We start from the raw sequence: 72,089 nt of genomic DNA on the forward strand, positions 1-72,089 counted from the left end.
CTAGTCTTTTAAACAAACATTTCTGTTGTTAGCGTTAAATTTAGTAACGTACGCGGGAGATAACTTTGTGAAGTGATCTTCGGCGAGACAGAGCTGTGAGTGACTTTAAAAAGGTTGTGTTAAAATTTCAATCGAATCGTTTACATGATAGTCAATGAATACAGCAATACGAATTATTGAATTATTCTACACTATGTTCGGTTACGTTGAATTCCAATCTATTTGTGTGAAAGAGAATCATGCATAAGCATTTGTTATTTGAATCTATTTCCTTTAATATTCTCGAAATTAATTGGTTTTAAATAAGTATTATTAACATTGTTTAAAATTAAGGTATTGTAGGAGGAAATCTGAAAATTATCTTGGCCATAAAACATGTAACACATTTTTTAACATTTTATTTACGTTGATCCTTCTCAATTATTTATTATAGAGTATGTCACCAGATTGTCTTTACAAGAGGAAAAACTTTTTTATTATTAACATTTTGAGAAAAATGAATTCTTCATTAAAATTTTTGCTTGTCCTAAAATGGTTAATCCCGTTTATACTTTTCCAAATTTCCATACCGTATTAGAGAAAGTTAAAAACACATGAATTTTTGAAGTCCTAAAAATCAAAACCCGTTTCTATAGCAAATTTGCATTTTTATTTCACAGTTTGCGTGGATTTAGCCTAAAGCGCCAAGTTGGAATCACCCTGTACATTTAGTACTGCGATAAAAATGTTAGTAATTTAAATAGTTTAAATTTAATATTATTGGTATAAACCTAAATATTTAAAATTGAAGGAAATAGGTTCCATAAGTACAAGAGATATATTTAATTGAAAGAAAATATGAGTTACTATAATATCTAAATTACTACAAAATGACTGGTCAACCTTATTTTAATCTGTGATTATATTAATTTTAAGGAGGATAAAATTCGAATCAAATGAACTTTTTTACTTAATATAGTCTCTGTTCTTTATTTAGCGTATCTACTTTAAATATTAATATATTTCTATGATTTAGTATGCTTTAATTCAATATGATATTTAAAACTGTTCAAAATAAAATTATTTCAATAGAGCCCTTTTCAATAGAGCCATAGATTTTACTTAATTTGAAAATGTATATTAAAACTGGCAAATAGTACACATTGCAATGTTAATCGCAAGGTATAATGTAATATCTTAATTAAAAATTAATAAACAATATTATTATTCAAAATATATATAATATGCATTTTATTCAGAACCTCGAAATTAGTGGTCTGTATTACTAGTTTCAATTCAGAACGTCAACATTAATGGTAGTAATTTTCAATTAGTAAAAAAAGTTATAAAACCTTTACTTTTTGTCATTAATTATTCTTCACAATTAGCGAGTAATGCCATTTTTCCTTTCGATTTTAAGCCGCCAAGAGAAATTGTTTTTAGAAATGAAAAGTTTATTGTTTTATAAGTTAATTATTATTTTTTTGGTGGATATAACTGAATACCGCAAGCTGTTGCTAGAATATTCTACTAATTTAAATTGTAGTTTTTAAGACATTGTGAATAAGCGTAAATTCCTAAGTATAAAGTATAATTGAAACCATTAATTTAGTTCGTAATTTTGTGGTTCTCAAAAGTCTTTATTCAGAACCTCAAATTTAGTGGAATAAATTAGTGGCTTTAATTAATTATAAGTTATACTTAAGAGTTTACAATCATTCCCAATTTCTAAAAAATACAATTAACATTAATAGAATATCCTAGCAACAGCTTGCGGTGTAGTCAGTTGTATTGATATTAACTTTTAAGTTTTTTATTTCTAACCACAATTTTTCTTGGCGAATGATAATCAAAGGCTAAAATGACATTGCTCGCAAGTTTTGAAATATGATTAGTGGAAAATGTTAAAATTTAACTTTTCCTATTAATTGGAAACTACTATCACTAATTTTGACGTTCTGAATGCTAACATTGAAATTAGAGGAAGAACTTTCCAAGCTAATTGAAACCACTAATTTATTCCACTAATCTCGAGGTTTTTGAAGTTTGAAAATTACTACCACTAATTTTGACGTTCTCATTGCTTACATTGAAATTAAAGGAAGAAATTTCTGAGCTAAAATTGAAACCACTAATTATTCTACTAATTTCGAAGTTCTGAATGAAGCTTGGTAAAATTTGAATCCTTCAGTCTTATCAACTTATCAGATTTACAATTGGAATCATGTTTAGGAAATGTTATATGAACAGTATGGAAAAAGAATGTCCAGCGAAAAAAATACGATGATTGTACAAGCCGATTTTAATTAATTTAAGAAAAACTGCATCTATTTTTAAACTAAAACTGAACACTGAACAGATAACAATGCCAAACCAGTCAAATGTGGTCAACCTGCGATATTATTATTGATAAATATAATTTGTTGGGCTGTCTATACTACTACGTTATACTATACTACTACGTTATAGCTTATAGTACATACGTTTAATATCTCCGAAATGTATTTTTGTAATTTAAAATTGGCTCGAATGAGACAAAAGCCTAACGCATGCCTAACGTTTAGAAAATACCATTTGACACTGGAAAAATTACAGGATGACAACTTAATGCACGTTGGCATTTGCCTGATTTTGCATTGTTATACCTGTACAGGGTGTCCCATTTTAGTTGAAAACATACGGTATCTTCGTTATTAGTAAAGATAGGAGGATGCGGTTTGCTCCCACTTTTTTTTTCAAACGGAAGATGCGTTTCTGAGCTACAGGGTCTCGAAAATTTTGCAATTTGGGACAGCCCCCGTATTTTCGTTATTATGGATGATTTCGAGAAGGTGAAAACTGATTCTTGTAGATATCACTCTATATTTATTTTCACCATTTACTGCAATATTTACAGTATATCATTTTCTTATTAGTAGGCCATGATAACAAAAAATCAAAATGGTATTTACTAAAATACGCATACAAATATCAAAATTTTATTTGGAATTGATATATTTTACTTTTGAACTGTTACCCCTGAATCTCCGAATATATTTTTCTTTTTTTATAATGGAATTTATTATAACGGGATGGGTTTGCAAATATTTAAAAGCTTGCATTATTAAAGCATTTTCCAGGTTAGACATTGTATTAGTTGCCACGATATAGTTCATCTTTCAAAACCCCAAAATCAGAAATCGAGAACGGGCAAATCCGGGGATAAGATAGATAGATAATTTAACAAAATTCTAATATTTTCGTTGTAAGTTAAGTTGTGAAGGGAGCCTCATCTTGCTGAAAGTATATGTCCCGATACAATAGCTTCTAAGATTTACGAACAGCAGCGGTAGAGAGTTAAGTTTCCCTAATATATAAAGAATTTATTAGTGACTCTCAAAATAAAACAAGAGACAGAGAGCAGTATACTTTTAATAATTCTTCAGTTTCATTTACTATCAATCATGGCCTACTAATAAATTTGATCTTTTAATATGTTAAATTTTACTTTAAATATTGCACTAAATAGGGAAAATAAATATAGAGTGACATATATTTTTGAGAAGCTTATGGCAAGCCAGATCATATACCTAATTTATAAATATAGAGGGTGTTCCATTTAAGAAAACATAATTTTAGCATTTATATCTTTAAAAATATTATTTTCGTAGAATAACAATCTACGCCACTGTATTCTACGGAAAAGTTCTACAATAAACAGTTTTCACCTTCTCGATACCTTTAACAATAACAGGGATACAGGGGGTGTCCCAATTTGCAAAATTTTCTAAAAGACCCTGTAGCTCAGAAACGAAGAAGGCTATGAAAATTTTGTTAACGCATCTTTCGTTTGACAAAAAAGTGGCACAGGTTTGTGCAAACCGCACCCCTTCTATCTTCACGAATAACGAAGATACCGTATGATTTCAACTAAAATGGTTTGACACCCTGTACAGTTTTAATTTAAAAATAGATGATTTTTTTTAAATTACTTAAGATCGGCTTGTCTAAAATTGTTCAAATTTGGTATTTCAGAATAGGCAGATCTTTAAAGAGCCTATTTGCGATTTAGTTGTAAATTTAATAGGGGAACCAATATTTGGACAGTTCAAAATTTGCATGGGATTTCATATGTTTCCAACAACGATGGTGGTGCATACGGTATAAATATTTGAACAGTGTTAAAATAAAATTAATTTCAAGCAGGATACAATTTATATTTAATTTTTTTATTATTTAAAATTCACACTAATTATTTCTGAGAAAAAAATATTTTAATTCTTAAAATCTTAAATCACGAAAATCAATCAAGATATTTTTAAATTATACAAACTTGTTAAAATATAACGTTATATAAATTTTTGCAAATACATAAACATGTCTAGATAAAGTCGGTGTGATAGAAATTACAGGATGGTCAAAGAATTTTGTGAATTTTACTGTGTATATCGACGTTGAAATTTGTAAATAATTATTATTTTACGAACTAATCATTCTGCGAACATTATTTTATTCTTGGCCTATTGAATTATTTCAAAATTATTAAAAATTATAAGCAAAACTACACAAAATGTTTTGATTAATCCTGTATTATTATTATATATATGATTAAAACTTTGCTTGCATACTAAATCAATCTGTCCTTTTTTTACTATATATAAGCTTTTGTTTGAGTAGACTTTTTAGATCTCAAAATATACAAAATATTGTTGCATATTTTGTATAAATTTTAGTATATAATAAAGACGTCAATTATGTAAATAAATTAAACATATGTTTTTAAACATATATTCCACCTGTAAATCCAATTTTTATAAATTACTTTTTGCGATACATACTTAAAATATACTGAAGACCTTATACAGGGTTGTTCACCACATACGACACGGAGTATTGTAGCTAAACGATTAGATTTTTACAAATTGTAAGTTTTGGGTTCGTTGAAGGACTATTAGAGCTACAATTTAAAAATATTTTTATAAGATACAGAGTGTCCCAAATAAATAAAAAATATCAAAGTTGTATTTTTTTAAATGGACACCCTGTATATTATTACAGTTTTACGATTAAAATAAAGTAAATTTGATTAAAGTTTATTACCTTACCGTTTTTGAAATATTTTCAATTTTGTGAAATAGCAGTAAAAATTTTAAGGCTTTATTTCTCCAAGGGTATCAAAGTTTTTAATACTAAATATTTACTGAAGTCTACTTATTGATCAGTTATTGTGTTGCAATAATAAAAATAATACTACCTCATACAGAGTGTCTAAAAATTTATTTTAAATTATTTCTACCTTTAAACGGCAATAACTTGTTTAATTTAAATGGAATGCCCTGTATATTTTATCAGAATCAGATGCACAATTTAACTGTCTATCAAATTGTATTATACCACTTTTTACCTATCGCTTCAAGTTTTCGTAGAAAATGCATTTTCTTATAATTTAGACCTCATTTATCAATATACCCATGGAATATTGACATTTTCGATTGTTTTTAAAGCAACAAATGTACACAATGTACAGGCTAGTAATATTATCGTTTTTAGCAAAATGATAATATTACTAGCCCATTTGTATGCAAAAAGAAAACTATTTAAATCTTTATAAAAGAGTATACCATTAATTAAATATACCACCATTATTTCCGCCCAAATACTAATTAATTACACATTTAATTATGTTCGTTAATAAATTATTCTAAATAAATGTGGATTTGAATCAGAAATCAATATAATAATAAGTTATAAAAATGAATGTCTCTGTTGTTATAAATAAGCATTTGTTAAAAAATGAAATAAGATGTTACTTTTTACCACACTGTCTAATACACATACAAAATTCAGTTTTTTAGTATTTGGAGCAATTATTATTAATCAACGCTAACAGTCAATTAATGTAGTTAGAATACTGGAATCATATTAATTGGTACTCTTTAACAAATATTTAATAGCTATTTATGTAACTAGTACTAAAATGATGTTTTTAGGACGAATCATTACTGTTTGCGGACGAGGCGTTAGCCGAGTCAATAGATGAGTCTAAAAACATAATTAGACACGTGTTACATACACTATTTTGTCATACGCTTTTACAGTTTTTAGAACGCATATTTGCAAATTTTCCATATTTGAAATTATAATGTTTGAAAAAAGTTGGCTTATAAATTCATATCTTAGTAACGAGGGTTTGTTTATTTCATCGCATTTTGACATGTCATTCGAAATTTGTCACAAAATCACACAAATTCATCAACAATTTTAAAATGTTCCAAAATCCCGAACATATTGCTAATAAGGCCAAAAGAAATCGTGTTGGATTTACTTCCTGTGAAGTCTCGTGCCATTTACCAGAAAGAATATGATGTTTTTAATGAATGGAAAGACAAAAATGGCGTATTCGTTGTAAATGAAAGATGTATTGCTAAATTATTTCCACGAAAAAAGTAAGTACCTAGGTACTTACTTTAAACAAATAACTTAGCTTTTGATATTGTTAGTATTTAATAATTTAATTATAAATATATGTATAATTTTATGTGATTTTGTGACAAATTTCGAGATGACAAAATAAAACAACCAAATAACGAATTTAGACATTTTAGTCCATAAAGGTTGCCATGACGACCTTTACGGCCCTAGGCCGAAAAAGAAACATTTACGGACTGAAATGAGTCCGTAAAATAGCTGTTTTGGGAGCGTATGACAAAAACAGTTTTTTTTTTTTAATTTCTTAATGGAATAAACAAACTATATCGACAATATTAGTATCTGTACTCTTTAAAAATTTGGTACATCTTTAAAAAATAATCTAAAATGTCAGTATTCCATGGGTATATTGATAAGTGAGTTTTTAAATTATAAGAAAATGCATTTTCTACGGAAACTTGAAAGAGATAGGTAAAAAATGGTATAATACATGTATAATACAATTTGATGAACAATTAAATTGTACATCTGATTCTCATAAAATATACAGGATGTTCCATTTAAATTAATCAAGTTATTGCCATTTAAAGCTAGTAAATATTTAGAATAAAATTTTAGACACCAATAACTGATCAATAAATAAACTTCAGTAAATATTTAGTATTAAAAACTTTGATACTCTTGGAGAAATGAAGCTTTAAAATTTTGACAGCAATTTCACAAAATTGAAAATATTTCAAAAAACGGTAAGATTAAAGTGCGGTAAACCTTAATCAAATTTACCTTTATTTTAATCGTAGAAACTAAAAATGTAATAATATACAGGGTGTTCTATTTAAAAAAATACAACTTTGATTTTTTTATTTATTTGGGACACTGTATTTTGTAAAAATATTTTTAAATTGTAGCTCTAATAGTCCTTCAACGAACCCAAAACTTACATTTGGTAAAAATCTAACCGTTTAGCTACAATACTCCGTGTCGTATGTTGTGAACAACCCTGTACATATAGATAAATTTTTATTCTCAACGAAATAAAGACTTTGCTATGTTACAATCTAAAAACACATCATTATGCATATATAGCTAGGTTATTTCATCAAATTAACATATATTACTCGTCGAACATCTTCCTGAAAAAATTGTACAGTTATGCTTAAATTTAAAAACATTATATTTTTACCGTAAATTATATTTTTTATAGCCTCCAATTTAGTTTTTTATCTATATTTGACGTATTGTAATATACCTTGTAATAACTACTTATTTATCTAATAAAGGTTATATTAATAAAAAAATAAGTCTTGATATGTGCTATTCGCTCACTAGGAATGTACAGGGTGAATCAACGATAGAGTAATGTCCATTATCTCAAATGTTTCGAGGATCACAAAAAAATGTTAAATAAAAAAGTTATAGGGAAGGTTAAGATACACATTTTAAAATTATTATATAGTATACAGGGTCTTTCAAACAGGTGTGGCGAATAATATATGTATATATTTTCTTATAAATACAACACTATTCTTTATTGTATTTCTAGATCTGCGTCAAATTATATAACTTTTTTTTATATAAATATAATCTTCTTCTTCTCGTCCGTTAACTCTCGAAAGAGTATGGTGACATCATATCTCAATTGCTCAGATCATTGTTCTCCATCCCTCTCTATCTTGAGCGGCTATAGAAGCCTCTTATAGGCCGTGACCAATAATTACTTTAGTTTGGTCCACCCAGCGCATATAATGTTATAATATACCTAAAATTAATCGTTTTTGTAATACTTAAATTTGGAAGGAGAGTTTTATAAAGATGAAGAAAAATATATCTGCAAAGATATTTTAGTTAGATGCTGCAATGCAGGGCGTTCAAAACATATTTATGAATTTCAACTATTTAAAATTAAAAAATCTGAAATTTATAGATAGATTTTTCAAAACTCTTCAACTTTTATTAAGTATGACATATATCTATTTTTAATAGTTTGCGATTTTTATTCCAATCTTTAGCCATATTTTTAATACAATTGGGCAATAACATCATAGTTGCCATGCAAAAAGTAATAAAAAAAGTAATGTTTGTTAAGCAAGTCAAGAATAAAACTGGATTTATAGTTTAATTTGTTGTAATAAGTATACAGGGTGGTCCGAACTGTATTCCGCAAACTTCGGCAGATTCTGCAGATAAAAATAAGTGAAAAAGTTCATATAAATTTATGTTCTAAAATGCTTACTTTCGGAGATACAGGGTGTAGAAGTTTCATTTTTATTTCGATTTTTTCCAAATAATTTATGAAGTAACGTCAATATTTGGATGAAAATTGGTGTCTAGTAGTTTTTTGACATAAAATATTTCATTTTGATGACAAAACGACTCCTACTTGTAGCGGGCGCCACCTACATATTTTTAACTGGTTTGAAGAGTAATAACTTTTTGTCCGTACCTGTATAAAACTATTGAGTAAAAAAATATACATTTTCGACGTTTTTTACGTTAAAAAGGTCTCTGAATAAAAATCGCAACGGGTAATGATTTTCGAGATATTTTTACTCGAAATTATCAATACCTGCCATCATTGACATAAATTAAACATGTTGACTAAATAGTTATTAGACTGAAATCATAAATTTGAAATGTTTTTGTGCCAAAAGTTTTTTCATCATCATTATATTATGATTAATTTAAAAAAATAATTTTTTTTCCAAAATTTATTATTTCAGTCAAATGACTATCTACTCAACGTGTTTATCTTTTGTCAATAATACCATGTATTGACTATTTCCATTCTAAATATCTTGAAAACGTTTGATCGTAGCAATTTTTACCCAGAGACATTTTTTACATAAAAACTCGTGAAAATGTATATTTTTTCACTCAGTAGTTTTATACAGGTACGGACGAAAAGTTATTACACTTCAAAACAGTTAAAACACATGTAGGTGGCGCCCTCTGCAAATGGGAGTCATATTGACATCGAAATCAAATTTCTTATGTCAAAAAACTCCCAAACACCAATTTTCATCCAAGTATTGACGTTACTTCAGAAACTATTCGGAAAAAAACGAAATAAAAATGAAATTTCTACACCCTGTATCTCCAAAACTAAGCATTTTAGGACATACATTCATACGAACTTTTTTACTTATTTTTGTCTGCAGAATATGCTGCCGAAGTTTCCGGAAAACAGTTCGGACCACCCTGTAGATAGTAGAGATAATAGTTACAGATTTTCCTGAAAATTAATTAGTCAATGATTGATATACACGAACAGGCAAAAAAAATTGAATTATAAAAATAAAAATTGAAAAATTTAGAAAAAGTCGCAAATTATTAAAAATAGGTATAAGATATACTTATAAAAGTTGAAGAATTTTGTAAAATCTATCAGAAAAAATGATAATATATTGGGTGTGCTATTTAGAAAATTCGAGATTTTTTAAATTTTATTAGTTGATGAATTCATAAATATATTTTGAACATCCTGAAGCATCTAACTAAAATATCTTTACATATTACATCTTTTTCTTCATCTCTATAAAATTCTCCTACCTGACAATTTTTTACCACACTGAGAGAGAGAGAGAGAGAGAGAGAGAGAGAGAGAGAAATCTAACATTTAAACAAATTGAAATATTACCAAAACTATTAAATTTAGGTTATAACATTATATATAAAAGTTATAGAATTTTACGTAGAACCTAATAATAAACCTAATAAAAAATAACAATGGTATGGTGTTGCATTAAAAAAAAAATATATGTTATATCCGCCACACTTTCTTAAAGCACACGGTATACTCTATAACTCTATAATAATTATAAAATGCGTACCTGAACCTTCCCTATAACTTCTATATATTTTTTTTGTAAATATCCAAACAAATGAGATAATGGACTTTATACTATATGGTTGACTCACCCTGTACACAGTATCGTTTGTCATTGGTTTTAGTAAATTACACATTCGTTTTACACATCCTAAAAAAAATACTTGCACATGATGTACATTTTACTAATATAATTATGAGAAGTAAATATAGGTGCAACAATGTTTTGTATTCCTAATATGTACTATAATTCTAAATTGCAAAAGATCTTTAGTTAAGTAGTTGCATTCGTTACATCTTAGAACAAATAAATAAATGTGAAAAAGTAGCAAATAATAATGGAACTGATAAAATACCAAAAAAAAAACAAATGCAACGACTACTTTTAACTTCCTGTTAATTATTTTTTTGTTTAAATTTATAATTCCTGTAATTAATTATTACTTCTCTCTCGAGAAAATGGCACTGATGTCACTTTTGAATATACACTATGTTTTTATTTTTTTAATATTCTTTAATTTTTTTTGCTTAAACTGTGTGGGTCGGACTACAAAAAAATAATGATAATTACTAAAATAAATAAATTCAATTATAAGGGTTAATTTTATATATTTTAAATTATTGATAGATGTAAATATCAAAAATAATTTCTATATAAATTATCTACATATATTCCTTTTGGCCACAATTCACAGTTTCAGGTTTTATGTTAAGTGGAAATGTTGATAGACTTCTTACCATAGTTTTACAAATTTTTAGTCAGCACTAAACTAACATACATCCAAACTAAGTATATTTACATCTATTAATTATGACCCACACTTGGCAAAGCAATATATTTAATTTCTAAACGATATATATTTAAAAATAATTAAGTAATCTATAATGTTGTAGATATTTTAATAAAGGTGCACAAATTTGTTAAAAGGATATTTCCATTCCCAGCTAATATTTTTGTTGAAAGAGTTATAAAGTGTTAAAGTTATTTTGCTGTGTTTTATTTATATAGGTACCCCTATTCTATGAAATGATAATTTTTAATTATTCCTCACCTGCTTGACAATATTTTAATGTTGTGTCCTCTTCTGATCTCCAGGTTACCATTCTTCCGTCCTATCCTTTTCAAAAATTATAATAACTGGTAGGTTGAACCCTCTTAGTCTAAGGTTGAACCTTCCATAATAACCTCTTTGTTAATGGCTGATCCAATGACTAAAGAATACAAGGACAAATAACACACGAGACCAAATTGTGATCTTTCTTCCAAACAGTGCCGTGGCAGATATTTTTCTTAACATAACCGCTTGAAGCGATATTTTATGTTTTTGATAAATGTTTTTACTACGCCTATGGTGTATCCGGTGGTATCATACTAATTAATTACGAAAAAAAACATATTAAAATGAACAAAAGGGACAAATCTAATATCGACGTATAGCACATATCAAGTACATATAAATATCAGAAAAATAATTTTCAAATTCAGTAAAAAAACGCTAAAAAGGTGGAGTGGATTGTTTATTTCCCTATAAAAACGTAACTCCTGGCTTTTTCTTATCATTGTACCTTTTACACTTGAAAGCTGAACAAATTACCATTGTAATAGAGTTTATACAAAGTTCACTAACACAACCAACTATTAAAAATCGCTAAAATTGTCGCTGATGACTCATTCGTTATGTCCAAAGAAATGGCGTCTAAGGTCACAAATTGTGCTGCAGCCCGTATATGGGCGTTACATGTCCTTGTATTCTTTAGTCATTGGACTGATCATTGCCTGATACAATGAACCGCACATTTTCCACTCTGTGGCACTGACATAATTGTGATCTGTAGTTTCTTCTTTAGGTTGGGTTGACAAAATTTGCACATGAAGCCTATCAGTCCCATCAGATTTAGATACCTATTAAGCTTACAATGCCCTTTGTAGATCCATTACAGGTTTCGCAGTCTTTTCTCTAGTGAATTTCTCCACCCTTCTAGAGATTTGTTGGCCACCCACTGTATTGTGGCCACTCTACGCCGTAGAAGGCTTCTCGGTGAAAATTTTAAATTTATAAATCAGATAGTAACGAATTTTCATACAGCAAAACCTCTTTTACCCTCTAAGAGGATGAGATGAATTTCCAAAATCGCATTTTTGCATTAAATAATCTCATTTAAAATTTGTTGTGGTAATTAAATGTTTTATGAACAGCTTCTAATATTATAATTATGTACGTACTGCGCATGTATTTTATATCTATCTAGGACGGTTCAGAATCGGTAATAACAAAAACCTCAAGAAATATATAAGTAGAATACTATAAAATCAGAGCATTTAAAAACCAAATATCTAAAAATGATTATAACACCTACTCATAGAAAAAAAAAATGGCTTTATTAGACAGCACGTTTTAAATACAACACAATGAAGACCAAAAAAAAATTTTTTTGGTCACATCTAACAAGGACAAGGACAGCACGGAGGCGGCGGGCACGGACAACACTGAGGCTGACCGATGGGAGGACAACACATGACAGGTGGCGGGCATGGTATGGGACAAGGCATGGCGGGACAAACTGGTACGACTCTGCCAACGGGCACGCATGGTGGTGGTCCTGGAGTGATTGGCGGTGGGCATGGCGCTTGAGCGATGAGTGGTACGCATGGTGGTGGACAACATGGTGGGCAGCAAGGATCGCAGGGACCGCAAGGACCGCAAGGACCGCAAGGACCGCAAGGAGGACAGCAACCTGTAACAAAATTTGGTCGTGAAAATTAAATCAATTATAAAAAGAAGTTCATTGGACAACATTTACGTCTATACAAAGTACATCTAAGAGATAAACAAAGCACTTTTGCATAGAGCGGTATATGGCCAATTAACTAATTTTGATTCAAAAAACACCTAGTTGTTTTATAAAAATAAAAATACCGAACTCCCTGGAAATCGTGTTTCTCCAATTTTTTTTTCTCAAAAACTATGCGAAGTGGTTGTTTTTGACAAAAAATGTAGTAAATACTTGGAGGACAATTTTATGAAGAAAAACAATAGTGTTCAGTAGAGTTAAAAAAATATTTGTACTAAAATTCATGTAGAGGTGGGGTAGTTCTCACCCCTTCGTACTTTTTCTTGATTATTGTTAAAGTCAAATGTTAGCACTTAGCAAACATAGGCAACCCCAAATTTAATTCAAATCGGAATAACGGTTCTTAAAATATCTTAAAATACTTAGGCGTTTATTTTTTTTAAAGTTTAATACCCTCTACCGGACAAACGAAGCACTTTTTTATTGAGGTAAATTGTGCCCAATGAATTTATTTTGATTCCAAAAATACTTAGTTTCTCTAGATTACAAAGAGTGAGAAACGAGGAAATTAGAAACATAACATCGGCACAAGAAACAGTAATTCAATCATTAAAACGAATAGAGAAAAGAGGTTTGAGATGGTTTGGTCATGTAATGAGGATGGAGAACACAAGATGGTCAAAACGTGTATTCAAATGGTCACCCCCTGGAAGGAACAAAAGGGGACGCCCGCATCGGTCCTGGAACGATGGTATACGACAGGCGATGAGAAATCGGAATATTGAAGAAGATCTCGTGTACGACAGAGATGGCTGGCGATTGAGACTGGGAATGCAACATTTAGTTGTATAATCTGTATAGTAATTATAAGATTAATGCCAAATATGTATATAAAAATACTTAGTTCTATGTCCAAAGAATAATAGACAAGAAATCTACATTAGTGAGTAGAGAAAAAAAAAACACTTTACTAACTGGACTAGAATCGTGTTGCTACTCATATGGAAACCAAATTCAAACAGAACTTAAAAATTATTACTCCTAAAAAAATACTGGCTTTTCTCAAAGTCCTCAGATTGTATGAGGAGTTATAACTCAAGAAAGAGAGTCAAAATAGATCTTTAAGGTCGTCTCCCTCCCCTTCTTATTCTATATCCTACATTATACTCCCAATCCAAACCTAATCTACTAAGATGAGTCATTACATAATGTATTTTATAGGTGCTGTATAATCTCAATTTTGGCGTAGTAGATGTCTGACACTTATTATGTATATCAACCGGTCTGCATCAAAAATGAAATTAAACTTTTAGCATTTTATTACCTCCATTTCCACCTTTGCCACCATTGCCGCCACCATTTCCTCCACACGGAGCGCATGTCGGTAAACGGACGTACGCTGGGTAACACTGGTACTGTTCCAAGTCCTTTTTCTTGGGATCGTACCCCTTTTTGCCCAAATGCTTGCAATCTGCAAATTCGGACGGTCCACAGGTTGGAGGATCTGTCAGGCACCCTGGGGAACCTTGACATTCGAATCGTGGGCAGTCGTCTTGCAAACCTTGTTGTAAGACATTTTTTGTTTAGTTTAAGAAAATATTAACAAAGTTCCATTGACCCAGAGTGAGTTCATATTAATAAATATCTTCCAATGAAGGAATAAAAGGCATAGTATTGTCACAATCTTAACTTTTTTTGCAAAAAGGGGGGGTGACATGTTTCGAGGCGGTTAAGTCTCATCCTTAGACCAAGCTGAATAAAAAACTATCAAAAAAAGTAAAAAATACAAGTCAAGTAATAGAAAGTCAATTACCATTTACATATAGCTAAAATATTACAAAAAATACATTTTAAATATAAATTGTTAGAGGAATTATATAAATTACTTAAACAATAGTTAGCTTATAATTTCAAAGGAAAAAAAGAGGAGATGGTGGAAAATTACTTATTCAAAATGAATAATGTGCGTCATTTTAAGTTCTCTAAAAAGGTTCAAGTTTTTCTCTAAAATAAAATGGGGAAAACTTATTGATTGTGTTTCTATGTTCAAGTCTACGATACAACACACGGTATACAAGGATATACAAGGATCCAAGATAAGTATTCTTATAGTCTAGTCAAATTGTACTCAAAAAAGCTCCTTAGGGGAAAGTTTTGGAGTAGTTCTATATTTGATCAGAGTTGTTAAACTACACGTAGTAATTAATAAACTACATTTACTACATGTCACAAGTAGTTTTTTAAATGTCGAGTTGTAAATGTGTAGTTTATGTAACTAATGTAGTTTTTATAAATAACAGTGAAAACATAACCTAAAAACTTTGTTTGTTGATCAATTTAAAGAAATAAAAAATCTATATTTTGTGAATTTGTTCCTTATTATGTGATATTTTTGATACTTGATTTTTCTTTTTGATACGTAGTTAAAAATGCTTGGAAGACGTCGATGTCTCCATACCTTGCTCCATACCTTCTGGGAAGAGGGGAATTATGAAGTTGTGCCTTTAGATGTAAAAAATCATATATTCTCTCCTGGAGAATGTCTATGGAGAATTTCTCCATAAGAATTTGTAGTTTATTTTGTGTTCAATGTTACTTTGTATTTCGTAGAAAATACACTTTTGTTGAAAAAAAAATTGTCATTTTTTCTGATGTTGTTTAACTTATATTATATTTGTATAACTTCATACTTCCATGATAAGAATTTGGCTTGATTTTTGTTTAAAGTCTAAATTGTTTATGTTTTACTATATTTTTGTAGGTAGTTTTTAACGTAGTTTTTGTGTAGTTTTTGAAGGTAGTTATTAAAATTTTAAAATGTAGTTAATACAAAAAACTACGCGTAGTTTTTGGCGTAGTTTTTTGCTTGGTAAACTACTTAACAACCCTGTATTTGATACAAATTAAACTTTTAGTTACGTAATCGAGGGCGCGATTTTTAAATTCATTGTTGCCAACCAAGGACATATTCAGCTCCGGGCTGACTAACTGAAATTCAAATTTCCCGCTGGTGATTCAGGTCGTAGCTCTGCTGTAATAAATGTCAAGGTGCCACATTTATTTATTTATTTATTGACATTGATATTCGTTTTTTACTTTAGTTTTTTTTGTGTTACGAGTTTTTGGTTTAATTAGCGTTGTGATAATTTAAGCTTAAAAATGTTTACTAGAATACATTGCAGTCGAACATTGTTCTTTTTAGAACCTCTTTTAGTGCGAAGTGTACAAGATAGCTTAATAGCCGTAAAAAAACTCATTGTAACTTTATTAGAATATTTTGAACGGGAAAGTTAACGTGCTGTTAAGAAGATGATGAGTTTGATATAAATAATAACTGTTTATATATTTATAATTAAGTTATTTCTGTTTTCTAAAATATTTCGATTAAAAATTACTAAAATATGTAAAAGTGGGCAACGCTGTGCCGATCTAGCTTAATCACGCGACTAAAAGTTTATTTGGTATGAACTGTAGTAGGATTGTACAGGGTGTCCCACTAAGAATAGCTCTCGGTTGTATCTCGGAAAGTATTAGCCGTAGGGGCTGCGGAAAAAAATATTTATGACTAAAGAGGCTATTAGAAAGTGCTGGAAATTATTTTCAAGTTTGTAGAACGACCGCTAGGGGGCGCAACTGCAACAAAAAATAAGAAAATGGAATTTTTACATTATTTTGCCTAGATAAGGTGTACTATAAGTAATAGCTTCATAATCTTCAGTAAATTTTGAATATTTTGTGTTAGAGCCATTTTTCCCTATCTACCAAAATAAAGTAGTGGGGGAAGGTTAGATTTGTTTTTATTTAAATATTAATAACTCTGGATTGGATGATCGGAATCCAACAAGCTATGGCTCGTTTAAAAGAGCTTTTTTTACTCTATATTGTACCATATAAACAATAATAATAAGCTTTTGAACGTAGACGCTAGGGAGCGTTGTCTTACAGTTTAACCAACATTGCGCGTTTTTTCAAAAAAATTAAATGCAATAGTGTATGTAATTTTAATTGATAGTAAAGAGTAGTAAAAGCTTAAAAAGTCAGCGACAACCGCATCTTGATATCTTCTTTCAAACAGGAGATATTAGCAAAATTATAATAAATACAAAAAAATAAGCCCTTAATTACCTTATTTTTACAACACGGTATCAGTAGCCCTCTTGATTATGCCCATTCTAACAAAAAAATAAGATAGAAACAGTTAGTTTATTTTAAAATAGACGAAATACCAGAATACCATAATACCAGAGGTTTTAATATCTAATAATTATTAAGATATAATATCAGTGAACAAGAAACGATGATTCAGTGAAGTCATGGTAGCCTTTGGAAAAAACTTGCTTTTGACGTAATAGTATAAACGTTAAATTGTTATTAGATCAACATTTTGATAGTCTTAGCAGCGTTTTTTATGTTTTGATTGCTTTTTCAAAATGCCCCAACAATTTCAACTACTCAAATAAAAAAGGCATTTTGAAAAAAACAATTAAAAGATAAAAAAACTCTGCGATGGCAATCAAAATGTTAATCTAATAACAATTTGACGTTTATACTATTACGCGAAAAGCAACTTTTTTCCAAAGCCTAACATGATTTCACTGAATCATCATTTCTTGTTCACTTTTATTAATGTCTTAATTATTAGATATTAATGCATCTAGTATTATGGTATTCTGGTATTTCGTCGATTTTAAAATAACCTAACTGTTTCTATCTTATTTTTTTGTTAGAATGGGCATAATCAAGAGGGCTACTGATACCGTGTTGTAAAAATTAAGTAATTAAGGGCTTATTTTTTGGTATTTATTATATAATAATAATAATAATAATAATAATAATAGCTCCCGTATATAGCGTTTGACGCCTTGGGAGTAGCAAGGTACAGCTTGATATACTAGAGCCGTTCGGTATACAAGGAAGGTAATGTGGCTAGCACTAGGCTTCAACCGCCTATTATTACCTCAGGATTGTGAATCCCAAGTACTCATTTAAGGCCGAGTCGACCTAGGTACCCAAACTATTTTTATTTTAATAAAAATAGTCGGCTGATGAAATGCCGGGTGTGGGTTCGAACCCACTACCTTGAGATTGGTAGACGAGAGCCTGTACCTCTACGCCACCGGGCACCTGGTATTTATTATAATTTTGCTAATATCTTCGGTTTGAAAGAAGATATCAAGATGCGGTTTTCGCTAACTTTTTAAGCTTTTACTACTCTTTACTGTCAGCTAAAATTACACATACTATCTTATTTAATTTTTTTGAAAAAACGCGCTATGTTTGTTAAATTGTAAGAAAGCGCCCCCTAGCGTCTACTTTCAAATCCTTATATTATTATTATTACGGTATAATATAGAGTAAGAAACGCTATTTTAAACGAGCCGTCGTTTGTTGGATTCTGATCATCCAGTCCGGAGTTATTAACATCTAAATAAAGATAGATCTAATCTTCCCCCACCACTTTATTTCAGCAGATAGGGGAAAATGGTTCTAACCTTTGAATAAGAAGACTCAGGAAGGAGCATATCAAAAATCTTAGGTACACCGCGATGGGCCTCAAATATGGCCGACTTAAATTCCGGTTTATCAGTGCCGTTCTAATTTTATTTAAAAAATGTAAAACTATGATGTAGGGAAGACGTGTGGTAGACTCAATAATTTGTTATTTTATTTTACGTTGTGAATAAATGTTGGTAGTTATTAAAATTGTTATAGAAATATATAATTCTAATAAAAATAGATAAGTTATAATAAGTATTCATTAACACAAACATCCGATACGCTACTGAAGCAGGTAAGTCAAATCAACGTATCAAAATTCTTCGACATCTGATCTTTGACAAGTAGTAAATAAAAGCTAAAATACAAGAAAAATATATAATTTAGTTAATTTAAGTGAATTTCATAAATGATCGGTTTACTACACGTATGTATATTATATAGTCACTTACTAGCGAAAAGTTGTTCCATTATTTCACTCAATTTTTGCCGAGATCTACCGCACGCTACACAACCAACTATTTTAGAGTCTTTTCGATAAATTGCGATAGTGTCACTGTTAATTTAAGTTCTGCCACAATTTCCATCTAGATTTACTACCTTTATACAACTATCAGTAGTAGAATAAATAATAAATAACATAAAATAAGCTCCGTAAAGACTGATAAATCCACAAAATTTCAAATCAATTTCAAATGTGTCAAATGAATCGTCAAACAGAACTGTCAAGGATCCCGACCCTAGAGTGCTTTTATGGCGCTTTTTCCGCCCACCATGCATGAATACATGGTTAGCATTATGCTCCTTCCTTAGTCTTCTTATTCAAAGGTTCTAACAAAGAAAAATTTAAAAAAAAATTACTGAAGATTATGAAACTATTATTTATAGTACCCATTATCTAGACAAATTTCTGTAAAAAAGCAGTTGCATATTTTTTTTTATAAACCAATATTTACCATTATGTTTCTCACAATCACATCCCACGTGCAAGATGCTCGCTCTCAGCTCTCTACTCTTGCTCCTGGGTCCCGTCGTTTTGGTTTTGGGTCTGCGATAACAGACCATCATCTGAGGAGGATTGCAAGGAACGCAAGGTTGCTCTTCCGGATAAGGATTGCATATAGGAACGCACGGTGGCGGTACCGTGGTACAGACAGGTAATATAGGCGGGACAGATATGGGTTGTGGGGGTGGTATGGTTATGGGGACGGAAGCGTTCTGTGGGGGACAAGTGCCTAAAATAATATTTTTTAATTAGTGATTTGTACTATTATATGAAAACAACTGTCTAGTTTTCTTTTTCTGAATTAACCAATTCATAAATTTCATTCAGATCCTTGAAATTAATGGAATACATTAGTGGTTTCAATTAGCGTAGAAGTTTGTTTCTCTAATTTCAATGTAAGCCTTCAGAATGTCAAAATTAATGTTAGTAATTTTCAATTAATAATAGAAACAGTTAAGCTTCATTCAGAACCTCGCAATTAGTGGACTAAATTAGTGGTTTGAATTACACTTTATATAGTACTTTTAGTTTATGGTCATTCACACTGTTTAAAAAATACAATTAAAATTAATAGAATATTCTAGCAACAGCTTGCGTTAGTCAGTTGTATCCACAGAGAAAGCCTAATATTTAGCTTATAAAACAATCAACTTTTGATTTCTAACCACAATTTCTCTTGACGAAAGATAATCAAAGGCCAAAATGACATTTCTCGCAAATTTTGAAGTATAATTAATGGAAAAGTTAAAGCTTCATTCAGAACCTCGCAATTAGTGTAATAAATTAGTGGTTTCAATTACCAAAAAAGTTTGTTCCTTTAATGTAAGCATTCAGAACGTTTAAATTAGTGGTAGTCATTTTCAATTAGTAGAAAAAGTTAACAAACTTTTGACTTTTCCATTAATTATACTTCAAAATTTGCGGGAAATGCCATTTTAACCTTTGATTATCGTCCGTCAAGAGAAATTGTGGTTAGAAATCAAAAGTTTATTGTTTTATAAGATAAATATTTTAATAACTTTTTCTTCTAATTGAAAATGTCAACCACTAATTTTGACGTTCGGAATGCTTACATTGAAATTAAAGGAACAAACTTCTACGGTAATTTAAACCACTAATTTATTCCACTAATTGTGAGGTTCTGAATGAAGCTTTAACGAAAATTTAACTTTTGCCACTAATTTTACTTCAAAATATAATAATAGGATATTGTATTAATTTTAATTGTATTTATTTATACACTGGCGAATGATCGTAAATTTTTAAGAAAAAGTACAAATTAAAACCACTAATTTCGAGGTTATGAATGAGGCTTTAGTTTCTACTTCCAATTTGTAAATTAATATACTTATGTACCTACATACCGTTATTGAGAAATTAACTGGACATAGTATAGATTGTAGTTATTCACACAGCTTAGATTGAGTTAAACTTTAAAATTATTAATAGGTTTATAGAATGCTACGGCTGTGTTCAAAATACTAATTTTAATACCGGGTATTTTTTAAAAGTGGCTTACCCCTATAACTTTTTATATTTTCAGATAAAAAAATAAGATTGATATTTCTATATATCACATAAATCAGGATTGATTGATGTATCGAATACTAATTTATAGAATATACAGGGTGCTTCAAAAAAGTGTGGCGAATATGATATATTGGGTGCGTCTCAAAAGTGGTATCACCCCCTATAACTTTTTTATTCTTTCAGATAAAAAAAATGAGTACCACATACTTGGTATTTCGAATCTAATTGTTGTTTGAACACAGCCATGGCATTCTGCATTGAAATTTAAAATGCTACTTTTTTTAATTAAAAATGTCAAAAGTTGACATATGATATGTGTCAGAATAACAGTTCAGAATAATATATTATATACAGAATATGTTCAGAATAACATATTATATACAAAAAATTTTCAAAAACTACAAAAATAGCCAGGGTGTCATTAAAAATCAAAAGTTGTAAGTCAGTTCCAGTGAAACATGAAGTGACCGACTATAAGTCAATCAATCCTAATTTATATCAATACATACTAAATCTCATTTTTTTTTCTGAAAAAATAAAAAAATTATAGGGGGTGAGCCACTTTTGCAAAACAGCCGGTATAACATGATACATGATATGTATTTAGAATTTCATACAGATCTCAAAATTAGAAAATATAGATGTTCTAATAAATTAAACTATAACACAAAAACTGTTGGTTGTATTATCCTAAAGTAGGTATACCAGGACCCGGTGCGTCTCAAAAGTGGCTCACCCCTATAACTTTTTTATTTTATCAGATAAAAAAAAAACGAGATTTGGTATGTTAGCATATGACATAATTAGGATTGATTGACGTATTCAATTGTTTTCTGTCACTTCCTGTTTCACCGGAAATTACTAAAACTTTTGATTTTTAAATGGCATCCTCGGTATTTTTTTACTTTATTCGATAGAAAATGACATTCTAAATAGAATGACATAATATCATATGTCAACTTTTGACATTTTTGCTTAGAACAAAATTGAATTTTAAATTTCAATCTAGAGTGCCACGGCTGTGTTCAAAACACTAATTTTTAATCAAGGAGCCTTGGAAAAATAGATATGATCGTCTAATGTTATTTGTGTCTTGTCCAGGTCGGTTAAAAGATGTCCAAATCGTATTTTTAATCATATCTCAATTTTTTCAAATGGAACGAATCGGGTGGCTCGTTAATTTGGAAAAAGCATTTTTTGGCGAATAATTTGGTACCACACACTTAGTATTTCGAGTCAAATTATCGTTATGAATCGCAATTTCAAATAAACCATATTCGATGTCAAAAGTTGACATATGATATGTCATTTTATTCAGAGTGTTATTTACTATCGAATAAAGTGAAAATGTACAGAGGGTGCTATTTAAAAATCAGAAGTTGTAGTCATTTCCGGTGAAACAGGAAGTGACAGAAAACAATTGAATACGTCAATCAAACCTAATATATTATGTCATATATTAGTATACCAAATTTCGATTTTTTATCTGAGAAAATAAAAAAGTTATTGGGGTGAGCCACTTTTGAGACGCACCCGGTATATATACGAGTATAATAAAACAATAGTTCTTATAACAAACGCGTCACAGGAAAGTGATAATTAATTTTATGACGATTATTTAGCTAGAGAAAAACGATGAAATTTTATCAAAAAGGAATGTTTCAATATGCGAGTTTAAAATTTTTCCTTCGCCATATTGTCAAGAAATGTCTTATTTGATTGCTGTGCACTTCACGTACACATTGTCTATTTTTGAACAGAATTGTTAGTTTATTGATTTTATGTTGTCCTAAGCTTATCAGAAATATCTTATTTAAAAAAAAACAAAATAACAAATAAAAAACGTTTAGTCAACTTTCAACAAAAATCAAATTTAACACTTAACACGAGACGAAATGTCAAACAACGGTAAAATCAAACAATTACATAACATTGGTTTTTTAAATGTAAAAATACAGGGTGTCCCAATATTCCGTAGACATAGAACTACTACGTATTTTTTGATTCAAAATAAGTACATTGTATACAGTAATTTACCTCTATAAAAAAAAGTGGCTGTACCTCCGTAGAAGGCACGAAACTTTTAAAAAATAAACACATTTTTTAAGATATTTTAAGAACCGTTATTCCGATTTGAATGAGATTTGGGATGCTTATGTTTTGCTAAGTGCTTTAACATTTGACTTTAACAAAAATCAAGAAGGAGTATGAAGAGTATGAAAACTACCCCCACCCTACTAAAATTTTTATAGAAATATTTTCCAACTCCACCGACGGCTTGTAAAAAACGCCCCCGCGCATACTTTTAGAGGAAAAAAATATTTTTTTCGAAACTGTCTTACAAAAAACGTTTCTTATCACATCAAGTTTGCGCTAATAATTTAGTTGTAAAAAATATGGAATTTTTTATGTTAGTATAATAAATCATATTTGACAATAAGCTTCATAAAATTTAAATTAATTAACGTTCAGGTTTATTTTTTATTGATGCCGTAGTTGGGTAACAGTTCCATATACGGTTTTCGGCTATTTTTGGATTATATTATGGAAAAAAATTATATACATAGTCACATTCTATTATCCTTAAAAATTGCAAATATACTGGGGTAATTGGTATTAAAGTTAAGAAAAAAAACAGATGCGCATTAAACAATTAAGGAAAAATTTAATTAAACATTAAACAAACAAGGAAAAAGAAAGAAAAAAAAGCGAAACCAAAGCAATCAAACTCGCGTTTTGATTGTTTTATTGCTTATAGCACTCTTTTGCACTCTTTTGTTTTGTTGCTTACAGCATGTTTTGATAGCCAGTTTGCTAAACCAAAGTCTGTGAAACGAATAACTTTTTTAAACGAATTTGACAGTTCACGCGGGCTTTTCTAATATTAATTTTATTAGGTTATCAACTTGCGGCCATGCTAGAGATATAGAGGGCTAGAGATATAATTTTGGGGTCACTAATAATCACTATTAGTAGATATTGAATGTTTTTTGTTAAATTAGATCGATTTTCAAACCCCAAAATTTAAAATATATTTTACATTTTACCCATTATCTTATGTACCTATTCATTATTTGTATATTGTAAAACATTTCCTACATTTGTATGGTTCATAGTTTATTTGCCAAAGTATTTATTACTATAAATAGGTAATCTATTTCAATCAAGAAAATCTATCCCTAATGCCAATTTAAATTCTATGAAGGCACAACACTTTCTTCAATATTTGTTTACTTCCAAAGGGCAAAGGGTATAACTTGAAATAATATTTCAAGTATATATTTTAATTTTTGACATTAAGCACTCACATTTAGAACATCTGAAATAAGAAATTTTGCAATTCTACACGTCTAAAAAGATATAACATTTTTCTCACTATAGAGCGAAATTTTTTTGCGGCTTCTGCAAAACTTGCGGGTTTCCATACATCGAAATACAAAATAAGATATTATTTATTAGTAGACAAATACCAGAATATAGAAGGCCAAACCAAACATCTAGGAAATAACTTTAAAATAAATTATTTATTCAAAAAACGTTTGGATCTATAAATTACAATAATAATCTCATCACATCTGTCAGTGAAATGAGTAAAAAAACATAGGTTACCGTCATTTTATATGTTTTTAATTTCAAATACTCGACGCCCATTGGTTGTGACGAATACGGCACGTTTTTTTTTGGGCCAGTCGAATATCCTTATTCTATATATCCTTGGTCTGATATTTAGAAATCAAATCAAAAGCTGATGACATTTTACTTTTGACAATTAGGACATTTCGTGTTGATTTTGGTAAGAAGAGGTAGAACCGAGAGTAGAACTGTCACTTATTTTCAACTTATTTTATTATTTTCCTTTTCTATTTCACGAAAGTAAAAACTATCTGATTCGTTCAGGCACTCAACTTAAAGAATAAAAGTAACTTTTTTGATAGAGGGATTTTATATTTGCCATGTTGGTAAAAAATAACGGTCAAAATTCAACACCCTGTATAAATATACAAACAGTATTTGACTTCTTCGTTAGTTTTTTTTATTTAATAGTACCATATAATCCTTTGAATAAGAAGACTAAGGAAGGAGCATAATGCTATCCATGTATTCATGCATGGTGGGCGGAAAAAGCACCATAAAAGCACTCTAGGGCGGGGATCCTTGACAGTTCTGTTTGACGATTCATTTGACACATTTGAATTTGACTTGAAATTTTGTGGATTTGTCAGTCTTTACGGAGCTTATTTATGTTATTTATTATTTGTTCTACTACTTATAGTTGTATAAAGGTAGTAAATCTAGATGGAAATTGTGGCAGAACTTAAATTAACAGTGACACTATCGCGATTTATCGAAAAAGACTCTAAAATAGTTGGTTGTGTAGCGTGCGGTAGATCTCGGGAAAAATTGAGTGAAATAATGGAACAACTTTTCGCTAGTAAGTGACTATATAATATACATACGTGTAGTAAACCGATCATTTATGAAATTCACTTAAATTAACTAAATTATATATTTTTCTTGCCTTTTAGCTTTTATTTATTACTTGTCAAAGATTAGATGCCAAAGAATTTAGATACGTTAATTTGACTTATCTGCTTCAGTAGCGTATCGGATGTTTGTGTTAATAAATACTTATTATAAGCTTATCTATTTTTATTAGAATTATATATTTTTATAACAGTTTTAATAACTAGCAACATTTATTTACAACGTAAAATAAAACAACAAATTATTGAGTCTACCCCACGTCTACCCTACATCATAGTTTTACATTTTTTAAATAAAATTAGAACGACACTGATAAACCGGAATTTAAGTCGGCCATATTTGAGGCCCATCGCGCGGTGTACCTAAGATTTTTCATATGCTCCTTCCTTAGTCTTCTTATTCAAAGGTATAATCGAAAAAAAACAGCGTCTTGTTGGGTTTGAAGTTTGAAATGACGATCAATGACATTCCCCACATAAATGACAGTTACATTAAAATAACAGCCATCTTTATTTCAAAGTCATCACCGACGCCGTTTTTTAATCACTTCTAAATAATTTTCCAATGAGAAAAGAGTAAAGTTTATTTATTTACCTGGAGTGCAAGCTGGAGGACAACACGGAGTAGGACAACACGCCTGAGGTGGACAGCAACTAGGCGGGGGACAGCAACTAGGCGGGGGACAGCAACTAGGCGGGGGACAGCAACTAGGCGGGGGACAGCAACCTGGCGAACAGCGAGGCGGACACATGGGACTGCAAATCGGCAAGCACGGCTTTGGCAATGGATCGTATATTTCGATAACAGGCCCAATACAACTGTTAATCGGCGGACAGGGACCGGGACAACATCCCGAGTCCCCGTTTCCCATATTGTCCACCAGTTTTTTCAGCTGGCACAGAAGGTATTTTCTTTGCTGCTTCTTCTCCGGGCACACGAACGCCATGATGGATTTTTTCCGTTTTTTTCTTTCACGTGAACAATTTTGTATACTAGCGGAAAATAATTCGCTAGCGTGTGATAATTATGACTTGAATTTTGATAAATTATCGTAGAAAAAAAACTCGAAAAATTGACTAAAATTTTGAAGTTGAAATATTTATTTCAACTATTTGAATTTGCCATGGAAACATAGGTCATATTTCTTTGTTGAGATCTAAATTCTAATTAAACAAAAATAAGGTGGTTTCTTGTTAATATGATTTTAAGTTTATTAGGTCCGTTCAGGAATTAAACAGCTAAATACTTCTCAAAAAAATATAATTATATTACACCATTAGTTATTTGACTTTGAATACCTTAAAAGAAAAAAAAAACGGAACCCTTATAGGATCACTTTGTTGTCCATTCGTTCGTCTGTCCGTCTGTCTGTCAAGACCTTTGGTCAAGACCGTTTTTCTCGGGAACGCGTAGGGGTATCGGGTATCGAGTTGAAATTAAAATCATATATTCAGGTTGTTGTGAAAAATCAAACTTAACTAAACTAAGTAAACGTTAAAAAAGATACGGCCAAAGGGGCGTATCTTTTTTTTTTATTTGTGGCGGCATAAATTGCCGCCACAAATATGTATATTTCGACACTCTCAAGAGAATTAACATTTATAGGGTATTTTTTGCTGACCTAGAACTATGAAATTTGGTTAAGTTAAGTAAGTAATACCGTCTTAGGCGCGATTCTCACTATACCGTTCCGTAATCGTTACGTCGAGCCACCGTCTCGACAGATAACATGAAGTAAATGGGAGATGGACGTTGCCACGACGGGACAGCGACGTTACCGGTATTGTGAATATGTTCACTGTTGGCCATTACAACGCAACGTCCCGCTACCGTCAGTCACGCCCACGTCTAGCCGCCGCCGCGCCGGCGCCGTCTAGCTTTCGGTCACCACGGTAAATATTCTTAAATGGCCAGCAATGAATATATAATATTCACACTACCGGTGTAACGTCCGTCGCCGTTCCGTCGGCGTCGTGGCAACGTCCATCTCCCATTTACTTCATGTTATCTGTCGAGATGGCGCGGCGGCTTGACGTGACGGTGGCGGAACGTTATAGTTGGAATCGCGTCTTATACAAGTATAGAGAATAATCTGAAAACTATACATTTGTAATTAAAGCATAATAGTCCAGTAAATAAAGGTTGAAACTGCGGCTTAATTCGTCGAGCGGGACTTTTCAGACGGATTGTATACCTTTTGGGCAGTCGTTTTAGGAGAAAAAATTGTAACACCGTGCTCGGCCTGCTTTGACCAAAGAAATGGCCCCAAATGGCCGAAAAATCAGTTTTTTGCAAATATCTGCCAAAATATGCAATTTACAAATTTTTTCTTGAAATACAAAATGAACCTTAGGTAATTACATAAAAAAATGAATTGCATCATTTTTTACGTAGAATTAGTAGTTTTCGAGATATTCCACCTCAAAAATCCTTCAATTTTCCCTCCAAGTCTTAAAGCTCCGAAGATAGATTTAATAAGCGTATCATATTGATTGATAGGACAAATAATTGTTTAATAACTCGGCTAAAATTTTATATTTTTTGTTTGATGATTCGAAGTTCATTTAAAAGATAGAATCAACAGCTATCACATTTTGGAACTTGTTTAAATTTTGTCATATTTTATGATAATATAAAATAAAAAATAAAAAAAAACGAGCAAACATTCCTTGGTCCAAAAATTTTCAGATTTTTACAAATTTATTCATATTTTCACTAATAATAGCTTATTTGTCAAGATTTCTTTTTGTTCTTAGAGTCTCTTTAAGCAACTTATAAAATTTGAAGAATTTGTTTAATCACATTTTCATAAAAAACAACTATTCGTGAGTAGCAAATATTTTCCGCTTTTTTGGGGGATTTCCCGAAAATATAGTAATCAAAAGAAAATCGAACGAGTAGTCGAAATGGTTTCTTTTTACGAAAAAAAATGCGAGTATCATATTTTTATCTAATGACCCAATCTTCCATTTGGCGATCATGAAAATCATCTACATGCCATATTTCGGCCAATAGTGGTGAAAACCCCGTTATTTGGAAAGTGCTAGAACCATTATTGTAGATAATGACCCAAGCTTTATTTTTTATTTGAAGAAAAATTTTATAAATTGCATATTTTCGCAGATATTTCAAAAAACTGATTTTTTGGTTATTTGGAACCATTTTTGACCACATCATAATTAAAACATTGGTCAAGTGCGAGTCGGACTCGCGCACGAAGGGTTCCGTACGATTCATTATCTATACAACATTAGACACTATATTATTATAAACTTTTTTTCCGATTTAGCTGAAATTTTGAATGTGCGTAGAAGTAATTTAAAAAAAATGAAGAAACACATTACTAAAAACTGTATTAATCAATAATAAATATGTAAAAAGTAAAAATAAATATGTAAAAATATGTAAAAATTAAAAAAAAACGATTAAAAAAAGTCGCCTTGACTAGGATTCGAACCTGCCTTACTAAGACTCCAACGTCATGTCATAGCAGCGTAAAGTCCTAACGCTTTAACCACGCGGCCACCGAGGACTTGTTATGTAAAACTACTATGTATGATTCTTAAAACATATTGTATATTATTTATTTATAAATATTTATTTTTATCCTGTTTTTAGAATTTGTTCTTATAGCGGCAACATAGATTCATTATCTGTGAAAGTTTCAACTGTCTAGCTATCACAACGGTTCATAAGATAGACGTTTGTGACAGACAACAGAGTGTTTTTAATTAGTATGGAATATCACATCGTGCAATTGCCAAGTCATTATAATTATTACAGAAATAAAAATATCTAATATATTGATACTAACAATTTGTAACAAAATTGTTGAATAAGTGCTTAAAGAGAAACTAACTAAAATAAACTTACTTTTTGTAGTGGAAGAATTATATTGCGAGACTTTGCATTTTTTACATTCTATGTTTTTGATGGGATAGTCTTTATACGAAACCTTCGGTGGGTGAGCCCGACTCGCACTTTTCCGTTTTTTATTAATTCATAGTTTTAGTCTGAAAATACATAGTGTGTAAATAAATATGGTTCACCTTGTATTCGTATTTCCGCCAGTGGTGAAAGAGGCATTGTTACTTCCGGGGAGGGTCGGGAACGCCAGCCGCGTTCGTAGCCACGCCCTACCATTGTTTTAAACAAAATCAAACCGCCAGTCGCACGACTAGTTGCAATCGCGTGTTCTTTTATGCGTGACACCATACTAAATGCCATAATAAGTTCTTTGTTATGTGAGCGAGTTTACGGGGGAAAGAAATATTCATTTAAGCATTAGAATTTTGCTGGATAGATTATCTTAGAAAACTCTGCTAGAGCAATGTGGCATAAAATACTATTTTACAACAATGACATGCAATATAGGACAAGAACTAGTGTCAAAAGAACAACGTTGTGCAATAATGTCAAATAATGATTAATAAACTGATATCTACTAAAGAGAAATATTAAGAAACATCTTTTTTTATCATATAATAAAAAATTTTGACTTTACTCATTGGGCAGATAGATTCTTCGATCTATTGTGCTCCTCCTCTGTTCCTTAGGTTTCAATCTCCAGACGTAAAAGTCTTCGTCTTGGAGATCGAACCTTCCATATAGATATTTGTCAATGGCCTATCATTGCTTATTATCTATAGGTATCTTTCTTTTTCTTAAACCTTTTTTTCAATATTTCAATTATGATTATCTTGGGTATAGGTTTCTTTATTAAAATTAAATGATTTCCAGGTGTTTTTAAATCATTTATTTGCCGACGCGCGACGCCGACGTTTGGATTTTTCATGTAAATCTTTTTCAAGGCATCTAAAATATTTTAAAAAACATTAGAATACGATTACAATTTTTTTAAATATATAACAAATAACAAACATGTGTATATAGAGTCAAATATTCTTAAACCAAAAAAACATAAAATCAGTTGAAAACCTTACAAAACAATACACTAAAAATTAACAATTAATTAATTAATTATAAATTGTAGCAGAGCACGTACCTCGTTTCGGCCGTTGAATTCTTATATTAATCGTGATATTGTGTTTTTTGGTGTGTTATATTTTATTTTTTGTCCGTATGCGTTTCTTTCTGTATTGCGATATGAGGGTCGGTTGAAAAGTACTGGGTTTATGAATGTTGCGTTAGTTTATAAAGTCTACTATTTTACTCAGGTTTTAAATATCCTGTCTGTCGTTTACGGCGTTTTTGTTTCTCGCTATACGAATCATTTCCTCGATGCTTAATTTATTATGATGCATTTCTTGATCCAATATTTTGAAATTTTTAAAGTCGAACTCGTGGTTGGTGTTATATTCATGTTTGTGCAGGGCTATAGGGGCGTTTTTGTTGTATTTGTTTGCAATATTTGACCCTTGCATTACTTTCTATAGATAGCTTTCTTTTTCTTAAACCTTTTTTCAATATTTCAATTGTGATTATCTTGGTCGAATAGAATTAATGGACACAAATACAACAAAAACGCCCCCACAGCCCTACACAAACATGAATATAACACCAACCACGAGTTCGACTTTAAAAATTTCAAAATATTGGATCAAGAGAAAGGCATCATAATAAATTAAACATAAAGGAAATGATTCATATAGCGAGAAACAAAAACGCAGCAAACGACAGACAGGATATTCAAAACCTGAGTAAAATATACGTAAACTTTATAAACTAACGCAACATTCATAAAACCAGTACTTTTCAACCCGTCAACCGACCCTCATAAGACAATACAGAAAGAAACGCATACGGCCAAAAAATAAAACATAACACACCAAAAAACCACAACATCACGATTAATATAAGAATTCAACGGCCGAAACAACATCTGAGGTACGTGCTCTGCTATAATTTGTAATAGTAATTTTTAATTTCAAGATTGCTCATATTTACATTGTTAATTTTTAGTGTATTGTTTTGTAAGACTTTTAATTGACTTTATGTTTTTATGTATTAAGAATTTTTGACTCTATATACACATGTTTGTTATACATATATTTAAAAAATATTGTAATGTCTCTTAAAATATTTTAGATGCCTTGAAAAAGATTTACATGAAAAATCGAAACGTCGGCAAATAAATGATTTAAAAATACCTAGAAATCATTTAATTTTAATAAAAAAAACTATACCCAAGATAATCACAATTGAAATATTGAAAAAATGTTTAAGAAAAAGAAAGATATCTATAGTTAATTAATAGATATCCTTTCTGAGTTTAGCTAATTTCTTCTACTTATAATTATTATTCGAACATTCTTGTGAACAAAGTAGATAATATAGAAGATTTGTGTCTTTTGGTCAAAAATTTAACACAACAGAAACACATGTTTATCCCCTCATCCAATTATCTAGAATAGGCCGAAAATACCCCAAAAAAAGATAGTTATCACCGATGTAGAGCATCAATCTTTCCTAAGTCATTAACTCTAAAGCAAACAATAGACCTATAAACGTTATCCATCATCGCTAATTATGGCAAGGAGTGTTAAATTCTTTGTTGTAAAACGCTCGGTAAAAATATGGTGAACCGAGAGGCCACTTTAATTGACCTATAAATTTACGTGTTTGTTGTCAGGTGTTGCATTTTAAAATTAATTGTTTTTTTTCCTCTTCTGGGTACCTACACCTTTTTTTAGAACGCCCTTTTAGAGAAAATTAAAACAAGAATTTTCCAGTATAACAAACGTTACGACCCTAATTAAATTTCTGATAAAATTGTATTATTCCTTGGTAAAGATAAGCAATTATCTTTCATGCAAATACATTTAAAGTCGATAAACAGGTCGCTCAGTTGTGTGTTAAAATAGTTGAAATACTGCTATTTTTAGCTATAGGAGCTTCATGTAAAAAATTGGCCACTTTGCCAAAACATCGCCGCTGTCACAAAATTGCAATTGTTATCTGTAGCGCTTTTTGTATTTCTTTTTCAGGTCCTTATATAATTCATCTTGCTTTTCCGAAGCCTCCCTTGAAGACGGTCTTGTTCTTATTCAATTGTTATTATATTATTTCTATTTCATTTTGTATACCGTGTAGCTCTTCTTCCAGTTCTTTTCATAACTTGTATTGTCCTTCCAGAAGCAGCTGGTTCATTTTTTTAATTCCTTTATATATTTCATAATTTTTCGCCCAATATCTTGCTTCCGTTTTCTTAGCTTGCTGTTTCGTCCGTGTCATCAAAAATTCTCTAATTCAGCTTAAATTTCCAAACCAACTTAAAATTATCCAAAATTTATTAAAACTATCTTGAAACTACTATTATCCCACTTCTGACTGAAACATTTATTGAAATCATAGTATAAACATTTTTAGCTAAGCATAAGATATAATAAAACGATCTTTAAGTTTCTGCATCGCTAAGTGAATTGAATGATGAATCAGAATCAGAAATGTGAAAATGAAGATTCCTTTCAGTATTCTCACTTTGAAGTGTAAAATATAACTGGACCGATATTTCTGAACGTTCAAATTACAGCCTATTTCAAAGAAGTGTGTGTATCCTCAGTTTGCGAATAATCACTGAAGTGAAGTAATACCTAACAGCTTGTTTACCTCTTTTATAAAAAGTGTCGCTAATATGCCTGAAACAATATTAGTGGTTATTTTAACGATTAAAAATGAAACATATTAAGCATATATGCTTACTTGCACCTTATTTACGCGGAATCCGAAAGGCGTTTCTCGGCTTTATCCTTGTCAATAGCCAACCGACTAGGCGAGTGTCTAAAATCGGTGTCTGTGATATTTCAAACATGTGCCCTGTGACCTATGTTTGTCTCCCTTCTACATGTAGGGTTCTGTATAAGTGGACCGACTAACCCTTGCGGTGTATAACCAGCTTTGCTAGAACTCCAATGGTAGAATATCGAGTTGACAGGCCATGGTCCGTTCCTTACAATAGAAATTGACCTCAAATCCAAGAAAACCATAGAGAAAGAGAGATATATTCTCTATTACAGATCCGTGACAACACCGGTATCAGGTCTAAGAAGAGACCGAGTTAAAGATGTGGAGACCAAGTTAAAGATGTGTGAAAATTCACCTCAAGGGTACCTCAGCCGGTAACAATCTCCTCGACTGTGAAAGGCACGTGAGCTAAACCTCAACCGTGGAAGGGTGTATGTGTATACCCTCGTAGAAGGTAGATGTCATTCGGAGGATGAAGAGCTGTTGTCACATGAGGATGGGAAATACTCTGTCCCCTCTACAACAGGAAGATCCCCATATTTGATGAGTTGTATGTTGTATGCTGAAATATAATATATATTTCCTTCAGCCACACACCCGCTTTACCCGACCCCTGAGAGCGACCTGAACAGTACGGCGTAATAGACTTTTAAGGTCGTGGTGATTAACCCCCCTTGCACACATTTTACATTTTTGTAAGTTATTCTATGATAATTTCTACTTTCTACGATAAATTCTACTTCTACTGTCTATTTTAAATAAATGAACGCCGACGCTAGAGAACATAACCCCTTTATATCTCTGTTACTAATGATGGACAATGTTGTAGAAATAAATACAACTATAATATACACCAATGCGTATGAGCGGGCTAACAACTCGTCCGTGTATATTCTAGGGTTTGAAACACTACTCGTACAGAATCACCTGCTGTCACATAATTAAGATAAACCTACAACTTTTTAATGGCGTCTGTTATGTTACACCTGCATTTCTTTGGTCCTCGTTCTCTATTGAATGTCTTGAGATAAAAACGAGTAATTCGGTTAAAATACTTTTTCCTAAACGGGTAATAATTATTTTATTTAGCAAGTAGCCTCGTAAAGTTCGTCCAATAACCTGTTTAGTCCAATAACATGTTTAGATTTTTAGTTCTTTCGTAAATAAACAGTAGTTATAATAGGCAACGGTCTAGCTATGTCAAAACACCGGTTCCCGTTAGAACACCGAAGTTAAGCGACGTAAGGCGATACTAGTGGATGGACGGGGGACTGGTTCGAAAACTCTGTATCGTACTGTTGTCCAAAATTGACCATGATATCGATATGGCCGAGGACCGCGGTTCGGATTCCGCGTAAACAAAGTAAGCCCCGTCCAGCTTAGCCCTGGCAGCAAAAAGGAGACGTTAACTGTGGAGTGAAAAAAAAGTAGTTATAATAAATAAATAAATTTAATTATCTTTTATTTAGACTTTTTTACAATATATAGTTACATATTTACATATTTTATTTACCTACAATCTAAATCTAAATGAAGGTGTATCACAACTAGCGATGGGAACTATCGAATGAATTAGACTATCGAATGGTTAATGAATGAATGATTTCAACTATCGAATGGTTTTATTCGAATAAAATCATTAATTCATTTGTATACTAAAGCATATGTGACAACCTCGCCGTGCGACTAAATGGTTATCGTTGAGCCCAGGACTATCGAATGCTTTTGATAAATGAAATTTAGTATTCGTTTGATTTTTGTATTGCGTCAGTGCATTATTAGTTCTTCCAAATTATTATAACTTCGCCGTAAAAATACTGTGCTATTTTTGCGTTTATTAAAATAGTTAAAATACTAAAATAGTAGTTATTTTTTAATTTTATTTATTGACGATTGTGTGCATGTGCAGGTGGTCAAAATTTTTCCGAAAATTTGTGTGGTTTTCCGTAGTCTGATCTTTCAATTATTTAATTTTATAATATAATATATATATATATATATATATATATATATATATATATATATATATATATATATATATATATATATATATATATATATATATATATATATATATATATATATATATATATATATATATATATATAGCATATATATATATATATTATTTTTTTTTTTATAGTATATGGTCTATTTTTTAATGGGAAATTTTGAGTAGCAATTTTTAAGAGAGATGAGATGAACTTACAATTAATTTTAAAAATACATATTTGTATTTTAGATCTTTTAATAATATGAATTAGTTGAACTTAATAATCATATTTAAGTAATGTGGTTAAGTAAATGGGGTTATCGAACTCAAACTATGGGGTGAGAAAATTAAAATGAAAGTTTTACACGTGCCAATTTAAAAAAAGTTAACGATGTTTGTATTTTGTTTATGCTAATTCTCTTACATGTAGTTTTTTGCGAAGAAATATTTCATTTATTTTTTAAAGTAAATGCCAGTAAAAGTAAATATAATTTTTAAATAGTAATATAAAGCACCTAATATAAATAATTTTGATTTCTAATTTTTATTTATATTTTCGTTCCATTACACTGCATGCTTAGAAAATTAATAAATGTTTATATTTCATGATTTTAAAATTTGTTGTTAATATAACAAATTAGTTCTGTAATTATTATTATTTAATAAACCAACGTTGCCAAAAAATTTAGAGACTATATTATTTTTAAATAGGATCTAATATAAATAATTTTGACATCTAATTTGTTGTTACTTATATCTTACTTATATTTTGCTACTACTTAAAAAAATATTTATATTAAATCATTTTAAATTTTGTTGTTAATAGGTATAACAAATTATTATTGTTATTATTATTTATTAAACCAGTCTTTGCTTAAAAAACATTAAAAATCATTTTCTTACATCCAAAATAACAAGTATTATTGCAGTGTAACAACAGAATATTAATAAAAAAATGCAGAATATATAGACATACTATCCCTAACTAACTAAAGCCAAACAATAATATTCTTTGCTAATATCAACTAATACCAAAATATGGCAACAGCGCCCTTCATAATGTATTTTCTGTGTAAATACTAGCACCTCAATAAAAAAATAATGTGTCCTTATCTATATCTGACTCCGCAAAAAATCAAAGATGCCGGCTTCTTTCATAGCATTGCCACCGACCGCTGTCGGGTTTCTCGGAAAGAAACCTACGTCGCCGGGCGACAACTAAAATTCAGTTAATATTTTATTATAATCGATCCTGACGAATAAATAAATTTCATAAATGAACGAATTTTATAAATGAATGGTTTTTGCTGCCGAATTACTAGAATACAATATTTCAAGGCAAATGACGGATCTATTCGATAATTTTTATTCGAATAGTTTTCAACGAATGTTTTCTTACTAACTATCGAATTATTCGAATGAATTGCAACTATCGAATGTTTCGATAGTATTCATTCGATAGTTCCCACTACTAATCACAACTATCTTTATGAATACATGACAATGATTGTTATTTTAGTAATAACAAGAATGGTTACTTAACTATCTTAAATTAACTTAAATATAGATTTTTTAGATATGTTCTTTAGATTTTTGGTCGGTTCTCAGATGTCAAGGTAGTAAACAAACCATTGTAAATGCTTGGACTAAAAGGACTATTCAGAGCTTTAGTAGTTCATGACGCACTTAAGTAGATATTATTAATGTTGCACTTCATGATTAAATTTTATTTTAACGTTACATGTAGTTCAGAAAACTATTTCGAAAAAACCTAAATAAAAATGAAACTTCCACACACACCCTGTATATAAGCATTTAGGACATTAATTAATGCGAACTTTTTTACTTATTTTTATCTGCAAAATATGATGCCGAACTTTCCCGATTACAATTCGGACAACCGATGATTGAATCAACATTACTTTTTTTTATTCGCAAAATTTTTTTTTGGAAAATTCGGAATTTTTTGAAAAATTTTTTAGATTTTTTTTTTAGTTTTTAGTTAAAAAATATAATTTCTTGATATGGCAACATAGGTAGTAGATTAAATTTACAAGAAAGAAAATCCAGAAAAGATTCAGTGGTTTTCAAAATTTGAGCAAAAAATATTTCTTTTTGGAAATTTTCAAAGTAAAATAACTCTGTTATTTTGGACTTATTTGAAAAACGCTAAAGAGAAAATATATTTCTTTTATCGAGATCTACCACCCCTTAAAATACTTGCACTTATTTCTGGGACATCCTGTATAATATACAGGGTGGTCCGAACTGTATTCCGGAAACTTCGGCAGCTTATTCTGCAGATAAAAATAAGTAAAAAAGTTCGTATAAATGTATGTCCTAAAATGATTAGTTTCGCAGATACAGGGTGTAAAAGTTTCATTTTTATTTCGATTTTTTCCAAATAATTTCTGAAGTAACCTCAACATTTGGATGAAAATTGGTGTCTGGGAGTTTTTTGACACGAGAAATTTGATTTTGATGTCAAAATAGGATGACTCCTATTTGTACAGGGTGCCATCATCTACACGTGTTTTAACTGTTTTGGAGAGTAATAACTTTTCGTCCGTACCTGTATAAAACTACTGAGTGAAAAAATAGACATTTCTGTGATTTTTTACGTAAAAAATGTCTCCTGGTAAAAGTCGCTACGAACAACCGTTCTCAAGATATTTAGAATGGAAATAGTCAATACATGTCATTATTGACAAAAAATAGGCATGTTGAGTACAGATATTTGACTGAAATGATAAATTTGGGAACTTTTTATTTTTTTTAATTAATCTTAAATTTTTCTGAGAAAAAATGATGATAAAGAACTTTTAGCACAAAAACATTTCAAATTTATGATTTCAGCCTAATAACTATTTAGTCAACATGCTTAATTTATGACAAAGATGACAGGTTTTGATAATTTCGATTTCAAATATCTCGAGAACCATTACTCGAAGCGATTTTTACTAAGAGACATTTTTTACGTAAAAAACGTTGTAAATGCATATTTTTTTACTCAGTTGTTTCATACAGGTACGGACGAAAAGTTATTGCTCTTCAAAACAGTTAAAAATATGTAGGTGGCGCCCTCCACAAATAGGAGTCATATTGACATGAAAATCAAATTTGTCGTGTCAAAAAAACCCCAGACACCAATTTTCATCCAAATATTTACGTTACTTCAGAAATTATTTGGAAAAAATCGAAATAAAATTGTAACTTCTACACCCTGTATCTCCAAAACTAAGCATTTTAGGACATACATTTATACCTACTTTTCTACTTATTTTTATCTGCAGAATATGCTGTCGAAGTTTCCGGAATACAGTTCGGACCACTCTGTATATTTTTAAAAATTGTAATTTTTTGCATTAAAAAATATGTGGATATACCAACTAACAAAGTAAAATCTTTAAATTTTCAAGAAGATAAAGAAATATCTATTATAATTTGTTGTTAGTAATAACCTTGTAATAACTTGTGGTTAGATCGAGTAGCTTTAAGCTACCACTGTTATTTGTAATCATTATCATTATTAATGTATGTTTAACGAATAAAGACATTTTTATTTAATTATTTATTTTAATTTATTGACTATTGGTCCGTATACAATACTACTCTTTTTTATATTTCTAAATAGTTAATTCTTCGAGGTAGCTATTGGCCTGATCCACTGCGACCTTTCCAGCTCTATTGTGGTCCTCTTCTCATCCTTATGTTACTTTCTCCAGTCTTATCCTTTTAACAAGTCTAGCAACTTGGACTGGCAATGACCTATTATTGCCCATTACCGAAAATCCGCACATTTGACAGGCTGTCGCATCTACATTAAATGTGTTCTGTAGTTTCTTCTTCGGATTGAAAGAATCTGCACATGGCTTCGCCTGTTAATCACATTAGCTTAAGATGTGTATTCAGACCAACTACAGCTGTGACTGTCTTTCTCTCTTTGCTTATCTGGTCTGATAGACCTGATAAGCACAAGAATTTACATTCTGGACATGTTCTACTGTGAACTTTTTACTTTTTCGCCTGTCTCTACCTTGGTGAGTTTCTCCACTATTCTAGAGATTTATTGGCTACCCATCGCCATCGTTCCGTAGCTATTCTCGTGACTGCTTTTGTAACGCCGCCGAAGGGTTCTGGGCCTATAAATGGCATTAATGAGCAGGGGCGGATACAGGAATTTATTTTAGGGGGGGCCCAAATAAAAAAGTGATTTAGAATATACTTTTTAGTGCGTCATGTTTAACCCAAAAGGGTAATATTTAACCCAATTTACAGATTTTAGGGGGGGGCCCGGGCCCCATGGCCCCCCCTCTGTATCCGCCACTGTTAATGAGCCTACCTTGGTCATTTCATCTGCCTTTTCGTTACTCTTGTGAGCCTCGTGTCCTGATACCCATATTAACGTAACTCTGAATAGTAGAAGGAACCTATCTTGAGCCTCACAAAAAATGAAATAGTTCTTAAACAGGTCATATAGGACATTTTGATTTAAAAATTTATTCACTTATTATACTTACAAAAAGAATTTTCTAAACGGTTCTCGTTAGGGAATTATAACGATTCATTAAATTATTTGGGGCATTAAATTTCTTTTTGTCAGCATAGAAAGGCATTTATCAAGATTCGCCTTGATAAGGAACAAATGGAAATAAATAAGCCTTAAAAACCTTTAAAGGAACAAAAACGAAACAATACCATAAAAGGGGTTCTTAATATGCCATTAATAAAAATAAGTCGTTTTACATCAAGCGGTCTAATTAACATATTTCGACCGAATAACAGAAATGGCCTTATCAGCGCGTGAAATTCTGATCTGTGTTAATCTTTTTCATCTTTCTCTATTATAAAGTACCTCTTCGTGTTAATCCATTCTTTTTCCTTGCCCTTTGGGTTGTATAATTTCGTGCTTCTTGATGCATGCTCAAATCACTGTGACAGGCTCAAAAATTGAATTAATTTTCTTTGCCCCAGAATAATGTTCCAGTTATTCAATTTTTATATTTGATTATTTCGGGAAATGAGTGTTTAGGTTATTAAAATATATTTCTAGTTAGTGCTTGTAGATACACCTAATTTTATATTATTACGATATTATTTATTATTGTTAAAATTACGCTATTACAACAAATGTACTAACGATATTGTAGTTGTTTCTGTTATACTGTGTTTTACGATTCAGGGAACATTTTGACAGATGATGACAGAAAAAGCAGTTCAAATTCATACCAATCTATCTTCCTTTAGGAGACGCGAGACTTTGTCGTTGATGGGGAAGCTCCTAGTAATTTTCTAGGGAGAATATCCGCTCTGGCACTTTGGCGTTTGGAGTCTAAGGACATCTCACTGTCTTGTCCCTGGCTGTGTTGTCGTGGCTAGGAAATTGTCCGTCATACCAAGGACCCTACTGTCATGTATAACGGGCAGAGGGTGTAGGGGGTCTTGGCTTAATCGCCCGGACCAAGAGGAGACAACCTCACCAAAACCTAAATCCTACGGTAGCAGGACCAGGTTAAAGGGATGCGTGGCTAGACAGAAGAATAGCTTCTGTTGATCTCAACTTTGGGGCACTTGATTGTATTCTCGTCTCCCTTATCTCTACATGCGGACTCCTAGCAGCTGAGTAGCACATCAGGTATTTCTACATTTCCAAATAATCAGCAGAAGTGGACCAGTAGGTCCTGACTAACCCTTGCAGTGAAGCTGGAGGGTAATTCCGATAAGGAGGAAAAAAGACAGGAATGGAAAGCCGTCCAAACACCGGGAGGCAAGTAGGGACGTATCACCAGCTTTGCCAGAACTCCAATGTAAGGATATTGAGTTGGCGAGTCATCAACTCGAGGGAGAAGGGCCATGGTGAGGTCTTCACAATAGGAATTCTGGTCAACAATAGGATTCTGGTCAACACCGGTATCAGGTTTAAGGAGAGGTAAAGTTAAAAAAATGGAGAAAATGGAGACCGATCCAAACTAACCTAATCCAAACTCCACCTCACAGCTACCTCATCCGGAGGCAAGTTTCTCGACTGTGAAGAGCAGTAGATAGATTTCCACTCACCGGAGGAAGAACATCTGTTGTCCAGAAGAGGATGGAAAATACTCCGACCTCCCTACAACAGGAAAATCCCTATTTATTATGAGTTAAAGGTGCCCGGTGGCGTAGAGGTACAGGCTCTCGTCTACCAATCTCAAGGTAGTGTGTTCGAATCCCACACCCGGCATTGCAACAGCCGACTATTTTTATTAAAATAAAAATAGTTTGGGTACCTAGGTCGACTCAGCCTTAAATGAGTACTTGGGATTCACAATCCTGAGGTAATAATAGGCGGTCGAAGCGTAGTGCTAGCCACATTACCTTCCTTGTATACCGAACGGCTCTAGTATGGCAAGCTGTACCTTGCTACTCCCAAGGCGTTAAACGCTATATACGGGAGCTATTATTATTATATATTATGAATTATAGACTGTATAATGAGTTATAACTAAAGAAAGGGGGACATAATAGATCTTAAAAAACGCGGTGATTAACCCCCCTCCCACTCTTTTACCATTCTATATACCAATCTATTTATTTCCCTAAAAAAAGTTTCTTATATTTTCTTAAGCTAACCATGGTTGGGTTTATAATATGTAAATTCGTCATGCGTCATTTCTTGTTTTTACCCAGTCTTTTTAGTTTATTTTAAAAATGACAGATCATATGTCAATATGATTGTAGCGACGGACCGTTGAACGACGCACGGACGCAGATAAATGTGAACCCGGTTTAATATTTTTGAAACTAAATATCTAGCGTTCTAGAAAATAATAAATATAAATGATAAATATTTATTACGTGTGCTTTGTGTTTTTTAAAGTTAAGTGGAGGAATGATCGAGGAAAAATTAAGTGCAGTAAGAAAGTTTTATTAGCCACCATAGTGGAGTGCCAAGAGACTTTTACCTCGGAATTCAATTACTGTAAATAATGTATTAATGAAAAACCTTCTGTATTGTGTTTTTTTCTACAACTAGCCTAGAAATGCAGTTTGACACACGGAAAATTCGATCTGAAATTGGCGTTTTGCAAACTGTTGTGTGCTAAGGATTTAGCGCACGACATGTGTCATTTTGCACACGACATGTGCCAATTTTAACATTTTTAACCTCCAATGTTTAGCTGAAACGCCAAACGCAACGCAGCCGCCAGAAAAGTGTCATCATTACATCGCAAATTATTTCACAAAACTGGCAAACATTGAGTGAGTCTGCTGCTAATTTGTAGTCGTAGAAAAAATAGCGTAAAAAACTCGTTCGAAAACTTCTTTGTACACTCGTTCGACTTGTGGCTCTTGCCTGCGGCTCGAGCCAACAAACTGTCGAACTCGTGTACAAAACGTCGTTTTCGAAACTCGTTGCTTAATATACTATTATAGATAAAATACTAAAATGCTACAATACAATGCAAAAAGTTTTATAAAAATTCGTTCACAGTTAATGAATTCCGAGGTTTGTATCCCATAAGGACTTAAAGCCCTGCTTAAAGCACTCCACTACCAATAAAGTTTGGATACCATCTCGTATATATTACTAAAATCTCGAGTATTGTAGCTATAAAATAAAAACATCACACGAAAAATAAATTATAGATCTTAGTACAGTAGAGAGATAAGGTCAAAAGGTACTGGTTTAAAAAATAAGATTAATTAATCAACTTTTAAGATATACATTTTAGTAAGTGTAAATTATTGATAATATTGTTAATAAAATGTTTTGTTTCATTTATTCTTAAGCAATATTCTGTGCTAACTTGTGTTATTTGTAGGAACATAAGTTATATTGATAAATATAATAAAAGTAATATTTTTTTTGTATGTGGTGTTTGTTTTGTATTAACACAGGCCATATTCGCAAAATTAGTAAAAAAAATATGAGTCAACGAAAAAATAACGACTGGTCAAATTCTTTGTTTACTCAGTAATAAAAAAATCATTTGTTGCAAACTTTTTTAGCACACTCTGTATTAGTGGTCAGCAGATAAGCATATCCTGTAACCGAAAACCGAAGTAAGAAACCTTTAAAACTGCACTTAAAAGCGGTTACTCGGTATCCGTCCGTATAGCCGATTATTTCCATATTAAAGATCAATCAACGCCGGCACGGTCTGTGTGTAGCTCACGATTGCAGGTGAAGGAAACTTAATAGCACTACAAAGAATGCGAAGTTTTCACATGCGGTACTTAACTTCAGATATATCGAATTAACGCACGTTTCTGCTAACTTGAATAAATGAGCTGCAATATCTACCTACTTGTTAATTATGAATTTTTAAAATCTTGTAAATTCCGGTTTGAAAACACTTTCGTTTATTTTATATTGACTGATTGATGTTGAAGAACACCGAAGAGGGTCAGATTTAATAGCGCCAGTGTAACTGATGTTTAAATAAGTGGATTAATATCATCCATTTACCGAACAGGAAGAAAGTTAAGATTAAACTAAATTTTATTATTACCATTAATACCATTCGATAAGGGACTTTATAAAGCGGTACGTTATTTAAGAGTCTATTACGCTGTACTTTCGGGGTCTCAGGGGTCGGGTAAAGCGCGTGTGTGGCCGAAGGAAATATATATTATATTTCAGAAATCTGCCTAAGGTTTAGTCCGGTCCTGTCGTGTTAAGCCACAACCAAAATTCCAAACAAACGAGTTTTGATTAGGATTTAATTAAGGTTTGCGGAGCTTCAGCATTTTCCATAAAATAGCGAGCAATTTGTTACAAAGCCATACAAATTATATATCACTGTAATCACAAAACTTCAATCTATTTTCGTATTGTAACGGAATTTTAAATTAGGTATGTAGAATTGCATGTAGTATCAGTGAGAAGCAGCAGCGCACAATAGAGCGCACTGGAGAATTGTAAACTCAGTTAACAACGTTAACAAAAAAGTAACGAGGCCACACAGTAATGAGATTTTTGAAAGGCCGGAGTGCGAAAAGGTTTAACTTTAAGCGTTTTTGCAATATATATTTTTACTTTCTATCAAGGCCAGAAAAAATAGTGGTATACTCTACAAAAAAAGTGGTATGCTCTATGTATACTTCATTTTGTTTTTGTTAATTCCTGTGTAATATTAAATTATTTTTTTGAAATGACTCGATTAGATTTTTTCAGTTTTATACAATTTTTTTCATATTTAAAGGTGGACTCACGAGGTGCCAAAAATGGTGTACAATAAATACCAATTTTGGGATAAAAGTACCAAAAATACCAAATTATTTCCAAAAAAATACCAAATTAGAACCAAAAATACCAAATTAGTATTATTCTTTTTAGTATCTAAAGAATTTAAGATATTTGGAGCTTTAGGGCCTATTTATGTCAAACTACGATAATTAGGTCAGAAAAACATATAAGCTTAATTCGAGTTCCAAAAAAGTACGGTTCTAGAACGGTTTAAAACAATCGCACAGTCTAATTAGGACAATCATTCATGTCAAAAGATGTAAAAAATCATATTGTGCCAGTGTTTTGAATCGTTCTAGAACCGTACTTTTTGGGAACTCGAATAAAGCTACTGTCATGACACGTTTAAAAAGTCATTTTAACGGTTCCATTAACATCGATACTTCAAAAATTTACAAAATAAAAACTAGACATAAAAAGTAATTGATTTTTTTTGTTATTTGCGCTCTTTGTTACTTATAAGCTCAAAAATATAATTATATGCACAAGAGAAATAAGAAATTCTAAAGAGATCCATATTATGTTTCCATTATGCGAGTTCTTTAAATTCTTGACATTTTTTCGTATGACGCTATGTACCGTTTTTGCGTAAAAACCATTTTTGTGCATTGAAAAATTGCAAGTTTGGCAATTAATATCGGGTAAAAATAACCTATTTTTCAAATGGGCCAGCAACCTAACCTCGAAACACAAGTAATTATTCTTAAGTATGTATATTACGAGGTATATTTTATTGTTAAGTAGGTACTTACCTTGGACACTAAATATAAAAACTTTAAAATATTTTATATAAAATAGATCAACACCAAAAATTTTTGATCGTGTAAAAAGCGCGAAGGCGGCTCATTTTCAATGCAAATGGGCTAGAAATGATGCAATCAGCTTCCCGACCGTCGCCACGTGCGTCTAATCCACATCCACCGTTGCCAGATGTCCCACAAAATACCTGTTTAATACCAGTTTAATACCAAATAAAACCAGTTTTTACCAAATAATACCAGTTTATTATCAAATAATACCAAATTAGTACCAAAAATACCAAATTAGTAATTAGTATCAGAAGTACCAAAAAAATACCAGTATTACCAAGTGCTTGTACAATAAATACCACCAGCGGTTTGCCCCTCGGGGACTTGGATAAAAAATGTACATGTACTGCCAACCGACTGCCAATGATTGTGAAGAAGACTGCCTATGTCTGCCATTATAATTATTATGGTCTTAAGACCGATGCCGACGACTGCTAGCGACTGGCAAGAAATCTACATCTAATTCCAGTGAGACCCCTCGATTTTGAAGTAACCTTTTGTCACTAAAAATTTGAAATATTTCCCGCTTTAAAAAAAATTAGCTCACCAAGTTTTTTCAGAATCAAAAAATTAGAGGAAAAATCTACAATAATATAATAAATACATATCTAAGTATTCCCATTCAGCAATAAAAAAGCATCATATAACAGTACAAATATTTGCTCATAGACAACCCTGACGCTATAGTTACCTACTTCGTTCTTGGTCTCAGAGATGGCACCACCACATCAATTTTGAATTAAAATATATTTTAACTTTTAGGATTTCGTTCTAATCCAATTATAATTTAAAGGGTACAAGGAAGATAATTTTGAAACTGTATAATACAATTAAGACTGCATATAAATTTTCATAAATATAATATATGTTTATTAAATTAACAAATTATTATTAACAATTAATTATTAATAATTAAAATTATTAAAAATTATATAAATATATATATAATTAAATTTAATTTAATTTTAAGCAAACAGCATTCTTTTCCAAAAAATCATAAGAGCTATTTATTTTCCACGTTTTTTTACTATAAATATTTTTTGTTATATTTAAATTAATGTTTACTTTTGTTGTATTAAAATATTAAGAAACCCCATATCAGAATTAAAAGTAATTTAACTGGGTAGTAAAAAGAAGAAAATCAGCCATTTATGAGACGTTTTAAAAAACATTAGACAATTATTTCACTATACATAAAATCACTAGACAAAACAACATCAACATCAACATTAGACAAAACAGGTGTTATTTTTTAAAATAATTCCTTTTTAACGCTAAAAGTAAACACTGTTTTTCAAATATATAATTTTACTTTCTATTAAGGACAGAAAAAATTATACATTTTTGACATTGTTGCATTTTTATACAGTGCTTTTATTTTTACTGTATCATAGGCTTTAATCATTTTAATTTGTAAATCACTCCCTATTGCCAGTCCTAAGTGCCATATTATCCAACTTTTTATCATCCATTAAATATTGACAAGCTATAGAGATGTTTTCACCAAAAAATTAATAGACATATTATAATAATCAAATTCAAGATATTTTTCATCTAAAATTAGGTACAGTTGTACAGCAATTTGAGCAAAAAATATTTTTAGTTAAAAACAAAATAAATTATTCTTTTCAAAAAAATCCTTTATGGGTATTTCGCCACTGCACTGCAAGAAAATCTACAAAATAAAATAATTATTTTTTGTAAACACTTCTGCGTTAAACCTAAACGGAGGCTGCTTGTCAGAAGTTATGTTTACAGTAATACAAATTTGCCTAACAAAGAAAAAAAAATGCTTAACGTTTCGGAAAGTTATCTCTTTCCGTCGTCGGAAGCAAAAAAATACAAAGAATAAAGAAAAAAGTTTTTAAAATATTTAAATTCAACTATTCGAGAACACTTTACTTTTTTAAAACAGATACGTCTACAAGAAACCGTTGACGTTCTATTAAAATATTATATTTTTCTCTTTGAAGAACTAAATTTTCGAGTTTTTGTATTGCATTTCTTGAAATTGTCTGTTGAAAATAAGCCGAAACATTTATACAGTCGAAGCAAAGGGCTTGTAGCTTCCCTGATTAACTATTTTGAACGAAAACGTGACAATAAAGGTCTTTTTTTACCCTTGACTGCAGTCAGAGAAGTAAGTTTGATTGATAAGCACATTACCCCACCAAGCAAAAAACCTCACATTACATTTGCAACATTGCAATCAATCCCCAAACAGTTTGCTTTGTAATGTTGATTTCTAAACGTTGTGTCGTGATTGATGAAACCTTGCTACAGAAACATTGTTTTTGAATGATGATTAAAACTTTTTTTCTGCAACATTGCAACAAAGAATCAAATGAAAGATCCGCGAAGTTAATAATAATTAATAATATAACAAATATACCATAAGATCGAATAAAACGGCGTCTAGTTGGCTTGGAAATGAGTATCGATGACATTCTCCATATAATTTTACATATAAAATGACAGCGATTTTCTTTTCATAGCCATCGCTGACGCTTTTTTTTTCGATCATACGTATAAGTTAGGTTAGGTTAATGCACTTGTTTTTTTTACGTTTTTGGTATCACGTTTTATGCTTTTCGAATGAGATTTTAATGAATGTAAATGTAAGTATAATTTTATTATTTATGTGAATAAGTATAACAAATTTTGTTTAGTTTGTTTTTAAGTTAAATTTTATGTTTTAGGTTAGCTTTTAGCCAACTAAAAATTGAAGTAGATAAAACATGGATAAAACCAGGATACGAGTATATCAATCTAATGATAAAATAGATCACAAATAATATTCAGTATTATATATTCTAAATAATATTTTTTTAATGATATAATCATTTGAAATGTTTAAAATAAGGACGTAAAGGGGCCTCAAAGATTACTGTCACAAGAGGTAAGTTTCTCATGGTTTTATTTATTACAACTGATGTTTTTATTTTTACTACTTTAGAAATGATTGGATATAGATTTCAAAACTTTACCGAAGAGGAATTTGAAACCATGAATAAGACAATTCAACATGCGACGACAAAATATGAAAGATCCAAAAAATCAATTAAAATATAAGTTAAGCTTTTCCTTGTACATATATTTAATGTTATACTTTCCTTTTGTATTTTTGAATAAGAAATATATAATAATGTTTATACTGTACCTATATATATATTTTATATTATTTCAGACCTTCAACTTTAAGATTTTTTTTAGAAATTCGATTCAAGAGGTCAGAGTTGAGTAATTCCTTATTTAATGAGCAGCCGAAAAGATTAGTAAATTTCTAGTTTTATTTGTTTTTTTTCAATTTGTTTGACAAATTCGTCTTTCTTGGTAGGGATATATTTACCGAGCATTTTTAATTTTTCTAAGTCAATGGATATAGAGATATGCACATTTTTATCAATATTGTTTATGTTTTTCGTCAATACAATATTAGTAAAAGTAGGTATATTATACCTATCTGAAAGTCTGCAATTAATACCCATTAATATTTCTGTTGATTATAACCTATTACTGATGTATTATTGTTAACATAAAATTGCACAAAATTGCTAATGTTGCTAATGTTGCTAATGAAATGGTTTTTTATTGCAAACATTATCTATTTTTTTGCTATATTATCTTAGCAATATAAGTCAGTTAATAAGTTATAACAAAATAGAAAGTTTAATGGATAATAAGTTTTGAAACATAGGTACAATATAATTTTACCAATATTGTATTGACGTAAAATTAACAATATTACTAATACATCTTAAATTAGTACTTTCCTGAACGTTACATTAGCAACGTTTCAATAATATTGTGGTTTTCAACCTTGCACTGCAATGTAATTTGGCGGAAGATTAACCTACCCTGCCACCTTGCATAACCCTCCCTACAATGAAAAAAGCAATGTTACACCTTGCTTTGCGAAGTTCTGGCAATGTTCCAGCAATAAATTTTGCTTGTTGGGTACGCCACTTTTAAAGTTATTTCTACGTTAGTTTTAATTAAATTCTATGATTATTAGTTTGTGCATTAATAGCACCCTCTTACTTGTTATTACCACTTATGGCGTTGTAAGATGTACATCAATAAATAAATAAATAGCCCAATAACGCTTAGAATAATCTTCATAATGGACTAGGTTTTGCCAATATGTAGTAAGTAAAATAGGCTATAAAACAAATAAATCAATTAATTATTAAAATATTAGTTATTAAATTAAAAATAAACCGTAAAAACCTTTAAAAAATGATATATGATAAATATATAATTTGTCACTTTTAAATTAAGATTCATCTCATAAATCCATCACGATCTGGCAGCGCTGTCGCCATCGCTTGTCACTCAAAGTTGATCACGTGCATAGGAAATTGTTTTGCGATTACCATAGGTAAAAAATGTACATGTACTGCCAACCGACTGCCAATGATTGCGAAGAAGACTGCCTATGTCTGCCATATCATTATTATGGTCTTAAGACTGATGCCGACGACTGCTACCGACTGGCAAGAAATCTATATGTAATTCCAAAAATGACACACCCATCGATTTGGAAGTAACCTTTTGTCACTAAAATATTTAAATATTTCTCGCTTTGTATTCCCAATAATTATTGTACTAATTTATTTCTTTGTAAAATAAAATAAACTACATTGAAATTAAAGCGGCAGACACATCTATCACTTGCAAGGATTCTGTCGTTTTTGAACAGACTATACCGGGTGGTGCATCGTCATTGGAAATTTGGACTAGCCAATTTTAAGTAATTTAGGAAAAATTGCATCTAAATATTTGTAAATTAAACCTGAACAGGTAACAATACAAAACCAGTCAACTGTCAACATACCTAAGTTGTGAACCTATGATTTTATCATTGTCAACTATAATTTGGTGTCCTGTTTACATTACTAGGTTTTTGCAAAATAATAGGATGACAACATAAGGTACGCTGGCATTTGTCTGGTTTTGCATTGTTACCTTTCAGTTTTAACTTAAAAATAGATGCAATTTTTTTTAAATTATTTAAGATCGGCTTGTCTAAAGTTGTTCAAATTTAGTATGTGTATTCAGAATAGGCAGACCCTTAAAGAACCTATTTACGATTTAGCTGTAAATTTAATAGAGGAGCCAATATTTGGACAGTTCAAAATTAGCATGCGATTTTCTATGTTTCCAACGACGATGCACCACCCGGTATATGCATTTCCATGAGCAAAAATGCATATAATCCGCTGTCTAATAACTATTCCTTATGACACGACTAAGTTCGTTGCAAATCCGTTTTACCTTAATCAAACAAGCTAAATTTGAATGCTCGCTAACGAGCCTTTTCAAATTGAAATTCTCACGAATCCACATGCAAATATTGATGTCATACGTTTTCAGGTAGAGCTTACGGAAGGGATTTTTTCAGATTTAAAATTCCTCTGATTTCCGCTAAGGTAGGTCCTTTCAAATTCTCGGCATGTAATCCTAAGATTTAGCATAATTTCCTTATCGACTTATTTGACTTTATTATTTTTGAGTTGTGTTAATTTTATTTAATAATTTTTTAATTTTTGAATTATTAAAAATCGAGATGAGATATTTGTGCATAATATGAGGGTGTTTATTTTAACTCAACTTACCGTATACAGTATGCAGTATGCTTTGTTCGTATCTTCGGTTTTAAAATGGATATAGAATATTAATGTTCGTTGAAAGGAATAACATTTTCGCAAAAAAAGCAAAAATTAAAAAAAAAATAAAACTAGTATTGCAATCTAAACGTTACTGACTTTTTTTTTACCTTGTTAGCACAATCGTGTAGATCGTTTAATGCCGATTTTTTAATCGACATTAAGTAAAGAAAGCTTTTGCTGTCTTTTGATATTTTGTCGATTTCGGTCTTCTTGGTGAGATAAACGCCGACAAATTATTAATTTGAAAAGACGAATAGTATATTATTCAACGAGCATATTATGGTGGCTGTTATTCACGCGGATGAAGTTTATGACACGAGCCGCAGGCGAGTGTCATAAATCATCCAAATTTAGATAATATTAATGTAAGTTTTTATTTTTAATGCCAAAAAAATAATGAACGAGTATAACGAGTAAGTACTATGGAAACAAAACATGCGTACAATCGCATTCCAAGCCGGTTTGGATCGAGATCATCTATTGTTTGCAGTTTGTATCGAGAATCGAGATATCCGTGGAAGCGGTGAATAATGAAACCATTATTCACTAGTGAATAATGAATATTATTATTATTTCATAAACTCATGTATAATAATCAAATTATAGACGAGGTGGCTGTTATTCACGCGGATGAAGCTTGATGACTCGCGGATGAAGCTTGAGATGTCTGAGTAAGATCATGATTTATATACAGGGTGTTCCTTTTAACAAAACATAACTATAGTTCATATTTCCAATAATATTTTTTTCGTATAAAAACAGACTACACCACTCTATTCTACATAAAAAGTTCTACAAGAATAAGTTTTCACCTTCTCGATATTATCCATAATGACGGAGATACGGGGGCTGTCCCAAATTGCAAAATTTTCGATAAGACCCGGTAGCTGAGAAATGAAAAGGGCTATGAAAATTTTGTTTACAGCATCTTCCGTTTGGCAAAAAATTGGCACAGGTTCCAAACCAAACTAAAATGGGACACCCTGTACATATTTTTACCTCGAATAATAATATGTCATTATTATTAATATAAATAATAATATGTCATTATCTAATAATAATGACATATTTTGCTTCGTAGTTCCATCATTTTATAAAAAGCTATAACAAATACTTTATTTACTATAGACCCAACCCTGGCTCGAGTAAACCCTTTACGCTACACAACGGTAGCAATTCACCCAACGAGCAAACAAATTCGTAAATTCAAGAGGCACAATCTGTTTGCAAATACACGTAGCCACAAATTGTAACAAAGGTGGCAGAAGAGAGATAAGCTTAAAATTTGCTTACCATACCGGTATATTTGTATGGCGGTCAGTTGGTCCGCAAAAATGCAAAATTGTATTGCTTCTCGCCTTATATGTAAAGTGGTGCCGCTTATAAAGTTTTTTTTGCTGACTGGTTTTATACGATACGAAATGTCTAATAGAAGCTTATTGCAAAGTTTACGGAATTAAACATATCTTACCTACTATTTTTTTACTCGATTCTTATTTCGGGAGTTTCGCATTTTATTTTTGAAACAAAAATGTCAAGCAAATGTAAGGCACAATTCGTGTAAAATATTTTAGGCAAATAACAGTACAAAATAAGCAATTTTATATAATACTAAATAATACATAAACTAATTATGTAGACCGGTATTTGAGACGGTTTTATAGAGGCTAGTTCTCTGTCTCCGATATGAGTGACACCAAAGTTTTTGGAACGAATGGTTGTCATCTCTGCGCACTCAGTGATATGTGTTTCTCCGTTTTCTCCACAGAACCTGCATTTGCGGTTGTTTCTTATAGCTTAAATCTACTAAGGTGTTCATTGAGGAAACAGTATCTTGTTAAAAAAATGTTTTAATAATAATAATTGTGATAATCCAAAGGTTGTTCTTAATACTGATGGGAAAAACCGATTAATTTCAATAATCGAGTACTCCAGTTTCAAGCGATTTCAATAATCGAGTGATCTCGAGCGAAATTTCGCTCGTATTTAAAAGTACGGGTTTTCGCCCGTCGCTTGTATTCGCAACTCGTAACGCAAAGCGGTAAGTTGCGTGCGCAGAGCACATATTCTTTCGATGATAAATGGGAAGCGGCAAATAACAATTCGACAATTAGCGATTCGCTTGACCGTCGCTTGATGCTTGATCTAGTTTTGTTTAAAGCATTGTCGATGTAGGTCGTAAAATTTTGTCACTCAGATACGTAACGGATAACGTCGTATAAATTTGCTACCTGCAATGTATGTCGAAAATTCATTGGGCTTTGTATCGAGTATGTCACATTAAAATCGGATTTCAGTTTATTTCGTTCTAGGATCGCTTGCATTCGTCGCTCGTAACTCGTCACTTGCATCGCTCGTTCATAATCGTGCGATGTCGGTTTTTTCGATAATCGAGTACTCGAGCGAATTTTCGCGAGTTATCTCATATCCCATCATTCTAGTTCGTAATAAAATCAACGAAAATCTTTAATTTTTCTCGGTCGCAAGTCGGGAGGTTCAAAAGTTAAGGACCAAACCACCATATACCATAACGTGTTATAATGAGGCTTCCAAAACCAAAGCAGGGACAGGGATAGGAGTATTTGGGCCGAAAACTAAATACTCCGAACCAATGGGCACCTACCTCAGCATCCTTCGGGCAGAAATTTACGCTATCGAAAGATGTGTATACAATTTATCTTAGACAGGAACTATCGAAAATAGGAAATTGTTATCTTGTCCGATATTAAAGCAGAACTAAACGCGATCAACTCAGTAACCATCAATTCGAAGTTGGCCAAAGCATGCCTACAGAAGTTCAATAAATTAGGCGAAAATAAAGTCCTCCTACGGGTGCCTGCTTACCAAGGGATAAAAGTCAATGATCTAGCTAGAAAAGGAGCGAACACTCCACTAACTGGACCAGAACCGTTCTGTTTTCTAAGCGGGAACCAACTGAGAGCGGAACTGAAGAATCTTGAAGACTTAATCCGTAACCTGGAATGGGTGTTCTCCAACGGTCTAAGACACTCGAAAAAGTTCTTCAGAATTTATGACCGAGAAAAACTAAAGGTTTTCCTTGATTTATGTAAAAACAATCTTCGGATTTTCACGGGGTTTCTAACAGGACACCTCTTCAATGAACACCTCAGTAGGCTGAAGCTGAGAAACAACGGCGAATGTAAATTCTGTGGGGAAAATGGGGAAACACCAGAACACCTTATCACTGAGTGCGCTTGACGACGACCGTCCGTGCCATAAATTTTGGTACGGCTGATGTCAAAGATGGAGAGCTGGCCTCTGTGGAGCCGTCCCAGATACTGGCTTTTGTTAAAGCCCTGAGACTGTATGATGCGTTATAACTCGTTATACCTCAAGAAAGAGGAATACACAATAGATCTGTGAGGTTGCGGTGATTAACTCCCCTCCTAAATATTCTACATTCTACCTTAAGGACAGAGTCATCCAGGTTCTTGAGTTGGTTTTCACTTGAGAAGCAGAAAGATTCTAGTCCAGTTAGTGGAGTGTTCGCTCATTTTCTAGCTAGATCGTTTGCTTTTTATTACCTTCTATCTCTGGTTGGCACCTAGAGTAGGAGAACTTAATTTTCTTTACCTAATTTATTCAGCTTCTCTAGGCATTAAGATTATTATTTACAATTAATAGTGCTTTTCTTAGCAGATTTTCTGAAATATTAAATAGGAGGAAGAAAATTCCAATCTGAGTAAGATTAGCATTTTGACCCTCTTATATAAATATTTCAGAAAATCTTTTTAAAAATTTCAACATGGAGTTGTAAATAAATGCTCTCACATCATCTTAATAAAATCGTGCTATTAACGGTACATTCTATTTTTCAAAGTTATTTTGAAAAAAAAATCATTAGCTGCATAGGGGAAATTTAATTAAGACTCATTCTATCTGACGTCTTAATTATACTATAATTTAATCAAATGGAGATAATTAAATAACATTCACATCTGAGATGTGATGTCAAGCAATGTATGGCTATCGTTATTTTGATTAATTAAGAAATTACAAACAACGTAAACGTAAACATCAGATAATTAATTTATTCCATAGATTCGTATTTTTATCTAATTAATTGACCATTAACAGATAATTAGATAATTATTATTGTTAGTTTATTTAGTGAAAAAGTTTATTTACTAATAAATTTGTTCCTGTAATCGCAAATTAATACAAGTTTATTTTTAATAATTTTTGATAATCTCATTTTCGAAGATTGCTTTATTTTAACTTTTGAAACTGACGAAATTTATTTACAATAGATATTTTGTTAATTTTAATTATCATTTATTTCCCCCTCAACCTCCATATTGAATGGGCTATTATTGTTTTACTCATATCCTTAGTGCATAAATAGCTATCATTTGTCGAAAAATTTAAAAATATATTTTTGTTTTCGTTTCGAAATTGACAGTTTTTGATATTTATTTGAGGTTCGAAATGACATTCTTTTAGGCACTAGTATCGAAAAGTGACACTTATTTAGGCACTGGTGCCTAAAACTAAAAAATGAAACGTTAGAAACAATGAAAATATTTATTTATTATAAATCTTAAAGGTACAATAATTATTTAAATTATTAAAGTGAATACAAGAAGCATCCAACTTTTCGTCTCTAAGAGAAATAGATATATAAGAGAAAAAGTTGTAGGAGTCGGAATAAGTAAATTTCTTGTATTGGCAATGCTGGTAGCTTCTGCTTCAACGTGAACTGTATTTAATTTCTTATTTGGCGTATCTTTCTGTCCCATGATTCTTTTTGCTATTTCGGTTTTCTGTTCAATTGAATTTTCAATGTAACCTTCAGCAACCGAGCTTGATCGCCAACCTCCATGTCGCTTTAAAACTGTTATGTCCGCTTCTGAATCTGCCAGCATTGTTGCAGAGCTGCGCCGGAAACAATGACCAGTGTATTCAATGGCGTTGGAGTGTCCAAGAAATTCCGCTATCTTTTTTGGCATACCTCCAATTGTATTGATTCCATCTGGCAGGGTACAGCATTGATTTTTTCGATATGTCAAGAAAAATCGCTGATGTGTCACATTGAGTGGTCGAAGTTTTGCGTACTTACGAAATACATGCAAGAAATTGATACCATCTATTGGTCCCTCAGTAATCGTAAACACTCTTGGAAAATGAGTTTTTGTATTTGGAATCTTCACACTAATAAATGACTGACAATCTTTAATGGCATCTACGGTCAAAAACGTGATTTCTTCCCTCCTACATGCTCCAAATACTCCAACGATTAAGACAACTTTAGCTAACAGGAATTCTTTGTCATCGGCTTCTTTCATAAAGCCTCCTATTTCCAGTTTTGTAAATACTTTTGATTTCTTTGCCTGATATCAAGAAGCTTTTGTTTTTAAAAATGCAATAAGGTTTGTGAATTTGCTAATATCTAAAAACGTAGATATTCAAACGTTCAGGTAAATCATGATGCGGAGCATCGAAAATTTACTCCACAGAGTTGACGTCTTTAAGGTAGTGGATAACTTCAGGAAATAGGCTAGCAATACCTTTTCTGTGAAATTCTCAACATGTTTTTCTTTGACCCAGGTTTCAAAGTTGTTGTAGGTGGTCTCGTATAAGTTTTTCGACTTCTCGGGCACTAACGTGGATAGCGCAGTTTCAGCAGCTTGTTGATTATCCAAAGACTCGTCATTATCACTCATTTTTTTACAAAACTTTGTAGGAAATACAGCGACATTTGAACCTGACTTTGTCACTGCATAATCAAAGCCTTAGAAATCGATTACCAGAACATTTTAAAAAATGTTTAAAAATAAATAATAATAATAGCATAAACATCTCAAATTATCCGCGTTCATAAAAAATCTTGTATGAAATTCGTTGCGAAAAGAGTATTTTAAATACTCGAGGCATTCTCCATGCGTCCCGTACTTAAAACACATTAATTTCGCAGCTTGTTACATAAATAGCTATTTACTTTTTAATTGAGTCTAATTAATTTATTTAAGCTTCATTCAGAACCTCGAAATTAGTGATTAAATTAGTTATTAAATTAGTGATTAAATTAGTGATTAAATTAGTGATTAAATTAGTGATTTTAATTAGCGTAATTTCCTGTAACTTCAATATAAACATTCAGAACGTCAAAATTAGTAGTAGTAATTTTGACGTTCTGAATTAGTAGAAAATGTTAAATTTTTAACTTTTTACACTAATTATACTTTAAAATTTGCGAGTAATGTCATTTTGGCTTTTGATTATCATCCGTCAAGGGAAATCAAAATTTATTCTTTTATAAACTAATTATGTTGCTCTATGGATACAACTTACTTACAATTTACTACTTACATTGTTAGGATAACGTAAACGTAAAGTACTAAAAACAAACTCAATGGTATTTTTATTATTGGAAATGATCGTAAATTTTAAGTATAATGTATATCTAATGGAAACCACTAATTTATATGATGGAAAAATTACATGAGAAAAACAATAGCATCAATATTGAAATACCATAAATAAATTCTTTACTGTAACAAAGACAAAATTTCAACGTTTTTATTACATTATCATTAATTGAGTTATTGTATTCAATAATTATCATAGCTCTTCGATCTGAGCTGGACCGGGCAACCAGAAGTTATGTCCAATTGTCTTTTAAATAGTCTATGTGTATTTGCAAATAGGAGTTGCAGTTAAAGCATGTCATGGTCTTGATTTAAATATCTTTGTGACTGGCTTGCTTCCACTGAAAACGCGCTTTGTATTGTTGCCTACTCATAAATTTCACGGCTTATTTTTTCATTTCATTGTATTTGTAAGCAAGTGACTGGTTTATGTCTCGACACGATGTCCCTATGCGGTTATCATTTCTGTACCGTTCCGCAGAAAGCAGAGTTTACGAAAAATGTTTCCTTTTATGTAGTTCTTGTTTCTCTCCTTGTAAGACACGTGTCTCATTATGTAAGGTGAGTCTTAAATAAGTGCAAATATTTTAGGGGTAATACAATTCGATCCCAGAAACATGACTATGAGGTTTTTTCGCGATTTTTTTTTTAGATTTGAAATTTTTTGAAGAATGATAAGTTAAAAAACATGATAGCTTGATAATATGGCAACATAGGTAGTAGATTAAATTTATAAGAAAGAAAACCCAGAAAGGTCCAGTGGTTTTCAAAATTTATACAATATTTTTTTTTTAATTTTCAAAATTAAATAATTAGGTTATTTTGGACTTATTTGAAAAACTGATAGTAAAGAGAAGATATGTTTCATTTTATCGAGATCTATAACAGCCCTGTAAATATTTGCACTTATTTAAGGCTCACTTTAAGTCTCAACTGTATATAGCTTAAAGACTAATGCAATTTATTTTAGCAAAAAGTAATTTTAATCATAATTACTAAAACAAAGAAAATTCAACGTTTCTATATATCTAAAGTCATAGTGTAAAGAGTCATAGTCTAAAAATAAAATAAGTGCCAGACACATTTTTTCCGTTAGCCAAATTTCCATATTAGAGATACTAGTTGAAGCCTGGCGCATCCGCCACTACATCAGGAAAAAAAAAACTTTTTATTTTTTTTTTAATTAAATGAAAAACAAAAAATCCGACGACGACAGTTTTTAGAAGAGCCAATTAGCTATCTTTTAGTAAAAAAAGCAACTTTCTAGAGCAAGTCGTTACTTCAGTAGAGATGACACAGTTAAACATTAGCATTTTATATATTACTAGCATGTACCAGCGACTTCGTTCGCGTCGAATTAATCATTTGTAATGGTGTTGATAAAGCAAAGCAAGAATTTCCATTAACATACAAACTGGATAAAATTTTCTCACATTTATGTCAGCATGAGAAAAAACAATATGGCGATATTATTATATTACTTGGTAATATTTGAGGGGTAGTTTCATATCGTTGGAAATTGACTTTCGAAAAATCCGTTTGCCAAAAATAAGCTTTTTACGTCAAGCAGTTTAAGCAGAATCGTGGTTAATCAATTACCCAACTTTTTGGAACACCCTGTATTTTTTTTTTAAAATTTCAAAATATGTAAAAAACCAAATAAATTATGCTTGTCCAAGCATTTTCCCGAAAGACTAACCGTTTTTTAAATAACAAATATTGTAATATTTGAGGGGCGTTTTCACCCTCTTGGAATTTGAGATTCCATAAACCCCTCCTTATCGAACCTCTATACCCCACAGTCAATCCATTTGTCAAAAATCAGCTTTAAACGTCAAGCAGTTTAAGCAGAATCGTGATTACTCAATAGTTATATTTTATGAAACACCCTGTATAAATTTATAAAAAATCTTAAAATATGTAAAACAACAAAATAAAATATACGTGTTTAAGAGTTTTTCCGAAAAACTCACCGGGTATTAAATAAAAAATATTTTAATATTTCAGGGATTAGTTTTACCCCCTTAGAATTCGAGTTTCGAAAAATCCCTTCTTATCGAACCTCTACACCCTAAAGTCAATTTGTTTTTCAAAAATCAGCTTTCTTTCAAGCGCTTTAAGCAGGATCGTGATTAATCAATGACCAGATGTTTCGAAACACCCTGTATACATTTTTAAAAAATCTTAAAATATGTAAAAAAACAAAAGAAAATATACGTTTTTAAGCGTTTTTTCGGAAACTTGACCGTTTTTTAAATAAGAAATATTGTAATATTTGAGGGGTGGTTTCACCCTCTTGGAACTGGAATTTCGAAAAATCCCTTCTTATCGAACCTCTACACCCTAGAATCAACATGTATGCCAAAATTGAGCTTCTTACGTTGAGTGGTTTGAGCAGGATCGTGATTAATCAGTATGTCAGTCACTTAAGGATTTTATATATTAGTATAGATGTAGATTACTATACATTTTTGCATATGGTTTATTTGAAATTGTAACTTGCGGTTCGTAACGAAAATTTGACTCGAAATACCAAGTGTGTGGTATCAAATTATTCGTAAAAAATGCTTTTTTCCAAATATGCTAATGAGCCATCCTCGTTCCATTTGATATACATTTTTGCATATGGTCTATTTGAAATTGTAACTTGCGGTTCGTAACGAAAATTTGACTCGAAATACCAAGTGTGTGGTATCAAATTATTCGTAAAAAATGCTTTTTTCCAAATATGCTAATGAGCCATCCTCGTTCCATTTGAAAAAATTGAGATATGATTAAAAATACGATTTGAGCATTTTCTAACTAGCCAGGACAAGACACTAAAAACATTAAACGATCCAATTTTTTAAAGGCTCCTTGATTAAGAATTAGTGTTTTTAACATAGCCATGGCACTCTAGATTGAAATTTAAAATACAATTTTTTATTAAGCGAGAATGTGAAAAGTTGACATATGATATGTCATTCTATTTAGAATGTCATTTTCTAAAGAATAAAGTAAAAAAATACCGAGGTAGTCATTTAAAAATCAAAAGTTATAGTCATTTTCGGTGAAACATGAAGTGACCAAAAACAATTGAATACGTCAATCAATCCTGGTTTGTGCTAACGTACCAAGTCTCGTTATTTTATGTGAAAAAATAAGAAAGTTATAGGGGTGAGCCACTTTTGAGACGCAAATATACCGGTATACTTTTTATACTTTTTATTTGTACATTATCATTTTTTTATACATTTCTTTTTTATCTATACACATTTTTATATATACACGTATTGTCCGATTGGTTGGTTAATGTTTGTTTGTGTTTATACTTTTGAGAATAACTCCATGTATGCCATCCGATAAATAAATCTATGACACTGCTTGTGTACACACGGCTATGTAAGAGACTGTATATTATTTTCTAAAAATATTAGGGTGAAAATCTTGAATGATTTTTAATAAAAAATTTTTTTGGAATATTTGTGAATTTTGTAAAGCTTTGTTTCTAGTATTTATAAGGTTTATTACCAACTTTTTCTTGTTGATATTTTTCTCTGCACAAAATATTTTACAGAAATATTCAAATAACGAACAGAAAAACGAAAAATATAAAATACTTCGTACATCTTCAACGAAGCCAAACGAGATTATACATGGGCCAAATTTCGCTCCGTTTCTTCCAATTTAAACATCTCGAGTTGGCACAAAAGGGCTCCGGCGGCGCTTAAAAGCAACCCTTTTTTTCTTCGTCTCTACTTACCCGCAGTGCCGTTCCGGCCTCTGTGTACAATATGCAAATGACACCCAGAGCGTAATGCGTTCTTTTGTGCAAAATCTTTTTCAGTCGAGTTTCCCATGTCGCCATCAAAAGCGTCGAATGCACGACGACATCAGACCGACGAAGCTTTGATTTAAGATTTCTGAATTTCCATACAAGATGGGTATTTGCATAGCGAAATATCTTATGGTTGGTATTTTTTCTATCCGTTATAGGTATTGAGATAAAAGTTTTATATTATATTTGAACCCTAAACCCTGACGTTTGACTTTCAGAAAATATTTATTCTAAGATATTCTATCCCATGTTAAAAGAGGAGACAATAAGACGTAGAAACGATTTTTTTTATTTAAACTCTTAACTACCGAGCACAGGTCAATATGACTCGACCTAAGTCACTACTTCTCGATTTCAGTAGCTGTTAGTTAGTTAAGCGGCCCTCACACGATCAATAATATTGCCAATATTTTTTATTGTCAATATTTTATCAATATTTGAAAGGTGGCCTGACACGGTCAATACATATATCAATATTAAGTTTTGTGCAAATATTAAGTGTGAATTTTATACCCTATATCAAAAAATAAAAGATAATAAAAGCGTGTATTGCCATCATTTTGGCATATATGTAAGTGAGAAAAAATCGAGGAAAAAATTTATTAAAAGGCGCTGGATAAAAAAATAGATATCAAAAAGAAAAAGGTTTGGCCAACTAAATCTTCTAGAGTACGTTAAGAAACAGGAGGCTGATGATTGCGATCCAAAACTGGTGAAAACAACGACGGCGACGTTCCGTCTTCCGCCATGGTTACCAATAAATTAGTCTATTCTTGTCAATCATGCGACATAACGATCAATATATTGTCAATACGACTAGCTCCGCCTTTAATATTATCGAGTATTTTCAGGGTCCCGAAAATCCATCAATATATTGAAAGTACTTTAATATGTACGCTCAAACGCTCAATAATATTGTCAATAATCCAAAATATTGACAATATTATTGATCGTGTGAGGGCCGCTTTAGTCACTCTTACTTCTCATTCATTGTTGTGTTTATGAATCATATCTTCTTCTTGCCGTGACTGTCTTTAGGCGTTGGCGATCTCCATGACTATTTCGTTGAAGAGATAATACCAAATAAACTTTTAGTCACGTGATTAAGCCCACTTTTACATATTTTCTTTTAATCAAAATATTTTAGGAAACAAAAATAAATTAATTATAGATATATTAGCGTGTACCAGCGACTTCGTTCGCGTCGAATTAATCATTTGTAATGGTTGTGATAAAGCAAAGCAAGAATTTCCATTAACATGCAAACTGGATAAAAAATTCTCACATTTATGTATGTCAGCATGAGAAAAAACAATATGGCGATATTATTATATAACTTGGTAATATTTGAGGGGTAGTTTCATCTCGTTGGAATTTGACTTTCGAAAAATCCGTTTGCCAAAAATAAGCTTTTTACGTCAAGCAGTTTAAGCAGAATCGTGGTTAAGAAATTACCCAACTTTGGAACACCGTGTATGATTTTTAAAAAAAATTAAAGTATGTAAAAAACAGTTTAAATTATATCCAAGCGTTTTCCGAAGAACTAACTGTTTTTAAATTACAAATATTGTAATATTTGAGGGGCGTTTTCACCCCTCTTGTAATTTGGAGAGGATTCTATGAAACCCTCCCCACGTGAACTCACACCCAATTTTACACTCTACACCCTGCAGCGTTAATCCGTTTGCCAAAAATCAGCTTTAAACGTCAAGCAGTTTAAGCAGAATCGTGATTACTCAATGGTCATATTTTATAAAACACCCTGTATAAATTTTTAAAAAATTTTAAAATATGTAAAACAACAAAACAAAATATACGTGTTTAAGAGTTTTTTCCGAAAAAATCACCGGTTTCTAAATAAAAAATACTCTAATATTTGAAGGGTGGTTTCACTTCCTTAGAATTCGAGTTTCGAAAAATCCCTTCTTATCGAACCTCTACACCCTAGAGTAATCTGTTTTCCAAAAATCAGCTTTTTACGTCAAGCGCTTTAAGCAGGTCGATTAATTAATGACCAGATATTTCGAAACACCCTGTATACATTTTTAAAAAATCTTAAAATATGTAAAAAACAAAATAAAATATACGTGTTTAAGCGTTTTTTCGGAAACTTGACCGATTTTTAAATAAAAAATATTGTAATATTTGAGGGGTGGTTTCACCCTCTTGGAACTAATGATGCGTAATCTAAACGCGATCGTACCAGGGAGTTATACAGAGTAGTGAGGCAAGATATATTTTGAAAGTTTTTAGAAGTACGACAGATACATCCTAAAGTTTTGGTTGCTGATTTACATACTTCATTAATATGAGACTGGAAATTTAAACGATTATCAATGTACACACCAAGATCCCTTACAACTTCACAAGATTCAAGAGGGGTATGGTCTATATGGTATATGTGACCTGTTACATTGCTTTTTAGGGTGAGAGTGAGCTTATTACATTTTTTGATGTTTAAAGGTAAATTATTTCGTTCGCTCCAAGAAGATATTCTATCCAAAGACTGTTGGATTAAAAAACAATCCTCAACACTATTGACAGTATGAAATATCTTTAAGTCATCTGCAAACAATAGAGCTGGACAAGATATTTCCTTTATAATATCATTTATATATAACGAAAACAATAACGGTGCCAAATTGCTATCCTGTGGGGCTCCACTAGATGGTGAGAAACGATAGGATTGAAGACCAAAATGATAATCTATGTACTGTGTACGCCCAGATAGGTATGATTGTAACAGACATTTCAAACTGCTGCTAAATCCATCTGAACTGAGAAAGTTTTGTTAAGAGTATTTGGTGCTCCATCCTATCGAAAGCTTTTGAAAAATCCATATAGATTGCATCAACTTGAGAGCCTGCTTCGATAGCTTTATATGTATATTGCAAAAAGCAAACAAGATTTGTTACTGTGGATCTATTTGGAAAGAATCCATGTTGTTCATCCAGAATTAAGCGTTTGACCTGATAGAACAATTTTTCAAAAATGCATATTTCAAAAATTTTTGCAAAGTTCGATATTATAGCAATAGGGCGATAATCCTCAATATTGTTAGTGTTTCCTGACTAAAAGATCGGACATATTTTAGAAGTTTTCCAGCACTCTGGAAATGTGGCAGTCTTAATGGCAATATTAAAAATAAAGGTCAACGGCTCAGCAAGTACCGTGCATAATCCCTTATTAAGAATGAAGGTATTCCGTCAGGTCCAGCAGTGAGTTTGTCCAATTATGTACAGGATGTCCCATTTTAGTTGAAATCATAGGGTATCTCCGTTATTAGTGAAGTTAGAAGGGTGCGATTTTCACAAACCTCTCCCACTTTTTTGTGAAACGGAAGATGCCGTAGACAAAATTTTCATAGCGCTCTAACCTTCATGTCTCAAACGTATCGGTCTTAGAAAAAGCTAATTGCAAGAGTATTGGAGTCATGGTTACAAAATCCCGCTTAAGATGGACTGGTCACGTATGCAGAATGTAAGAAAACCGCATACCAAAATCTCTGCTTTACGGTGAGCTTGTAGACGGTAAGAGGAGGCCGGGTGGACAACTCAAAAGGTAAAAAATGTCTATACCTATGTGGCGGATTCTCAAGGAAGGGTTCTTGAATAGTTGAATTTAAATATTTTAAATAGTTTTTTTCTTTATTCTTTGTATATTTTTTTGCTTCCGACGACGGAAAGAGATAACTTTCCGAAACATTTTTTCTCTTTGTTAGGCAAATTTGTATTACTGTAAACATAACTTGTGACATGCAGCGTCCGTTTAGGTTTAACGCAGAAGTGTTTATAAAAAATAATTATTTTATTTTGTAGATTGTTGCAGTGCAGTGGCGAAATACCCATAAAGGATTTTTTTTTGCAAAAACTCAAAAGGTACAAGGACATTTTCCACGAAAACTTAAAGGGGATTAACATGCAGAATCATTGGGATGAAGCAGTTCACAATAGAACTCAATGGAGAAGAATTGTAAACTCAGTTAACAGCGATAACCAAAAAGTAAAGAGGCAACAAGCAATGAGATTTTTGAATGTCCGGAGTGAGGTAGGCAAATAACATCACGTATCGGGCTTTTCAGTCACAGAAAAGCTCATGAAAGAAAACGCCTTGCGTGACCATCTTTTGATGCGTGTCGAATGCTCGTCAGCGAGTAATGGTCTTTTTGAAAATTTTGCAATTTGGGACAGCCCCCGTATCTCCGTTATTGTGGATGATATTGAGAAGGTGAAAACAGATTCTTGTAGAACTTTTTACGTAGAATACAGTGGCGTAGTCTGTTTTTCTACGGAAAAAATATTGTTGAAAATATGAACTAAAGTTTTTTTTTCAAAGGGAACACCCTCTATGTTTATAAATCATATGATTCGTCTTGCTATGAGCTTCTAAAAAATATATATCATTCTATATTTATTTTCACTTTTTACTTCAATATTTAAAATATATCATTTTTTTATTATTAGGCCGTGATAAATAACATAAAAATCACACATTAAAACTTTATTTGGGATTGATATATTTTACTTTTGAACTGATACCCTGAATCTCTGAATATATTTTTCTTTCTTTATAACGGGATTTATTATGACAGGATGGATTTGCAATTATCTAAAAGCTTGCATTATTAAAGCATTTTCCAGGTGTTCGACATTGTTGTAGTTGTCACGATATATTTCATAGGTATTTTAAAAATCCCCAAAATCAGAAATCGAGAACGGACAAATCCGGGAATCAGCGAGGCCATCATATGTGGCAACCTAACATATTTTATAGCAGAGCTACCACCTGAATCCCCAGTGGCAAATTTAAATTGCAGTTAGTCAGCCCGACACCGAATATGTCCATGGTTGGCAAAAATGAATTTAAAAATCTTATATATGTTTCATAATTGCACACACTGCAACCAAACCAAGCCTCTCCACCCCCAGACTGGTCCAGTTTCGTATGTTTCGCAGCCATGGCAGTTTCTTTCAATCTATCCACCATGACGATCTTTCGACTTTTCCATGAATGATCAAACGAGGAACGTAGTATTTGTTGCCGCGCATTATGTGTCCGAAGTAGCTAACTAGGACTTTTTTATGTAAAAAGGTGCTCTTCGTTTATTTCGAAATGGTGAACGGGTTTCAACATATTAGAGAATAAAATTCAATATCAATAAATAAATTTTAATACATTTTTATACAAATATATATTTATGTATGTGTAAAAACTAGTTTAGATATTATTTAAAACAATTTAAAAACCATAAATCACTTGGTTTCCTGTTTGTTTTAACTCTTAAAACGTTTAAAGTAATCGTCAAACCCCAACCAGCAGCATTTTTTTATAGTCTGGACTAACCTCATTAAACACTGTTTAATTCCAGCCATTAAAGCTCTCTCGAATGAACTTTCATTTTTTAGGTTTTATTACTCGTAATTTAGATAAAAATCTTCGTGGTGTGACTAAGCTTGCCGTGTCCACAATTCCGGATATTTAGGTTTCAGAACAAATGCCCCATTTAAAAGCCATAATAAACCTTAATACGTGACCTATAAAAAAGGTTTAGGTGATAATTTGACGATAAGTTTTATAATCATATTATGTTTATCGTATCGATCAGAGAAGTTAATAAGTTTATAAAGAATTCTTATTGCGAATTTTATGCGTCGACATATGGTACGCCCATGCGTCGATGCGATGGGTTGTGCGGCAGTTCGGCGGAATGTTGCTTCGTCAAATCCTTAGTTCTTTTTCTGCAACTTTATATGACCTTGTTCTCGCGTCCCGTGACCACTGACGTAGCTGTATAGTAGTGGTCTATAACTAGGCAAAGTATAGTCGTGGGACTCGCCATAGCTTCACAGAGATGTATTTAGGAAAATATGAGTTCACAATAAAATAAAATAAAAAAAATTGATCACCAAGTAAAAATTTGCTTGTAAGTAACAATTCTTCTGTGTCTAAAAATCTTCTGATGAGAAGAAATGCGGAAAAAATATATAATGACATATTTTTATATTATTATCTATTTCAAAGATTTTCTACAACTTTTTTTTAAATTTAAAACAAGTTTATTTTTAACATTAATGTGTTTGTTTTGTAGTAATATATAGGTTAGATGATTTTCATTGGATAATTAATACATTGAACAACACATTGTACTAAATAATAAAATAAAATATTTAAACTTCAATAATTGCTAATAAACATTACAGACATTTCAAAAGAGAAAAAAAAAGCAAGAACAATGAGAAATAGCATCACTACTTTCTAACGTAATAAAATAATTTTTTTTTAATTATTGTTACCGAGTCCCAAAGGTAGCGAAGGAACCGGGAATTTCCGATTCTGAACCCTAGTTACCATATTATCAAGAAATTATGTTTTTTTAACTAAAAACTAAAAAAATTCCAGATTTAAAAAAAATTGCGCAGAAAAATCCTCATATTTCTGGGGCCAAAATATACTACCCCTAAAAATATTTGCACTTATTTAAGACACACCCTGTATAGAGCGATTCACGGTTATGGTACGTTATAGCATTTCTGCCGATATATGCGCAATCTGCCGATATTCGACAGATTGTAAAAACTGGCAGAAAATATTTGGGAGAGTGCAACTACTCTTTTCCTTTTACTATCATCAAAGTAAATATCACGAGCACAATGGACGAATTCCTAAGCAAACTAACGAACTGTATCGACACATCGCATCGACGAACAGCATCTTTGGGGATTGTAGATTGTATGGGAGGTGAGAAGTTAATGACAGCGACCTTATAGTGTCCCGCTTTCATGAGTCGTAACTCATCATACAGTCTCAGGGTTTTGACAAAAGCTAATATCTGAAACGGTCTTATAGAGGTTTGTTCTCCATTTCCGATATCAGTCGTACGTCGTACCAAAGTTGATGGCACGAATGTTTGTCCTCTCGGCGCACTCAGTGACGAGGTGTTCTGGTGTTTCCCCATTTTACTCACAGAATCTGCATTCGCCGTTGTTTCTTAGCTTTAATCAACAGAGGTGTTCATTGAGGATATTGTTAAAAACCTGTCCTGTTAAAAAAAAACCGTGACAATGCGAAGATTGTTCTTACTCAAATCAAGGAAAATCTTTATTTTTTCTTGGTCGTAAATCCTGGGATATTTCTTCGAGTGTCTTAGACCTTGGAGGATTTCCATTTTAGCTTACGGATGGAGTCTTCCAGGTTCTTTAGTTCTGCTTTACGTTGAATTCCATTTGTGAAGCAGAACAGATTGTTTGTTTTTTTATTACTTTTTATCCGTTGATTGGCAGGCACCCAGAGTAGTAGTACTTTATTTACTCTCTCTAATTTGTTCAGCTTCTTGGTATATATTTAATAAACATAACGGCATAATTAATTTATGTTTCTTAAATCTTTAAATTTAATGCGAATTTCTTTAATAAGTATGATATAATTTAATAATACATTAAAATAATAATCTTTTAAAATTTCTTAATAAAAATAAGAGTTTTTTTATAGAAATTACTTATAAAAATAAAGTTAGTAACTGCATTCATATCAGCAAATCCACAAAGGCTCTCATGATATGTAGAAGTCTGGGGGAAAATAGATGGGGCTGCGCCCCTAATATTTTACGCTGGATGTATACCATGATAGTAAGACCCATTAGAATTTTTTTTTTAGAATTTTTTAGAATGAGTGGGAGGGGGGTTAATCACTTCGACCTTACAGATCCATTGTGTCCCCCTTTCTTGAATCATAACTCATCATACAGTCCCAGGGCTTTGACAAAAGCCAGTATCTGGGACGGTTTTATAGAGGGTAGTTCTCCATCTCCAATATCAGTCGTACCAAAATTAGAAGGTTCATTAGCGGAAACAGTATGGGAGAATTTTCAGGTCAGAGTCTTGGAACACCCCTCAAAAAAGAAAATTCTGAATTCTCCATCTCCCAGTATCAGTCATACCAAAATTCATGAGAAATGAATCATTGTCGTCTCGGCGCACTCAGTGATGAGGTGTACTGGTGTGTTTCACCATCTTCCCCACAGAATCTGCATTCGTATACTGATGCTTTAGTTTCAATCTACTGAGGTGTTCATAGGAGGAGACAGTGTCCTGTTAAAAACCCCGTGACAATCCGAAGATTGTTCTTACTCAGACCCAGGAAGATCTGTGATTTTTCTTGATCATAAGCCCTCAGAAACTTCTTCGGGCTTAAATTCTTAAATCTTTAAATTTAATGCGAATTTCTTTAATAAGTATGATTTAATTTAATGATACATTAAAATAATAATCTTTTAAAATTTCTTAATAAAAATAAGAGTTTTTTTTATAGAAATTACTTATAAAAATAAAGTTAGTAACTGCATTCATATCAGCAAATCCACAAAGGCTCTCATGATATAGAAGTCTGGCGGAAAATAGGGATGGGGCTGCGCCCCTAATATTTTACGCTGGATGTATACCCATGATAGTAAGACACATGATTACCTATGGAGCAGTTGTTCTTGTGCACAAAACTAGAGCAACTGAAGGAGCAACTGAAGAACCTGTGCAAAGTACACAGACTGGCATGCATCTGCATCAATGGTGTGTATGAGAACATGTCCAACAGCAGCAATGAAAATCATTCTAGATCTCAAACCACTTGCATATTGTCGTCGGTAGTTATGCCAATGCGACAATGATTAGAAGGATCATTTGCGGAAACAGTACTGGGAGAATTTTCAGGTCAGAGTCTTTGAAAACCCTCAGAAAGTAAAATTCTAATTCTCCAACTCCCAGTGGATGACATACCAAGAATTTACAACTTTGAGAACCACCTCACTGTAGTATTGAGTAATAAAAAGAATGGAAGGAAGAAACGTTTGCTTAGCATATCAAAAGACCATACCATAAGATTGGTATACTTGATGCTTCCAAAACCAAAGCACCGATATTACTTTCTCCGGCCGACCCGCTTAACAGAAAATCCATCAGTGGATTGGGCGCAAGAGGCTTTTGTGGTTGAGGAGCTTGCGGTAATGGACAGGCTTGAGGCGCTTGGATGAATTACTTCGCGCTGGCGCAAAGATCGAGAGCGATACAGAGATATTGTTAACATGGCAGTCGTCAACGTATACTAGAATCATAACACTTGAAGAAGAAGAACTCAAGAAAGTGAAACACACAATAGATCTGTAAGGTCGCGGTGACAACTTCCCTCCTAAACATTCTACAATTCTACAACTGCATTCATTTATGATACAAAGTTTGACTTTGAATCACCCTGAGCAAAATAAATCTTTAATTCACCACAATACACCAAAACATTTTATTTTTAACAGAGGACGAACATTTTGCCACATTGCCATTATAAACAGCTGATTAAATCATAAGTTTTTTTAGTTACTAAGTTACATAGATACTCTAATTTAATCTCATAGTTATCAACTCTCCAGAATTTGATTTCTCCGACATTTTTACAATGAATGATGGATAACTTAGATTTGTTAAGGTGGCAGCATAAACTGTGCCATAAAAATCATTGTCCAAATGATTAGCGTTCTTGTTTTTATTGGTTTGAATGAAAACCCCTGTGTCGGTTCGAGAAAATTGATAAGAAGAAATCTAACTAATGGGCCTTGTTTATTCATACGGTAGGAGCTTAATATGGCTACCGGTGTTCCATACCTTAAATAATTGTTGAAGATATACGATTTTAGATGGTATAATTGCTTAAGCAGTGCCTAAGGCAAATTGTGTACTTGTTTTAGTATTACTTGATCTGTTGTAGGTATTTGAATGGAATATTTTATTATCATAAATTTATTTTTCTTCGTACAGCCCCCCAAGTAAGGAAACTTTTACATTCATCTTGTATTACAGCTACGTGGTATTGTGCAACTCTGATTTATTGATTAGATACTAACTGAATAATAATAGTTATTTATGCACAATAGTAGCCACGTAAATAGAGTTTAATTTCTATTTGATTGACAAAGTTAAACGATACTATTATTAAGGAGCATTTTCATCGAAAAATGACCGTTAATGGTAAAAAGAAGTGTATCAAATTTCATGAAATTATTTGGATTGACTCCAATTGAAGATATAAAAAAAAATATTTTTTTTAAAACATTCTCTCTTTGGCACTCAAAGGGCACATGTTTAACTTTTTATTAGCTTAGAAATACTTAAAAAATCACCCTATGAAATGTCGGGTATCTATATAAAAATACTGTACAGGGTGTACTCTCATTCGACGTGGAGACTGCACGGAGAACCTAAATGAAATTTTGGAGGCGTAGCTAGGTTAATTGAAAGCCATTTCATAAAAATATAAAGAGTTCTATAGGGTGTCAACAATAAAAGTTACCCATCAAAGTTGTTTTGTTTTGCAGTGAATTAGTTGATTTTTGGATTCTAGAAAAAAATAAATGTTTATAAATATAAATGTTTATAATATATAAATGAGTTTCATTAAAGCATATGCCTAAAATTTAAGGTTTTTGACATATTTCAAATTTTACGCAAATGAAGGGAAATGATGATGTTTTAGTTACAGCTACCTAACTTATAATTTACCCTGTATAACCCGCTATCGAGTTAAAATATCCGTTGTATGTTAAACCAAATTCAAATTTGACCCGAACAGTTATATAGGGTGAGACAAAACTGATATTGAAAATTAGTCACACTTTTAAAAGCTACTCCGTTATTTTAAATGGAACACTCACAGAATATTATTCCGACATTCAATGGAGAATTCCTATATCTTATAAAAATAGTCTTAAGGTTGCCTACCCCTTAGACAAAGATCTTCCTAGATATTTTATTTTTGATATGATACAGTTCAAAAACATATTTTAATTATTTCAAAATTAAAACTAAATATAAACGTACAATCGTACAATTATGTGACAAAAATTAGCTAGATGAAATCAAATGCTCAACATGCTTCCTTTTTTGTTTACTGCATAAAATGATTCTCCTTTCAAAA

The 72,089-nt window shown here is 31.5% G+C and overlaps 1 protein-coding gene across 1 annotated transcript; it reads right to left on the reverse strand.

Moving 5' to 3' along the window:
* Nucleotides 1-12,571: 12,571 nt before the first annotated feature.
* Nucleotides 12,572-26,640, reverse strand: LOC115885218 (keratin-associated protein 10-7-like). The gene is made up of 4 exons (XM_030904048.1): nt 26,118-26,640; nt 19,459-19,737; nt 14,331-14,567; nt 12,572-12,949 (listed from the first exon to the last, which is right to left on the reverse strand). Exons 1-4 carry the CDS (start codon nt 26,467-26,469, stop codon nt 12,657-12,659), a joined length of 1,161 nt encoding a protein of 386 aa, XP_030759908.1. The 5' UTR covers nt 26,470-26,640; the 3' UTR covers nt 12,572-12,656.
* Nucleotides 26,641-72,089: the final 45,449 nt, after the last annotated feature.

Source organism: Sitophilus oryzae, unplaced genomic scaffold (genome assembly GCF_002938485.1).
Source record: "Sitophilus oryzae breed Bouriz unplaced genomic scaffold, Soryzae_2.0 scaffold_377_pilon_pilon, whole genome shotgun sequence".
Lineage (NCBI taxonomy): Eukaryota > Metazoa > Arthropoda > Insecta > Coleoptera > Curculionidae > Sitophilus > Sitophilus oryzae.

What these genes read in the sequence shown, in the direction of transcription:
- LOC115885218 (XM_030904048.1), bottom strand. Translation starts at nt 26,469, where the DNA reads ATGGCGTTCGTGTGCCCGGAGAAGAAGCAGCAAAGAAAATACCTTCTG. An exon ending in TCCTCCAGCTTGCACTCCAG is followed by an intron (nt 19,738 to 26,117) that starts GTAAATAAATAA and finishes ATATTATTTTAG; the next exon opens with GCACTTGTCCCCCACAGAAC. An exon ending in TGGCAAAGGTGGAAATGGAG is followed by an intron (nt 12,950 to 14,330) that starts GTAATAAAATGC and finishes ATTTTGTTACAG; the next exon opens with GTTGCTGTCCTCCTTGCGGT.